The sequence below is a fragment of the Sturnira hondurensis genome, unplaced genomic scaffold, assembly GCF_014824575.4.
Source record: "Sturnira hondurensis isolate 20B ecotype Veracruz unplaced genomic scaffold, ASM1482457v3 Scaffold0015056, whole genome shotgun sequence".
In the NCBI taxonomy this organism is placed as follows: domain Eukaryota; kingdom Metazoa; phylum Chordata; class Mammalia; order Chiroptera; family Phyllostomidae; genus Sturnira; species Sturnira hondurensis.
In genome coordinates, this window is record NW_028087687.1 from 7401934 (window position 1) to 7474022 (window position 72089).

Consider the following 72089-nt stretch of genomic DNA (forward strand, 5'->3'; position numbering starts at 1 on the left):
AAATAGTATTTAACTGAAAAGGATCATAGAAAGCAACCCCAAAATTAAAGGCAAAGGTACACGTAGGAGGGTAGTGGTGACACCGAGTGTCAGAGCCAATGAATCAGTGCAAATTCTGGGTCTGTCACATATTGGTTGTATAATCTCAGGCCTTTTACATAGATTCTCTGTTTTGGGGGTTTTTTAAATCTTAAACAATGCAATATTGATAATGTATTTATCATACAGTTATTATAATAATTAAATTATGTAACTCGTGAGTATTGAGCACAGAGCCTAAAACACAGTAATTATTTAATAAATATTAGTTTTTTTTAACTAAGGTGTTTGGGTTATCATCACTCTCACATTACTTACCAATACATGATTTCCCAATAAGTAGAAATATTTCCTATTTTTATCATAAAAAAGTAAACTACCTCTCAAGAGTAACTATATATGTATAAATTTGTGTAACCAAAATCAGAAGTACAGGCTAAAATATTTATAAGAAATTTTCTACTTATCATTTTTATTTTTATTTTTTTAATTTTTTTAATTTTTTTAAATTTAATTCTTATTCAAGTACAGTTTTCTGTTTTATATTGCCTGCCCTGCCCACCCCTAGTGCTCTGCACCTCCCTCCCATTTCCTCCCCCCACCTTAATTATTGTCCATGTGTCCTTTATACTTATTCATGTGAGTCCCTCCCCTTTTCCCCTATGATTCTCTCCCCTCTCCTCTCTGGACCCTGTCAGCCTGCTCCGTATTTGAGGGTCATTGGTCATATTTTGCTTGCTTGTTTGTTTTGTTGTTTAGATTCCTGTTAAAGGTGAGATCATATGGTATTTGTCCTTCACCACCTGGCTTATTTCACCCAACATAATGTTCTCTAGTTCCATCCATGATGTTGCAAAAGGTAAGAGCTCCTTCTTCCTTTCTGCAGCATAGAATTCCATTGTGTAAATGTACCATAGCCTTTTGATCCAGTCATTTACTGATGGGCATCTAGGTTGCCTCCAACTCTTGGCTATCATGAATTGTGCTGCTATGAACATCAGGGTGCATAGGTTCGTTTGGATTGGTGTTTCAGGGTTCTTAGTATATACTCCTAATAGTGGTATTGCTGGGTCAAAAGGCATGTTCATTTTTCGTTTTCTTAGAAAGTTCCATACTGTTTTCCATAGTGGTTGTACCAGTCTGCAATCCCACCAACAGTGAACTAGGGTCCCCTCTTCCCCACAACCTCTCCAGCATTTGTTGTTTGTTTCTTTGTTTCTGATAGCCATTCTGACTGGTGTAAAGTGGTATCTCATTGTGGTTTTAATTTGCATCTCTCTGATAGCTAGCAATATCGAGCATCTTTTCATGTGTCTCTGGATCCTCTGCATGTCCTCCTTGGAGAAATGTCTGTTCAAGTCCTTTGCCCATTTTTTAATTGGGTTGCTCATCTTCTTTTAGTGGAGTCGAGTGAGTTCTTTGTATATTTTGGAAATTAAACTTTTGTCTGAAGTATCATTGGCAAATATGTTTTCCCAAGCTGTTGCTTCTCTTTTAGTCTTAATACTGTTTTCCTTAGGTATGCAGAAGCTTTTAATTTTGATGAGATCCCATTTGTTTATTCTTTCCTTTATGTCTCTTGCTCTAGGGGACGTATCAGTAAAAATGTTGCTGCGTGGAATATCTGAGATTTTCCTGCCAATGTTCTCCTCTAGGGCTTTAATGGTTTCATGGCTTATATTTCACTCTTTTATCCACCTTGAATTAATTTTGGTGTATGGTGTAAGTTGGTGCTCGAGTTTCATTTTTTTGCATGTAGCTGTCCAGTTCTCCCAACACCATTTGTTGAAGAGGCTATCTTTACTCCATTTTATGTTATTGCCCCCTTTGTCAAATATTAATTGACTGTAGAGAGTTGGGTTTATTTCTGGGCTCTCTGTTCTATTCCATTGGTCTATGTGCCTGTTTTTATGCCAGTACCAGGCTGTTTTGATTACAGTGGCCTTGTAATAGTTTGATATCAGGTATTGTGATCCCTCCTACTTTGTTCTTCTTTCTCAAAATTGCAGCTGCTATTTGGGGCCTTTTATGGTTCCATATAAATTTTTGAAGTGTTTGTTCTATGTCTGTGAAATATGCCATTGGAACTTTAATAGGTATTGCATTGAATCTATAAATTGCTTTGGGTAGTATGGACATTTTGATGATATTAATTCTTCCAATCCATGAGCATGATATATGTTTCCATTTGTTCATGTCTTCCTTGATTTCTTTCTTCAGTGTTGTATAGTTTTCTGCGTACAGGTCTTTTACCCCCTTGGTTAGGTTTATTCCCAGATATTTTATTTTTGTTTTTGCTATACCGAATGGGATTTTTTTCCTGATTTCTGCTTCTACTGTTTCATTGTTGGTATACAAAAATGCCTTTGATTTCTGGATATTGACTTTGTATCTCGCTGTTTTGTCAAATTCATTTATTAGTTTGAGCAGTTTTTTGGTAGAGGCTATGGGCTTTTCCATGTACACTATCATGTCATCTGCAAACAGTGCCAGTTTTGTTTTCTCCTTTCCCATTTGGATGCCTTTCATTTCCTTTTCTTGTCTGATCGCTGTGGCTAGAACTTCTAATACTATATTGAATAGAAGTGGTGACAGTGGGCAACTTTGTCTTGTTCCTGATCTTAGTGTAAAAGCTTTTAGTTTTTGCCCATTGAGTATGATGTTGGCTGTAGGTCTTTCATACATGGCCTTTATTATATTGAGGAATGTTCCCTCTATTCCCATTTGTCTGAGTACCTTTATCATAAATGGGTGTTGTACCTTATCAAAAGCTTTTTCCGCATCTATTGATATGATCATTTGGTTTTTGTCTTTGCTTTTGTTTATGTGGTGTATTACATTTACTGATTTACAAATACTGAGCCATCCTTGCATCCCTGGAATGAATCCCATAATTATCATTTTTAGATTTATTCATCCACCCATTTATCTGTTCACTTATTTGTTCAAAATACATAATGTGTGTTATCAAGTAACATGTTGCTCTGTGCCCTTTGAAAGACCCTGGGAACATATAGTAAATAAAACAGATATAAGGTCTGCTTTGAATTAAGAGAGGGTGGGGAAGAAGGTAGATATTAAGCCCAAAGTGGAAATAGAAAAGTAAAACAGAAAAAAGTGCCACTTAAGAGTAAATAATCAAGACTAATGGATAAGCAAAGCCACCCCATAAATAAAAGTTAAGCTGATACTTGATGGGACATATCATTCTTAGCAAGGTAATTAGCAATAATAATACTATAAAATGAACTTTTTGAACTCTTGCCACATTCTAGTTTTTGTGCTAGTAAGAACCTATGCCTAGATTTAAACCAATACACTTAAATCTTTTGAATAATGAATGCCAAACAACCTGTGGGATATAAGAGACATGTTAGTTTGCAGGGTTAGATTTATGGGGAGCCTTCTGCACTAGGTGAAGAAGTTCAAATTCAAACCTTAGAAATATGGAAAGACAAAGTATAGTTTAAGTAAAGGGGTGTTAGTCAGATTTGGGTTTTCAGAAGATCACACAGATCAAACAGAAAACAGGTTGGAATAGACAACACATATTTTAAGGTGGATATGACCAAACACCACCAACAAAAAAAAGATGACATACAGAGTATGTAAATGGTAGTGGAGCTGGTGGGGTATTAATATTCAACCAAGAAATTTTTTAAAAAAGGGTTTTTTGAATGGCTGTGAAGATCGAGGGAGAGTTTGAAGCCAGGTTTAGACTTGAGTAAGAGAAGCAGGGTGTTTGAGGAATATGCAAAGATGAACAAAATTGTGCTTTGAATGTGCCAAGTTAAATATGTATTTAAGGTATCTGGTAGAGATTTTGCTATTATTACATCTAGGTTTATAATGTTGAGCCCTGAGCTGTGTGGCTCAGTGGGTCAGGCATCATCCCCCAAAATCAAGGTTGCCAGTTCTACTCCCGATCAGGAAACATGCCTGGGTTGTGGGTTCAGTACCCGGTTGGGCACATATGAGAGACAATGGATTCCCTCTCTTTCTTCCTCCTTTCCCCTCTCTCTAAAAATATGAACTATAAAGTTGATGCTGTGATGATGATGATGATAATGATGGTGATTAATGATGATATGATGTTGACATTTATTTGAAATGAATGGTGTGCCAGGCTCTGTGTTTTACATGTAATATTTCATTTTGATATCCCATTGATGATAATAAGTGCCTTAAAAATTTTTATGGAAGATATAATTTATCCTAAAGTTATTAGTCAGTCAGTGAGAAACCATTAGAAATAGATTTCTTAATTCCAGAAGAGAGTTCTGTGCTGATGAGTGTAAAAGACTAAACAGTAGCTTAAAGTTCCAGGGTAGAAAATAAAACAACAGAAACTCTGTCAGGAGACAATAACATCACATCTTTCTTTATGTGTAAGAAAGAGAATGAAGGCCCTGAACATGAGACTCAAAAGATACTGGGGCACAGGGAGAGTGTTCTAAAAATAAGTGAGTAATCAATCTGTTCAATATGTTTGAATGTTAAGATTTAGAAAATGTTTATTGAATAAAGCAACAAACAGGCTAGTTTCTAAGGACTTATTGGGTGAACATAAGACTGCAATTGGGAAAGAAATCAAATAAAAATCACTTATACAATGATTCAAAAAGTTTAACTTTTAAGGGAACTTTTTTAAAATAAAAGAAATAAGCATTGGGAAAGCAAATAAAACTACAGAATTGAAAGAGTTTGCTTTTATTAAACATTTTATTAAATTTATTATTTGTTTATTTTTACAGAGAGGAGAAGGGAGGGAGAAAGAGAGGGAGAGAAACATCAATGTGTGGTTGCCTCTCATGTGCCCCCTTCTGGGGACCTGGCTTTCAACCCACGCATGTGCCCTGACTGGGAATTGAACCAGCAACCTTTTTGTTAGAAGGCCAGTGCTTAATCCACTGAGCCATACTAACCAGGGCAAGATTTGTTTTTAGATGAGAGAAAATTGGGCATACTTAATGCTATGGCAAAAAAAAAAGCTAGAGAGAATGAGAAGATCCCAAAGAGTTATTAATGTATAAAGCAAGATATTTGAATTTCATGTGTGGAGAATGGTATCCCTGAGAGTAGTAGTTCTCAAATGGTGGTTTTGTCCCCATATCGAGAAACACTTTTGGTTGTTAAAACCAGGGGTAGNGAAGGCCAGTGCTTAATCCACTGAGCCATACTAACCAGGGCAAGATTTGTTTTTAGATGAGAGAAAATTGGGCATACTTAATGCTATGGCAAAAAAAAAAGCTAGAGAGAATGAGAAGATCCCAAAGAGTTATTAATGTATAAAGCAAGATATTTGAATTTCATGTGTGGAGAATGGTATCCATGAGAGTAGTAGTTCTCAAATGGTGGCTTTGTCCCCATGTCTAGAAACACTTTTGGTTGTTAAAACCAGGGGTAGTATACTACTGACACTTACTAGGCAGAGGTCAGGGATGCTGCAAAGCAACAGAGGCACCTGCCCATCACAAAATGCCAATGGTGCCAAGGTTGAGGAACCATGACTTAGAGGCCTAGGTGAAGGAAATAACATTATAATACTGGGGTCACACTCCCAGGAGAGGGAAGATGAGCTACAGCATGTTACAAAGCTGAGGGAGCTGTTGAAGCCATCTGGTGACATTAAAGGTAAAGGACTGTAGGAAATAGACTGTCAACATTAGGTTTTGAAAAGAATAGTTGGTTAAGGAAATACATAATGATTAGCAGCTAGCACTGAATCCCAATTCAGGTTGCTAACCTTGAATCTCCTGGTAGCACTCCTGAAGTTTGTGGATATTTGAAAATTACCCAGAAATCCTGGTACATGATTTAAGAAGACTGGTGGATGAGGTTCAATTTGAGGATTTTCTGCAGGCATGAAATGCAAGGCTATGAAGGTGAGGGTAAGAGAAGTGCTTGTTTTATAAAGTTAAGTTATGTGGATAGCAAATTAAGAAAGGGAGATAGCTGAGTGTTAGAAAGTCAAGTCACCATATTCGAGTGTTTGGTTATATTTTCCTTCAATTTTATTGAGGGTTGAATATCAGTTACACTTTCTTGCAAAAATATTTATGGAGCACCTGCTGGGTCTCAGGGTTACATCAGTGAATTTGAAACAGAGAAGGTATCTGCCCAAACAGTCATTATATTCTGGCCAGGACATAATAAACAAATAGGCAACTGAATATATAAAATATAATATCAAACAAAATAATACTATGAAGCAAGATAAAGCAAGCTGAGGAAATAGAATATAACTGTAGCAAAAGCTATTTCAGACTGATGGTGACTAGGGACATCCCGATGAGGTTATTCCTGAGGGGGAAAGTGATTCCTGTGAGCTGAAGATGGGACACAATGTTCCTTAGATTCCCACCACAGTCTCTTTCAGTATCTGTCTATAAAGATGCAAAGTTTCTCTGTTACCTCAAGCCACAATTTGGCAGTGTCTTTTTCAACATTAAACATGCAATGTATCATTAATAGTAAATAGGAGACCTGATAGTTATTTGTTAATTATTTCTGAAACTTAGATTATGGTAAGCCAACAGAAGAAACTAGAGACTAACATATTAAAAATGCTATATTACAATATGAGACTTGGTAACATCAATTTGAGAGAGCATTGGTTTTTCTGAGTGTGTACAGTTTCTTTTTTTTTAATATTTTATTTATTTATTTTCAGGCAGAGAGGAAGGGAAGGAGAGAGGGAGAGAAATATCAATGTGTGGTTGCCTCTCATGTGTCCCCTACTGGTAACTGGCCTGCAACCCAGGCATGTGCCCTGACTGGGAATCGAACCACGATTGTATGGTTCACAGGCCCATGCTCTACCCACTGAGCTACACCAGCCAGGGCCTACAGTTTCTTCAATATAATAATATAAAACACAAAGAGTATGTGTGTGCACATGCTTTCTGGATTGCTTTTTTCGCACTTAACATTTTTCTTTGGAAATTCTAAAAGCTATACTGAATTTTTAATACCTAGTAAAATTGTCTGAAAAGTGATACCTTTTAGAGAAAGACGTAATCTGGTGATGGCAGGTGGTGCCACAATGGATTCTCCTTACAGAAGAGTATATTCTTAACTTTTGTTGGTCCTTAGAGTTTCATTACATTACAAGAAGTGAGAGTTATCTGTTTTGGGAAAAGGAAATGAGTGTTAATAATTCTTAATCTCTAAAAATGGCTCCTGCTTTGGTGTTATTAAATACAAAATTTAAGTAAATAAACTTTAAAAGTTTATCACACTGCCAAAAATAGTATTCTGCTTATAATTAATTTTTTTTCCTTTTCAATGATTTGTTCATGGTCAAATAGTGGGAATAAAACAGAATAAAATGAGAAAGACTAGGAGAATATGTAGAAGATTGTACAATGGAACATTACCAAAAAAAAGCTATTCCTGGCTAAGTAGAATTAAATAAAATAGGAGGTACAATACCAAAACAGTAGGGTTGTTCATTCAGGAAAAACATAACTCTACTCCAGGAAGAGAAACAAACCAATTAAAAAATGGGCAAAGGACCTGAACCGACACTTCTCCAAGGAGGACATACAGAGGGCCCAGAGACATATGAAAGGATGCTCAGCCTCACTATCCATCAGAGAGATGCAAATAAAAACCACAATGTGCTACCACTTCATCCCAGTCAGAATGTCCATCATAACCAAATTGATAAACAACCGCTGCGAGGTTGTGGAGAAAAGGGAACCTTAGTACTCTGTTGGTGGGAATGCAGACTAGTGCAGCCACTGTGGAAAACAGCATGGAATTTCAGCAGAAAACTGTTTTGATCCTACAGTTCCATTGCTGGGATTATACCCTTAGAATCCTCCTGACACACCAATTCAAAAGAACCTGTGCACCTCAATGTTCAGAGCAGCACAATTTACAACAGGCAAGTGCTAGAAGCAGCGTAAGTGCCCATGAGTAAATGAGTGGATCAAAACATTGTGATACATTTACATGGTGGAATACCTTGCAGCAGGAGGAAAGAAGGAGCTCCTACCCTTTGCAACAACTTGGATGGAACTGGAGAGCATTATGCTAAGTGAAATAAGCCAGGCGGTGAAAGACAAATACCATTAGATCTCACTTATAAGTGGGATCTAATCAACAAAACAAACAAGTGAACAAAATATAACCAGAGACATTGAAATTAAGAACAAACTGACAGTAGCCAGAGGGGAGGTAGGAAGGGATAATGGGGGAAGAGGAGGGAAGGGTTGTCAATGAGCATGTATAAAGGACTCATGGAGAAAGCCAAGGGGGTAGCTTTGAGGGTGGGGGTGGGGATGGATGGGGTAAGGAAGAGTGATGGGAGAAAATTGAGACACCTAAACTTGAACAACAATTAAAAAAAGAAGGAAAGAAAAATATTTATAGAATTCTTACTATGTGCAAAGCATTGTTATCATTACTATCTATACATCGAGATATGATCCCTGGCTTCAGAATGTTTGTATATATCTATGAGCAAAGTAAATATATGAGGATAATTTAAACAGATATATGAACAATTGCCATTTATATTTAAACTATCCAGATAGCACTCTTCTGAAAGTTGAATTAATAGGGAAGGGTATGTGTGTGTGTCTGGGAGTATAGGGGTCCAGCAAATTCCTGGAAGCTAGGTATAAGATGTTTAATACAAGCTGGAAATGATGCAGTCTTCGATGTGTGTAGTGGCATAGAAAAGGAAGGAAATAGGTAGATCAGAGACACATTTTTGAGGACTTGTTCACAGTGCTGGTGGAATTCCAGAGACAATGAGAGATCGGGGATGCACTCCACATTTCAAGTTTGAACACCTGGTGGATGGTTATGCTTTTGATTAAAATGTGTGTGGGGGGTGGGGCTTAGAAAGAAACAGGTCAATCTTTAGAGGGTAAGGACAAGTTTAGTTTTAGATTTGAAACATGCATATACAGAGTAAGTGAGGTAAAGAGATTTAAGGCTATGGACCAGGCTGTTGGATTTGTGGAGGTACAGGGACTGGGGACTGAGAAGCACTTTTCTGGTATGTCACTGTGTTTTAGTTTTCCTTCCAGGGTCATCTGTGTAATCTCTCAAGGGCAAAGTGCTTAGTTGAAAGACCTACCAAACCAAAATCGACAAGTCTCTCATAGGTCCTAATAAACTGTTTTAATTAGGAATAGGAAAAGCTGGCTACTTTTGATCAGCTAATCCCTTTGAGCTACCTGTGAGCTGTGCTGTGAAAGGCGTGTTCGGGGTCTGCTGCTAGAAAATGTTTTCAAAATATTGCAATCTAAGCTCCTGGTGATTTGAATAGTGAACCGCTGATGTAAGACCTGTCACTTTTCTGTTGCTACTCTCCCAGAAGTTCAAGGTTCGGTAGATTACTGAGAATGCATTTTTATGAAAATAATTACTTTTCCACTAAAGATAACACACAGCAGTTTAAAACTGTTCATTTATTGGTGTTATTTCACTTTCGTTTTAAGTTTGAACTTGCGTGGACTGCTGGTAAAACAACTGACTCATGAATGAACCAAAATTACAGCACATTCCTGTTCCTGCAAAGACCTGTGCGACAAAAACTCCCCCACACCTGGCTCTTGCTGATTATACCAAAGATAAAACACCCTCTTCAAATGCCCTTCCACTTTTACCTATTAAGTTACGTTTTCTTATCTTGCAGCTGTCTCCCAGGGAGCCTTTCTTGTCTGTGTGGGCAAAAGGGAAAGATCACACAACTTGCAAAACACAAATATCCTTCAAGTTTCTGAATCATCTCAACAGAATAGCAATTCACACAATAGAATCGGCTTTTGCAAAGCATAATCTTAAAACATTGTGAAGAATACCTTAAAAGTGAAGATCCAAATTACAATGAAATAAGATAAAAATATGAACAATAATGTGGCAATAAGTACTTATCTATCAAGAATTATATCTAAAAAGCAAAACAAGCAGAACAGAAACAGAATCATAGATACAGAGAATGTTTTGAAGGTTGCCAGATGACATGGGGGTTGGGGAGATGGGTGAAAAAGATGAAGGGATTAAGAAGTACAAACTGCTAGTTACAGAGTAGTCATGGAGATGTAAAGTACAGCACAGAGAACAGAGTAGCCAGTGAACATATATGTGGGACCCATGGACATGAAATATGGTGAGGGATTGTGTGAGGGCATCAGGAGGGATGGGTGGTGGGAAGCAAAGTGGGAAATATTGGGGTGACTGTAATAATATAAATAATAAAATATAGTTTAAAAAAGGAAACAGAAAGATACTGCGAAAACCATCTTTCCTCTTAAATTTAGATTTTACACAAATGCTTAGCACCATGGTTTGAACCCCTCCAAATAATTATGGCTGGATTTCACTATTGACATAAGGTAGAAAAAAATTGAAATAAAATTATTCTTATTAGGTGTCTTCTATAACAAAGTAATCCATGCAAAATCTCATATATTTTTTGTTGTCTCCACATATTATGTTCTCATTTTAGTTGTGGGTTTGCCCATTTCTTAGATAGATAAATAGACACAGATTTTAAACTTCGTTATGCCCCTACAAAATATATTAACTCCACAGTGAAGAGTAAATCCAGGCAAACAATTTCTGGGCATGTTACAAAAATATCACTTTCACTAGCTTCCCTGACAATATATATACTAAGTACGGAGATGTGAGAGAAACCCTTAATACAAAAAAAAATTATATAAGTAATTTAAAAAAAACCCTTATTGGCAAGATTGCCTTGGACTGTAAGTTTCTTAAATATGTTATTTCTGTGTTTTTTTGTGGCACTTAGCATATTACAGGAATTGATTAGTGTCAATGATCATAATAATTTCCTCCCAATGAATAAATACCTGAGGTAGAGTGACACCAACAATTTGATAAATGATGTGACCCTGTGGTAGTAAAATAGTAACAATTACTACGAAAACCTTACTCTATATTATGTACTATCTTCTATATTCTTATTGAAAAAAATTTATTCTAAATAAAAACTATCACTTTAATTTGGAAATATTAAATGATTCAACTTAAAAATCTAGGTTTTTTCACTTGTGAATGGGATATATTCTCAGATGTGTGTGTAAATTTTTTGTTTACAAGAAATTATTTGGAAAAGACAAAAAGATCATCTGGGAAACACACATTGAAAATATATACTGTTTGACTTATCAGATGATTGCCAATTGTTAATTTATGCTGTTAGGGACTGATATTAGGTCTATATATTAAGGAATATTCATCTCAATTGAACTATTTCCAAATTAATATTATAATAATATGAATGATGGCCCATCAAATTTCAAGTTATACTAGGTTTTATGTGGCTGAAGAATATTCTTAAGTATGTTTTCACTCCTAATGCTCTCCCCAAAGCCTGTTCATTTAAATTCTGAAAGTTGCAAAGTTGAGGATAAAAAAAAAATGACCTACTTGGCAGCTGTTGCTGTTACTCTGTCAAATAACTCACCCATTGTCTAGATCTCAGTGGGGGATGTGTGGGAGGTCCCATGGTTTCTTTCCAGCTGTTACTTAGTCTGGGATAATGTTTTTGCTTACATACAACTCCCAGCATGCAGCCTGCTCCTGACAGCCTCAATAAAATTCCATTTAAGCAAAATGAATTAAAAGTTGGTATAAACAAAGTTTAGAAAGAAACAATTAAGAACTCTTTCTAAACTGGCTTGTGACTTACAAAGTTTCATCTTGAGGAAAACCATTTGTCACCTTGCAGGACAGAATACCACCAGCAGCTTTGCTGGAGCCTGATCCTACCTTTTGCTTTCCTGAGCAAACTCTTAAAAGAATTAAAAGAGCTTCTACAGAAATATCTAGAGCTTAAGAGCTGGCAGCATCTGTTCAGTATGATAACAGAAGCAGCCTTCTTGGTATCAGTTTAAACCCCCAAATCCCCCAAATAGTCCAGACCTAGAATTAGAGAAAAAAGATTACGTTAAACCATTATTTTTCAAACTTTACAAAGGAAATCACACATCTTAGTGGAGACTACCTATCTCCCTCCTCGGCCCCCAATCTGTCACACAGACACACACACACACACACAAACACACACACACGTACACATGGTGTGCCTACACAGCAATTACAGAAAAGAAGATGGTACTGAGCAGGCAAAGTCAAAAGGAGTAAAGTGTGTTTCAGGAAACTTACTAAAGGGAACACATCGGTAATTACCAAATTAATCAAACCAACATGGGGACAGCAGTGTACTTACACATCACTAAGGAGCCTTAATTTTCAATAGCCTTTGCCTGTAATATGCATATATATATAATATTGTGTATTCCTTACCTTTGTTACTACAACCCTTGTACAGCTAGATTGCCTGCCCCTTATTAACTGCCCCTGTGCCTCAACTCCCTCACCTGTAAGTGAAGATAACTAAGGCACCCGTTTCCTATGGTTACTATAAAGATTAATGAGCTAATATACATAAATATCCTGTAATAGTGGAAAAAGCATATAATAAAACATGCAAGTGCTTATTATTATTTTTTCTAATAATTTTTATTGTTCACTGATATCAATCATATACAGGGTTTCCCCGCTACCTGAAAGTAGACTGTTCCTGTAAAAACTTTCACAAGCCAAAATGACTTAAAGCAAAGAGGTAATGATCATTAATTTACATGGAAAAATTTTTGAATGCTCTCAGATCCAAGAAATAGTTTGCCAAATAATACATAATAACAAATAATACATAAAACCTAAAGTAACTTTAACATATTGTAAAGACAGGAATAACTTGATAAATACATGTCCTACATAAAGTAAAAATAATGCATATACTATGCAGTTTCACTTATTATAAAGACTCGTTCCTCTAAGGTAACAAAATATTAAGCTTTGTATGCTCATCAGTCCACTCAAGGAATAAATTTTCCATTTCATCCATCACTGGATGCCAATTTAAAGAGAACATTTTGCTACTAGCCAAAGGTAGAGTAACTTTGGGAACTTTGCAAATTCTTTGTTTCTCTGGATAAATAACACAAATGGTGGACACAGGCAAGTTCAACATACACAATGTCTTTATTTCCTTAACCACGATGGAAAAGCTTACTTACGTCCAGTTTTACACAATAAGTCGAATGCCCTTACAAGCTCTCTAAAGCTTTTCTGATAGCTTAGGTTAGGATACAACTTGGTAACACGTGCACAAGATAAACAGATAAAGCCCAAATGCTCTCACAGTTCAAAGCTACTAGCGGAGGTGGTTGAGTGTAGTTCCCAGGAAAGGAGCTTGGTGGCGCCAGTCTGGCTACTCCACGTGCCGTGGTTACTGTGAAGGCTGCTGCAAACGAACGCTGAGTGCTTTTACCTTTTTTCCTAAAAGCCAATATCCTCTTCATATGTGTTTCGATTAGCAAAAAGCCAACCAAACAAACAAACAAACAACAACAAAAAACCACGGTGGATCTTCCATAAAAGCAAAGTAGCATAACGAGAACTTTTGAAGAGTGGGGCATACTTGTACTTAGGTGGAAACATCAGGAAATGGGCAGCAAACTGGTGAATCACATATACTTCTTATTGTTTAAATCTAAAATAAGGCTTTTACTCAAATAACTAATGGCATATTAAAATGAGAGCCCATGGACATCTTCTCCAGAAGATTATTGATGTTTTCTGAATGTTGTATGAATGCAAGCTTTGACAAGAAAGAAGGCTTTATTTTATCTGGTTTTTGTTATAGCATTCATAAGGATATATTATTTTGTGTATGTTTTTAAAAAGTGCAAAAAGATAAGATCTTAAAGCTTATCAAACTCTGAATATCAGTTTGTCATTGATTTAAAAAAATGTGTCATCTAAGTATAAGTGGTTAAGAATTGCTTCATGGCCTGCACCTAGAGAACACAAAAATAAGTAAGTAAAAACTTATTATTCATGGCTTTTACCTATTGTAACAGCTTTCTTGCATTTTTCAGCTGTTCAATTCATTAGAAACTATAAAAAGACTAAAAAATCGGTTAATTTTCCCAAAAGTTGGCAAATGCCAGTGATTGATCAATATTTAGTCATTCATACTTGGTCAATTATATATTGAGTTTTCTTGTTATACTGATAATTGACATAAAGAAAAGTCTGGAATAATTAGTTATAAGGTAATAGACATAACAAAATTTAACTTTAGGAAATATTCTTCTGAAAACTGACAAAGAACAGAAATACACTGAAAAAAGTCCCCAGTGTAAAAATGGGCTTTATTGGTTACCCATGTGTAATGGCTTTAAATATGATAGATTGTTTGGAATGTGAGAAGAGGAGGATGGTTGTAACTTATATCATTATAGAATTGGGATAGATATTTACTGTCCATATGAGTGGCTCAGTAAAACCCCTTAGAGGCAGTGGAGGGGCATCGAAGCCTGTGATCCCCCGCTGGCCGACAGGGGGCAGCAGGTCATGATTGGTTTCCCAGCGCGAGGGTCAACAGGGGAAATTCTGGGGTTGCTGGGGTTGGTGAAGGGACCCTCTTTCTGCCTCCCCATCTGTTGTTTAGGTGTTCCCCAGGGAGGTTTGCAGGATTTCAGGAGAATTTATTCCCAGCTTCATATCCTTTGTATGTCTCCCTTAAGTTCCCAGTATCTGGGTTGGATAAGATTCATTTATAAATCAAATGTCCAAACATCAGGAAGTAGCTTCAGCAGCTCCAAGTAACCAGGCTTGTGATGAAGTCTTTTTGGTGTCTCTGATTGCCTCTTCCAGCATGTTGCTTATCAAGAAGTGTCTCTTTATTATATTTTGAACTCCCTTTCATTCCAGAGTGCACCAGTTTGAATGAAAAATTGCATAGTTAATCTACCCATTAGAATTTAGTCTTAGCAATTGTAATATGCATGTGGTTCCCTAAAAATATTATTTCTTCTAAGTAATGCTCTGAGGAACAGACTCCAAGGCTCCTTTCCTTGTCCATGGTAGAGCAATAAATACCATTGATACCTAGGTGCCCTGTGTCAGACCCCAAGTCCATTTATAGTAAGGATGTCCTGCTCCAAACCTCAGCTTATGGCTGGGGAACATGGTCCTCTAACTTGCCTATGCCTTCCACTTCTATAACTGCCTCAGATTCTCCATTGAGATACAATTTTCAAATGATTTTCTAGACCAGGAGTGTATTGGGAGAACACAGTTAATAAAGTTCACTGAAGTCTTGCTGTTTAGCAAAAATATCAGGACCAGAAAGAAGAACAAAAGAAGAAAGCCCCATGGTGCTTTATTAGTTTGATCTTCTTTCTTTTCTGCTATTTTGCGTTCTATAAGTAGTTCTCATTTGTTTTAAGTATATGTTATTGATTATGCCATTACAGGTGTAATGGCATAATTTTCCCCCTCTGCCAAGTACCCCCCTTCCCTCCAGCAATCCGCACCCTTAGTTCATGGGTTGTGCATATAAATTGTTCAGCTTCTCTATTTCCTATATTGTCCTCAACACTGCCTGTCTATTTTGTACCTACCATCTATGCTTCTTATTCCCTGCACCATTCCCATATTTATTTTCACTTTAAAATTTCAGGGCATTTTGTATTTGTCAAAATTTGGCTTCAATTTCGAGTTTGCTTCTGTTCACTCATTTGGTTGTAACACCTTGGCCTTTTGATTCAAAAGGAAGAAAATGTAGGCTGTTTTGAGAAACATAATGGAAAAACAATGGGATGATTTTTAATAGTTTCTTACTGCAGGGAAATTATTTATGACAAAGGAATGCACTATTTTATATTTAGTCTGAACTGATGACATGGGCCACCCCAAGTACCCTTTTAAATGCTTATAAATAGCTCAAAATATCTTTAGATTGAAAAGTACATTTTAGAAAGTTTAAGACTTTTTAAAAATTTGAACTGTTGTGTATCAAATTAGGCATATGTTTTAAATTTAGGCATTTAAAATGTTATGGTGTATTAACTTGAAAAACAGGATTGTTCCTGAATGAAAAATAGTAATGGACGTTAGGTCCTAAATGGCTGCTTTATTTCTATCCTTGGCCCTTTTTATCAAGTCTCTTCCCAGGTAGGTTGTAACATAGCCTGATGTTTTCTATATACATTTCTGTTCGTCTTTCATTTTATGGCTTCTATGCCTCTCCTCAAAATAATCTCTTTGAGAATGTTGATATTAAAATTTTATCTGCTGGTAAAAGGATGATCCACCCTTCACTATCGTTTCAATATCTGTAATTTCCAATATGCTCAACTTGATGCTCCTGATTACTTTGTGTTTATATGATTTTCTTAAAATATTTTAGGGCTTCATTTGGGGATCTTAAATTCTTTGGAAGCAGGGACTACTATTTATTAATCTTCATTCTCTCTATAGTACACAGAACATGCTTTATGAAGTACTAATGCAATGTAAATGATAAACTTTATGTATTTGTTGAATTAAATTATTTTTACTGGAAGTATGATAGATAATTTAAGATCAAGTATGTTGGAAGTAGCCTTGTATTATGTGTAAATGTAATGATTTATAGAGCAGCATAAACAACTGCATATTATAATACTGTATACACATGTATGATCTTTCCATAAAATGTTTTACAGTTTTACATATTATAATACCTTACAATTATTTCTTTATAATTATGCTTTATTTTTGCTGTTGTGTTATAAACTAGATCTTAAGTTTTCAAGTCAAAAATATGAGTTCCAAAAATATAACTTTGGCAAAAAATGGTTACTTATATTATGATATATATTCTATGAAAACAAATATGTATTCTTTTCACCTAATTCTCCTGAACTATTGCTATTATTCTGGAGGAGAAGAGGAATTTTTTAAAACATGACTGTAATTGAAATTTTTATAATACATATTTTTAATTTAATCTTTATTGTATTTTTCTATTCATGAACATTTTACTAGAGGTGATTGCTAACAAAATATGATGTTCATATATCTGACTTTTGTATATTTTATAATATGATATAATAATACAATTTGAATTTATTTTATTTAAAAAGGAAAGTGAGGTTGATTGGTATTTAAGCTCATATTCATTGCTTAAAGAAACTGATATCTCTTCCTTCAAGTCTCTCTTGAGCATCATTTACCTTTGTGTAATCTTGTTGATTTTATTTAACTTATGTTGATGAAGAAAATAGTTTTCTGAAGAAAATAAATTATTTCAATAGTTTTTCAAATTTGTTTTCTAATGTGGTGTAGATCATGTATAAGAATTATCTTTAAAACTTACTAGTTCAAAGAATTACTAGTTTAAAGAATTATCTTTAAAACTTACTAGTTCAGGGACGTTGTGTAGTACCAAATTTATCCTGGCACCTGTAATGAATTTTTGATGCACCAAATGTTCTTTTGAAAACTCATCTTGTGTTTTGCACGCAGCAGTTCCATTTTCCTCGGAGAGTTTGAAGAAGAGGAAGTGAAGTCACATTTTTTTCAGCGGTTAGATTTATTCACTTATAAAAATATGCTTAATTGCTGCTCAGAAATATTCTAAATACACAAAACAAATAAGAAACTTTGTATGAGTACTCCAATTTGTGAAATACAAAATATTCAAAGCTTTAATGTCAAGATTCTGTACTTAGGAATCTCCTCACTGAATAATTACCTTGTATAGAAATGAGGATTATTTAAGCATGGAAGCTTTTACCTATATTCTAAATATTATACCATGGAGCACATACTTAGATTTCAGACTTGTAAGTGAAGTTGTCCATTAGCACTAGCAAAATATAGGAGCAAAGGCTGAAGACTGCAACCTTAAAAGTTTATTTTTTTAAAGTCTCCACTTATTTGTTTTCTTGTTCAAATTTTCAAATAAATGGTAAAAAGCAAATTAATATCATACATATGGGCATGTAGATAAGCATATATAATGGAGATAACATAATGCAATCTTAAGGTGATATTTTTTTCTTTCTTGCGGCAAATTAGATTCCTCTAAAGTCATTCACATATTTGCTACTGCAAGGGAGCAAGCACAAACTGCTTCAGGAAGAAAGAGGAAACAATATAAGAAAAGTTTTGCTCATGTGGCAAATATGAAAAGAAAATGCTTTCTCTGTGGGAGACTGGAACACTGAAAGAAGAGGTGAAGTTATAAAGTTATAAAGACATTCTTGCTCATGCACACATACAACTATATTGGCAGATTATATAGAGAAAAGGAAGGTAAAAGAAATTTAAGAGGCACACCATTGTCTTTTTAATATTCTTGACAAAAGCCCATTGCTACGGCCTTGGATAAGACCATAGGAGAAGCCTATGGCCTTTTGGAGAAGCCTATTGCTACTTCTCCGAAATAGGTATAAAGTGATCAGGCATAGAAAGAGTCCCAGCTATTGCTCACAAACCTCCCTTAGCTACCGCATTGTGCAGTTCAAGTCTAGAAATCATATTTTTGCAGCAGACACAGAAGATATTCATGTGAGAGCTAGTGCCTTGGGAGCTTACAAGGAGTTTGAGCAGATTAAAATGAGAGCAATTAGAAAATGAAGGTGTGGTTCAGAAAGGTGTGCAGTGCCACACAGATATAAGTTTCGTCTGAGCCAACAAACCTATATGCTCTAAATAAGAGTACCTCTCCATACTCAACAAGTGGACTGAGGCTAAACAATCAGTGATTAGGTAGATTGAAGGCTTGTCCCAGAGAGATGTCCCAGAAAGCAATATATAACCACTCTTCTTTGCAGACAGAAGCGTAACCCTATCTCCCTATGCCTACAAACCTGAAACTTCATTTTCCCCCAGACATGAAATCTCAGATATACCCTTACATATTGTTCATCCATCCTGATTCAGGAAACACTGCAGAAGTGAGTGATATCAATTAATGAGGAAGATCTATTTTTAGGGTTATTCAGACACACTGATTCCTGTATCTTGAGGCTCCTCACTCCCCTAAACATTAAGGTGTTTTCTTCATCTACATACCTGAAACAAGGTCTCAAACCATTACAATTTCTAATTCAAAGAAAGTAAAAGAAGAATGAGGTCAACAATTTTTTGTTAAGGAACGTCAGGCAGAAACTACCTTTTCTATGCACACAACAGTTTGTGCACACCTTATTGAAAAACCCGAATTGCAAAGAGGGTGTAAAACCTTGCTCCTAACCTCAGTGTTATTGTTCCCACTAAAACTCTGTCACTTTGGTAGAAGAAAAAATGGGAAGAAATTGTTCATCTGCCACACTTATTTGTCAAAAAGTCACTGAGCTTGAAAGAGATTAATTTCCTACTCCCCTCTCACCCGTCACCAATTAAGATGGCGGGGGTAACACAGAAGATAAGATTTGGTACACACACTAAACAAGCTACATTTTATATGCTGATTTGCTTAGCATAATGAAAATCAATGAGCCTATTATATATACATTCTATTGACTTACAAAAATCCCTGGTGAATTATACTTTCTTGATAATTTTATATAATTTTCCTATCCTGGTCTGAGATTCTTACATGATGGTAAATCCATAAATTTCTCCAATAGCATCTCAAATCACCTTCCAAATTGTGTACCCTGGTCTAGGAGCATTGGTCTCCCTCTTTCTCGTCCCAGAGAATGCCAATCTCTCCTTCCTAAGATGTTCTGCACCCTTTATTCTATCCTTATCACACTTCTAATTCCTCACCTACCTTGTTCCTAAGCATCCTTCAGTTATCTTACGTAACACCCCAGAAAGGGTCACATCTTCTCAGACCATTGACCTAAAGCCATCACTTCCCTATTTACTTGGTTATATCAACCTATGTATTTATTTGCTTCACTGAACTTTTCACAATCTGTACATGTTTTATTTAATAATTTATTAACTGCATGGTTTGTCTCCCACACACAACTACAAGTCCCATGATTGTGTAAGGATATGCTGTGTCTTTGTCACCCCACTACCTACCTACTCTCTCTACCTATTGTAGTGAGTGACACAAAATGGTATTTGAAAAGGTTTGTTCAATGAATGGTGAAGATAAGCTCTTTGAAAAAGAAATATACACATGTATGTGCACGTTCTGAGCTAAGTCTTATCATTCCTCAAAGGATGGACTAAAACAAACTTATTTACAGACATCTCGAACATTGTTTTCACATCAAGTGCTGATAATATGTGTCTATGAAACCCCATGTTGTTGCCTGCAAGCCACTATGAAATTCAGCCAAAAAAAATGGATTGTTGGTGACTAAAACGACACTGATTCACATTCTGTTTCATACTCAGAATAGAGAGGAGATTTAAGGGGCTTAAATTATTCTAACATCAGTAATTACTCTTTACACTGCATGATAAACAGTATGATGGGGAGAAGCTTAATGATGTCGTCTTATGGAATAGTACAGCATCTGATTTTCTAATAAGCCCTAAGAGTTAAACTTTCTGGGGTTTTAATGACCTCAGGCAAGTGTTGAAATCTCTTCAGACTTTAGCTTTCTCATCTACAGTAATGAAACTAAAACTAATATTAACTCCAGTATCTCCAGTATTTGATGATACTCTGTAGCACAGGGCCTGCCTCATCGCAAGGGCTGAATACATTCTAGAATATTACTGATGACTTTCCCCATGTATTCTGGCTAAATTTTTGCTGGCACTGTAAAGACATCTTGCTTAAACCTGCTAAAAACTGTGCAAGTTAGATATTATAATCTCTCTCCTAGAGATGAGAAAAGTGTAGCTCAGAAATGCAAATTGCTGACTGTTACACTGGTTATGGTCAGCGAAGCCAATTTATTTTCAATTTACTCGCACTATCTAGTTCTTAATTAATACCTTACCTTCAGAGTTATTTCATTTTAGATAACCTGGCAACCAGCACCATAAAACAAATCTTGAATAATTGGTTTTCTTACTTGAAACTATTGGTGTGATGATAAGGGAAAGCGAAAAAAGAAAGGAAAGAGCAGAAGAAAGTCAGCAAAGAAATTCTAAAGTGTTAATGATATTGCATGTTTTAACAAAATGGGACAAGTCCTCTTTTTTTTTCTTACTTTTCCACTAAAAATAACCCAGTGATAGAATCATTACTACTAATTGAATGGATATGTCTAGGATATAGGAATAAATCAAAATCAGGGGAGTATGTGAAATAATATATGCATTTTTTGTGTTTATGAAGTTCAAGTTAAAGCTAATGTTTCAACTCCAAAGATGTGGGATGGAGCAAAGATCCAAGTATTCTACTCCCTCTTTACAGGTAATATATTCTGGAGCATGACTGAAAACTTTTTTGCTGACCTGTCTATGTATTTTCCCACACCACTTTTCTTTCCTTCTTTCTTGCGCACTCAGGCAGAAGTGGCAGGTAGGGAAGGATGCGAAGTCTGAGAGCATCAAAGGGGGAAGCTATTCCACTTCTTATGCGGCTCTGACGTGCTTTCAATTAGGAATGTCTGCAAGTTCATATTGCTAATTAAAAATATACTTCACAAACATGATCAACATATTTTACAAATAACAGTACCCAGGGTACCCTGGGCACTTTAGATCAATAAAAACGTGCTCCATGAACAAAATGAATTTGAGATTTCTCTCTGTACATGTTGGTATTTGCTTCCTTTGGCAATACAACATTGTTGTTTCATTTAACTATCACTATTTAGGATTTAATGCCAACGGTATTCTTGGTTTCTCCTCTCACATATCAATGTGGAAATGAATGACTCATCTTTCGTCCTGAAACATCCCTAGTCTGAATTTCCTGATATCACTGTGCAGTTTCTTCTTACAAGTTAACGGCTTCAGCTTATTCTACTTCTCACTTCCCAAAGGGAACCAGAGGTAAATGAAATTTTGAATTATCAAAGATAAATAATTTATTTTCCAAATAGTTCTCTCTTGGAACAGAGGAGTCTGCTCCTTACATTATTTGAAGAGCTTAAGGCTGCGCTACTCTCTTTTAGCAATCCCCACAGAACAGTCCTGGGTACCATGGAATCTTAGCATCCTTCCTAGCAGGATGCAGGAAAGGTGATCCAAAAATAAATGACTCACCTGCCTGTTGTGTTGCTGCATTGCATGGAAACAAGTTCTTAACTTATATTAGTGAACTGTCTTTTGAAGAAATTTTCTAAGTTATTTGTCATTTTTCTTCTATTGTATTCTTAAGTTTGAACCAAATTATTGCTAACTTCTAACTGTTTAACATACACTGTAATCCAAGCTCTCAAGAAATTGCTGAGTATAGGTTAAAAAAAAACACACCTTAAAAGAAATGAAAGTTGGACAGCAAAAATGTAAGTAGATATTCTTTAAAAAGTGAAGATCCTGAAAAAGCAAAAATGCAACATCACAAAATTTTCTCACTGCTCCATTACAAATGTCTGAAAATGGTCCATCTACAGAAAAATAATTCTGAGAATCATTTCTGTAAATGAGAAAAGCGCCATTGGGGAAGAAGATGTACTCCAGCGTGGCACATTAGAATGCAAGCATAACTACCTACAGAGAAACCTCCATAGTTAAGACTCCCTGCACAATAATAACTTACAATGTGATTGCACAGCTCACCACAGATGTCCAGAACAGCAGCGCTAAAAGCTGCTCCAGGATATCAGTTCTAGAGAGGAATAGCCAATTATGCTTGAGTTTTTGCAGAGATAGCTCTGTTTCCTCCTTGAGGCTACATTCATTGAAGCTTTCGGATCACACTCTACCTCTCAAAACTATGGTAGAACATGTGTCAGTGAAAAACCCAGGCTGGGATGCAGTGTAAGAACTAGGTTGGCTATCCAGCTCTGTCTGTGATTAGCTGGCTTCCTTGGGCTAGTTATTTCATCTTTCTGATTCTCAATTTTTGCACTTTAAGCTAAAATGGATTTACCTGATAAGATGGGCACATTCTAGTGATTTTAAGTAATCTCTCACATAGAGAATTCTAAATAATTTACAACCATTAGAAAGTAAGTTCCAAATTCTGAATCATTTTTCTTGTTTTCCTAAGTAGTACTTATTGGAAATGTAATGATCACTAGCTTAGATTTACCAAATGTGAATGAGCACATTTAGATTTACCAAATTCATCAATTAAGATTAAGCTGAGGTTGATCAAGCAAAAGAAAATAAACTAAGAAAGGTAAATATTATTTTTAAATATATGTCCTCTTTGTAGAAATGTCTATTTAGATTATGTTTTTTTTTTTAATTGGGTTGCTTGTTTTTACTGTGAGGTGTTACCTCACACCTGTTATAATGGCTGTCATCAACAAATCAACAAACAAGAGTTGGTTCGGATGTGGAGAACCCTCATGCACTGTTGGTGGGATTGCAAATTGGTGCAACCATAATGGAAATCAGTATAAAGATACCTCAAAAATTGAAAATAGAACTACCTTAAGACCCAACAATAACACTTGTGGGTATTTATATGAAAAAATCTAAAAACTATTTCAAAAAAACTTATGTTGCCTATGTTTAGTGCAACATTATTGATATTAACCAGTATATGGATTCAACCTAAATGTCCAAAGGAAGATGACTGGATAAAGAAGAAGTAAGACCGCCCCCCAAATTGAAATTATCCTCTGGAGGGCAGGCCCCTTTTTATACAGCCTTATTCCACTGGGTGAGTGTTCTAGAAACCCACCTGTATCAGTGTACCAGGTGCCATTACATGAGAGGCTATCTTTGGTTTCAACAATTTTTTGAAAAGACACAACCCTTTGCCCATTTCATGCCCACACCACACTGACTCTTCAGCATTTTTAACCAAAAATGGCATGACCCCTGTGCCCCACCTTCCCCATTCCCCAGATCTCTCCCTAAGCGACTTTATTTTTTTGTTTCTCTGGATGAAAAGACAGTTCAGATGGAAATGTTTTACTGATGAGGAAAAGAGAAAACAAACAAAAAAAACAGAAAATAAGAAGGAATCAAAATCAGTGAGTTCAAAAACTGTCTTGAGCAGTGAAATAAACATCTTGATAGATGTATTGCATCAAATGGAGAGTACTTTGATGAGTAAGAATAAATAAACAGTTTCATAAATAAACTCTGTTTTTTGGTTCTCCCTCATATACCATAGAATATTACTCAGCCATAAAACAGAATAAAGTTTGGCCATTTGCAACAACATGGGTGGACCTAGAGGATATCATGGCAATTGAAATAAGTCATATGGAGAAAAAAAGACACCATATAATTTTATGAAATTATAGGTTTCATATGAAATTATAGGTTTCATATAAATGAAATTTCATTTATATGAAATTAATTTCATATGAAATTATAGGTTTCATATGAAATTAGGTTTCATATGAAACCTAAAGAATAAAATAAATGAACAAACAAAATTGAAGCAGACTCACAGACACAGAGAGTGGCCTGGTGGTTGCAGGGGTGGAGGGAAAAGAATGGGATAAAGGAGGTTATGGGATTAAGAAGTGTAAGTGGTAGTTACAAATAGACATAAGAACGTGAAGTACAGCATATACGGATTATAGTCTGTAACATGGCAATAACTATGTATGATGCCAAGTGGGTACTGGAAATATCAGGGGAATGCTCTGTGAAGTATATGATTATCTAACTATCATGCTGTATACCTGAAACCAATATTGAATAATATGGAAACAAAACTAGTTTTTAAAAAATGTTCAGAAAAAATAACATTTGAATACTTATGTATGCTACCTGATGGGTACTAGACTTATTGAGTAGATCACTTCAAAAGTTATATAAATGTTTAATCATTATTCTGTACTCCTGAAATATAATATTGAATGTCAACTGTAATTAAAAACTAAAAATTATACATATATATATACACGGAATGAAATAAGTATTAAAGCTTTTTCTCTCATTCATACAAATTAAAAACGGAAACAGAAAATGCAAGGTTAATGTCACAGGTTCTAGGAGGCCAGCCATTTTCTACGTTACTCTACTACATTAAAAATATAACTGGGATAATAGTAATATAAAATATGTTTTAGTGCTTCCTATGCACCAGAAACATAACAAAACAATTTTACTGGTATCCCATTTAATATCCATTATTACCATAAAATCATTCCAGTGTTAACACATGAATTAACTGAGGCACAGAGATTGTATTGTCCAATATCATGCAATAGCAACAATTGCATCAGCTAAAACAATTGTTTTCTTCTTTTTTGGATATATCACTTCCCACAAGGTAAAGTCACTGTGTATTCCATACAATATATGTAGCCTTTTAAATTATGTCTCCTTCAAAATCTCTGCTACTACTGACCGTACATATATATTTTACAAATTAATCTACAATTTTTATAGATAAGTTCAGAAAGGTAGAGTTTCTAATCAGTCATTCATTACCTATTTTAAAAGTGTATACTGTTTCCCAGACACTTTTTTGACACTGCATGAAGAAATAAATAAAACAAGTCCTTATTTTCCCAAATGTTGCACTCCAGTGGGGAGAAACAAATGAAACAATAAGATAATTGAAATCTCTATATTGTTTACTGGATGATTGATAGACAAGCTACATTTCTTTCTTTTGAATAACTGGAAATTCATGGGAGAAGCAAATACACCCATAGAATCACAGACACAATCCTCTGTTCTCAGTACATGGCACAAGTGATGGTCACTGTGGTTAGTGTCGAGAACTTTGAAAGATTCGGGATTGTACCCTAGTTGCAAACCAATAAGTTAGCCTGCCTGGGTTTCATACACGCCGGATGGATGCCCAACACCCCTGTCAGAGACAAAGAACAGTGCTATTCACAGCACAACATGCAGCCTCGGACGTGTCTTTATATGAGTTCCCCTTGCTCTCCAAGTCCCATGGGGGTGGTGCAGAATGGCCCAGGTGGATGCTGTGTGTACACATTTGTGTCACAACAGAGTAACCCTGAGTTTAAGTAAAGTTCTGATTCTTTTAAAAGGACCTGTTAGAAAAATCTGCTCAACATTTTCCTTAAAAAAGGACATGTGTATTGTATTGCTTAACAAACCAATCTTCCCTTTGCCCTGAAGAGAAATATTATCTCTATCTGACAAGGCAGTTGTCTCACTAATCTTTCTTGAAAAAGTAGTCCAGATCTGAAGCTGATTTAAAATGCACAGAGACAGCAGGAAAATGATCTCCCAGTGGATGCAGAAGACCACATAGCTCGTCCCTGAGCTGAGTTTCCCCAAGTGAGAAGTGGTGCAGGCATTTCCATAACCCAAAGGAAATTCTACCCAGATGTATAAAGTGGAGATTTTATGGGAAATTGTAGGAGCTGGTAAGGATGAAAGGTCAAATAAAGGTATTCAGTGAATTAGAGAAACCAGAGTTTATCCCAAGCAATATAGAAAATGAAACAAGAACGTGATAGTCAAAGCAAGATTTGGGGGCGGGGGGATGATGATGGACTTGCTGCAACAGGATCACCACGGATCTTGGGAAAGACGCGTTGCTCACAGAGACTCAACCCATCAGATAAGAAGGACAAAGAAAATGAATGCATCTAGTGCATTCCTTCCACTGTTTGAAGACTAAGTAACTATGAGAATTGTGGTATTAAAAGGGAAACATAACTCAGAAGAAGTTGTTTTACGGCTGGGAGAACCAGGATGATTTGAGTCACATTTACTTTGATCTAGCCCAAAAATATCCGAGTGGAAAATATCCAATAGAATGTGAAAGATTTGAGATTATAAAGTGTGTCAAAATTAAGCTTCCGATGGATGTATAACCATGGCAGCATCCCTTGTGAGCTTGCAAGCAAAATAAAATCTCAGAATCCTTGCAGTTTCTGACAATACTGTCAATCTTCGATGGGGAGGGAGATAGACAGAGCCTAAGTCACTTTAAGAAGAAGGGTATTCTATAAAAACTGAGATCAGTTTCTGACATAAAAGAATGTTTTTTCTAAATGTTAATAAACTTCCATATTTCACAGACCTTCACTTTGTTTATTATTTTATTTTTATTTCTCAATTTCAGTGGACATTTGATATTATGTTACCTTCATGCATACAGCATAGTGGTTAGAAATGTATATAACTTATAAAATGATCTCCTGATAAGTCTAGTACCCATCTGGCACTATAATAGTTATTACAATATTATTGACTATGTTTCCTATGCAGACCTACACTTCTTTTTTTTAAGACTTACTTATTTTTTGAGAGAGGGGAAGGGAGGTACAGAAAGAGAATGAGAAACCTTGATGTGAGGGAGAATTGGCTAATTAATTGGTTGCCTCTTGCATGTGTCCCAACTGAACCTGCAACCCAGGCAGGTGATTTTCATTTTGTAGGACCACACACAAGTGAACCACACACTTGGTTCCATACACTTTAGTTTTATTCTGAAAAAAAAATAAAATTATACTTTATCCAATGTGGCAAGTATTGCACCCACCATCTTGTTGTACAAGAGCATGTAAGTATACTGGATTCGGTTCATTAGTAAACTAAATTTTCCTTGGCTAAAAAGTCTCTAAATATTTCTTCACTGCATTGCAAGATTTATCTTTAATTTGAATTAGCCGACTGTCAAAGAATACTGTTTGACTTTTCCCTCTGGCAGTTAATTTATTCATTTCTTCACCCACACATTTATTTATACAACAAATTAGCCTTTATCAACAAATGTGCTGCAATGCATTCTTCTAGGTAGAGTATATTAAACAACAATGAATCAACACAGTTTATATCTCATTTCTTATAAAAAGTCCCTGCATCGCACCTCTGGTTTAGTACTTGAGACAGTTTGGTTGTGCCTGCAACTCTGTCCTCATGCTCCTCTCAAGCACTGATCTTAGCTACCAGCAGCATGAACCATGGCCACTGACTTAAGCAGAGAATACAGTTTTTGAAAGGAAAACAAGAACTTCCATCAGTCTGGAAAAAACTACAGAACCAAGGTCAGACAATAAGTGGAAACAAGGGAGCCCAGGAGGCCAGAGCCACAGGCAAATGATTTTTTCATATCTGTATTTTAAGTGTTGCATAACCCCTGTCAAGAGCTAAGCATTAATATTCTTAGGGAATATCAATGGCCAGGCCTTAAGGACAGGTCTGGGCAGCCTGCTGCAAGGCATCTCTGGTGGTCCAACCTTTCACCCAGACTCACACCCTCATCCTTTGTCACTCTGTCACTCCCTCCTGAAGTGTTTTCATTTCACTCTTTCATTGTCTGATCCTCTTTCAACACCCTATCATTGGGATCACTCAAAAAGTCATAGAAGTAGATCATTAACCACTCGTGGGTACATTCAATGTTTAGACTTTTTTTATTTTATTATATTTTTTAGTGAGAAGGGAAGGGAGGGAAAAATAGAGGGAGAAAAACATCAATGTGAGAGAAGTTGCCTCTCATATGCACCCTGACTGAGGACCTAACACACACCTAGACATGTGCCCTGACCAAGAACCAAACCAGTGACTTTTTGCTTCGTGGGTCAACACCCAACCAACTGAGCCACACTGGTCAGGGACCAATGTCTAGACATTTTATTTTTTTAAGATTTCATTATTTATTTTTAGAGAGAGGGGAAGGGAAGGAGAAAGAGAGGGAGAGAAACATCAACGTGTGGTTGCCTTTCATGCGGCCCCCAGTGAGTACCTGGTCCGAAACCCTAGAATGTGCCCTGACTGGGAATCGAACCAGTGACCCTTTGCTTTGCAGTGCATGCTCAATCCACTGAGATACACCAGCCAGGGCTAGAAATTTTAATTTACAGTCTCTAATTCCAATTATATTTAGTAGCCATTAATCTTTTCCAAGCATTTTTAACATTCTAATAAACCAGTGGGCAGTGATACACGTTTGGGGCATGGGAAAATGAAGATGCTCTCTGTGGCTTCCAGATAGTCCCTCTGCTGTGAGAAGAAGTGGTATCAAAGCTAACTTCACTGTCATGGGAGAAGTGTCCTCCTGGAGTTTGTGTAAGCATTATACAAACACAGCCGAGAGACTAATTCCACGTGCAAGTAGTCAAGAGAAGCTGCAGAGGAAGGATCGCATACAGTTGTCAACATAACATTTAGGGATAAGCATGATTTTTTGCTTGTTCAGAGTGTACATCTTCCATTGTATTTTCAGTCAAATATGCACATTTAATTTTTTCTGCTTCACAGCATTGAAGTAGTAAACTATGCCTCAATGAACATAATTTGGCTAGCTTCAAACTGCATTCCCAAATCTATAGTCATACAGCATCTTGGTCTTATCCTCCCAAAGCCCTGGGCTACACAATAAATTTTCTTAATATTACAGTTGTTACATGATAAGAGGAAAATACATGTAACCAGACAATAGAATTTTAAAAGCTGTTTTTAATGTACCCAGGAAATGTATTCTGGAAATGAATTCTTTATCTCTGAGATTTAATCGGCCTGAGGTACATTCTTACGGGGAGAAGAAGACAAGGCAAAGGTAGCCATAAACGAAAAAGTCTTCAAAAGTTTACATTTTAAGCTTTCCATTTGATATTTTAAGGTGTTGTAGATATTTCTGTGAGCTCTCTGTGTGTGAGCTGCATACATCAGCCTGCTTCCCTGCAGAAGGCAGTGAACAGCTCAGCAGTGTGCTCGGCAAGGATTGTGCATTTCCACACCATTCAGATTTGGGGGCCACAATTCCAACAAATGGAAACTTTGGCATTTACATCAAGACAAGACATTTAATTCTTTTTCTTATTTCACAAAGTGGGATTCCTAGGAAAATGGCTTCATCAGTATGCAGAGCGACTCCTACTGGGAACTGGGCCATGAGCCCCAAACAGTCTCCCTTGCTCAGCTCACAATCTCCTTCCAGGACAGTATTGGTTTCATTTTCCTTGAGGGTTATGGAGTAACCCTGACTGTTGTGAAACATTTACTGTAGGTTTTTTTTTTCTTTTTACTTACCCTCAATAAAAATTTGAAGTTTGCTACTGTTGAAAATAATTTCTTTGAATTATAGAATTTTCTCTAAGAAAATACCTATAAAAATATAAATATATAGGAAGAATCCTGTATTCTAGGAGGTAGTACTTTTCTAGGAACATTTCACCCGACAATAAATCATACATTTTTCACCACTTAGGATAAATTCAAGAGTAGATGTATGAATAAATGGATGGGTGAAAATTAGTTGGCTGTAACTTTAGAGAGCAAAGGTCAGGCCAAGTCAAGATGAAGACTCAGGCTGACAGCTCTGGGGGGTGTTGGCGGCTGCAGGGATCGAGGGGAAAAGAAAACAGACTCATGGACACAAACAACAATGTGGTGATTGCAGGGGGAGAAGCCTGTGTGGAGGCAGAAGAGGGTATAAGGTGGGTAAATGGTAATGGGAAAATACAATGCTTCAAAAACAAAAAAAAAGATGTTTTAGACTTAGGATGTATCATATTCTTACATTGTAAAGACTGGTAAATCCCTAAGGCGGGGTGATTTATACAGAAATAGTAGGCTCAGAGTATGTATCGAAAATGGAAGCAAGCCACTCTGACGTTTTGGGCTATCAGTTGGGCATCATCTCCCAAAGGGAAGGGAAGCTGGTCTGATTCCCACTCAGGGCCCATGTCTGGGTTGCAAGCTCAGTCCGAAGTCTGTGTGTGAATGAGAAGCGACTAATTGATGTTTTCTCCCTCATCCATGTTTCTCTCTCTCTCTTTCTCTCCTCTCTCTAAAGCAATAGTAAAATAAAATCATTTTATAAAAAACGGTAGCCAACCAAAATACAGTTAACTTGCCTCCCAGAAGTAAGCTGAGTAAGAAAAATAGGCCCCCTGATTTGACAAGAACATACTGAAAACTTCACAGTGTACTTCCTCTGTTCATATTTGTGTGAGTGTGTGTGTTTAGCAATAAATAGCATCAAAGCAGTTGATTACAGGTGTTAGCCCCCAAGTGTTGTGACCATATCCTTGCAATCGCCAGCTAATACTCTATTAATGCCTTCAACAAATAATTTATTCCCTTGATTTTCCTAAAATGAATTTTACAAGAACACCATCATAATATTAAGGATTATCTTGCAATTCAGATGAGTGTGTGCACTGATGATTGAATGTTTGATTAGATTTGTGAGGCTGATTTCCCCTGCCATAGAGAAAAGATGCTGAAAGAGCCCAGGGCTGAAAATTAATTGTATAAGTTAAGATTCATAAGAAGACGTAGGACAAGTACTTGGTCTGTATTTTATGGGCCATCTCTTACCTATTGCTTATATCAAATGGTCACAAAAACTTAGCATATAAAGACAGCACACAATTATTGTATCACAATTTTGGGGGGTCAGGAACTGATAAGCATCTTGGTTGGGTGATAGTGAATCAGGGTGAGATTACAATCAAGTGTCATCAGAAGCTTCAAATGGAAGGCAATCCACTTCCAAGTTCATCTCACATAGTAGTGGCAGGCTGAGCTTCTCACTAGCAGGAGAACTTAGTTCCGTACTACGTGGGTTTTTCCTTAGTGGGGTTGGGTATCCTTAAGACATGGTAGGTAGCCTCTCCCAGGGTGAGTGATGAGTGGTGATATATACAAACATATATAAAGGGGATGAGAAGATTTAGTTCAAGTAGATGCCGTCTTTTGCAGCCTAATCTCAAAATTGATATATCATCACTTCTGCCAAAGTGACTCTACAAGTCAAATAAAGTAACTGTGGTGCAGTGTGGGAGGGAAATTCGAAAGAATGTACACTGGGGGATCACTGTTCAGTGATCAAAATGGTTTTTTTCCTCACATCTGATAATCTGTAAAGTTGATCTTTAATAATTAAGAGTAAACAAAAGATACAAGAAAAGTCAGAAGGGTAGTGAAGTTTGGTTTGTTGAGCATAATAAAAAAATTTTTTGGCCCTGGCTGGTGTAGCTCAGTGGATTGAGCGCGGGCCTGCAAACTAGAGGATCGAGATTCGATTCCCAGTCAGGGCACATGCCTGGGTTGCAGGCCGGTTCCCGGCAGGCCAACTCCCAGCAGGGGAGGCACAAAAGGCAACCATGCATTGATGTTTCTCTCCCTCTCTCCTTCCCCTCTAAACATAAATAAATAATTTTTTTTTAAATTTAAGCTTTCTTGTATTGTTCTTGGTGAAATTCTTTATTTCATGGATTCATTTTCCATTTAATCTTCACTGTATTTTCCCATTACCATTTAGTCCCCTTATACCTCCCCCCTCTAGCAATCACCATACTGTAGTCCATGTCTGTGAGTCTGTTCTCCTTTTTTGCTAAATCTCTCGAGCCCCCAACTATTATCCTGCTCTTCATCTATGAGTCTGTCCCCATTTTCCTTGTTAGTTGACAGTTTGTTCATTAAACCCCACATATGAGTGAAATCACATAGTATTTGTCTTTCATTGACTGTCTTATTTCACTTAGCATAATATACTCCTAGTCCATCCATGCTGTCACAAAGGGTAAATGTTCCTTCTGGTCATCATGGCGTAAATACATAGATTTCTTCCTGTGTAAGTCTCGGTGAAGTGAAGACATCCCCGAGAGAGGAAACAACACATGCAGAATGCAGCTCAGAGGCTAGTTATTGCATCAGTGCCTGGAGGAGAATATGAATTAAGCATTATGTGGAGAACAGCAGATTTCTGAACAGTACTTGAGCATAGTTATCACATTTTGTGTAGATAAAATATGCAAAACTTATTATATGTTTTACCTCATTTAACCCCCACTACAATTACCAGAGAAGCCAAGTAAATGTCCACAGCCATGTAGTTAGCTAGTGAAAGAACTAATATTTGAATGTACATTTTCTAACATCAGTCTGTGTTTTACCGATGTATTTTTCTTCCTAAAATTCTCGTGTGTGTGCATATATCTCTTTTGTAGAGGATGCAGTTGAAGCGGAAATTAGCAGACAAAGCAGCAGATTGTAGGTTCATTGGTATTGCCCTATAATAGCATGTAGTGAGTTTTTTATAATTTACTCATTCCAAAAACTAGATGTGTTTGTTTAGGGGCCTTCCATGAATACAAAACAGGGGGGTATGCAGTGATAAATGCAAGTTGACATAAACTGGGCTGGAATAATTTTTCTGAACAGAGTAAAATTGGCAGATAGTGTTTTCTAGCAGGCCACATAATCCCTGGTCCCTCAAGTAGGGAGGCGGGTGGGAAAATAAGAAGATGGGGGATATTTTATGATGTGGTGGACACACTGCATTTAAATGGAAATTGTTTCTTATGATAGTACATGTTCTAAAAATCTCATTTACTCACCCATTCTTCAGTCAGAACTCCCTGTAAATGACCATTTCATCATGTCTTTCAGAAAAATGACAACCGATAGGTGTAATGGTGCCCTAATATATTTTGAGACCTTCCAAATATCTTTCAGTTTATAAGGGCAATGAATCTAATCTCGCCATTGTTTTCTTATTGATTTTATGTTAAGTCTGGGAAAGTCACTGGTCCATATATCCTACACATGATAACTTCGTTAACCCTAAGATCAGATTAAAAAGAAAACCATTCCTCAGCCAATGAGATAAAAGAGAATTACTACAGAAGCAGCTAAGTGTGGATGTGTTTCTTCTGTGAGTGAACAAAGGAGGTCAAATAGAGAAAACTACTGAATTTTATTGCTATCTCATAAAAAAAAGGTATATAGCACCATAAAGAGTATGGTGAGAAAGTAAATTATTTACTGTGAGAACCTTGGCTGTGAAACCATTTATATATCACTAAGGTATTTGCATAGAGTGGAGGAAGGAGAGCCTGTGAATTATATTTCCATCCATTGCTTTACTTTTTTTTTTCATCTGAGTATAAAGCATTAAGCTTCTTTGATTTGAGACACACAATCAAATTGTCTATCATGGATTTTCTGGGTGATAATTGCTGAAGGGATTTCTGACATTTCAAAATTGAACTGCACTTTTCTTTGTTCTTTAAACATTACATTGGGCTTTCTAGACCTTTTAGCATGCTTAAAAGTGCATTGCCAGTCACTTTAAGTGTATTCTCTGTTATTTGAAATATTTATTAAATGCCTGCCACTGTGTTCCTTAGAGAATAGACTGAGACCCCACTTAGGAAACAGAGCAAGCCCATGCCATTGAGAAACAGACTATGGGCTAGGTGAGTCTTCCTTACACCATTTAATAATACTCTATAAACAGGCCCACATCTAGAAAAATATTCTGAGAATAGAAAAAAAATCTGTTTGACAGCTAGACTCCCTCTTCACTGTAAAGTAGAATGTTAATCAATTATTTGTTCTTTTTGTATCCAGCAAATGTTAATAGTTTGGCATATTGGAGAAGGAACAGTAAAGAAACATCTTTGTAACTTTTAAATCTAATTTTTATGCACAGCACCTTAGAGTTCTCGCAATGTGTTCACCTACACTGTTTTAACCTCAAAGTAAATACTGGAATTTTTTAAAAGCATTCTCATTTTACAAAATGAAAAGAAGAGACTCTGGGAAGATAAGCAATGTGATAAATCGATGACTTTTTTTTCTTTATTTGTATAAAATGTCATTCTATTTTCCAAACCTTTGAAGTTGAAAATTTTAACTCATGAAGAAAATTACAAGCAAAGCTGGAGTCCAGCACTTCAGAACACTTGGCCATCTTGACCCATTACTTTATTTTTAATTAAATTCATTGGAGTGATGCTGATTAATAAGATTGTTATTCACAAAGATGTATGCACCCCTGTGTTCAATGCAACACTGTTCACAGCGGCCTGGATCTGGAAACTACCTAAGTGTCCTTTGATGGATGATTGGTTAGAGAAGATGTGGTGGGTAAATACAAGGGAATACTCCTCGGCCATAAGAAAAGATGGAAATACTGCCACCTGTAACAAGATGAGTGGACCTTGAGAATACTTTGCTAAGCAAAATAAGTCAGAAAAAGCTAAGAATTGCATTTCCCTCGTATGTGGGGAATAAAATTGAAATCCATAGATACAATACAGATTGTGAGCAACAATACGGTGCTTACCAGAGGGAGAGTGAAAGATAGTTAAGGGTAAAGGGAGCCAAATATATAGTGATGGAGATGATCTGACTTTGGGTGGTGGGCACACAATACAATATACAGATCATGTACAGAAAAGTACACTTGAAGCCTATATGATTTTATTAACCAATGTTACCCCAGTAAATTTACTAAAACAATTTAACATTAAATTTAAAAATAAAATAAACAAACAAAATAAATAAATTAAGAAATTCTTTGTTTTTATTTATAATTAAGTTTGTTTTATTTCTAAATTTAATTTTACTGTTTTATTAGATTTGCTGGGAGAAATAGCATATGATCTTACTTATAAGTGGAACCTAACCTACAAAACACACAAGTGGGCAAAATACAACCAGAGACATTGAAATAAAGAAAAATCTGTCAGTAACCGGAGAGGAGGGGGGGGGGCATAATAGGAGGTAATGGGGGCAGGGCATCAAGGAACATGTATGAAGGACACGTGGACAAAGCCAAAGGGGATAGGTTTGAGGGTGGGAGGCAGGGATGAATGGGGTAAGGTGGTGGGGTGAAATAGAGACAATTGTACTTAAACAACAGTCAAAAATTAAAACAGAAAAATAAAAACAAAGGAAATCACTGGAACATTTGAGGTCATATAATGTTCCATGCAGACAGGTGAATAGCAAAGTCGGCCGCTTCCCAGTGAAATCACTACATACTGCTCCTCCAGGTCACAACTGACTCTTAAACAAACTATGGTACCTTTAATGCATAATGCAACAAATATTGGGGATATGATTGGTCACATATTTAATCAGAGTATCAATTTTTCTTCAATGCTCTCTCATTTTTTATAATAAGTGGTCATAGATTTCATGGATTTCACCAGCCTGGCGCCTTGTTTCTACCTGGGGGCAGCGCCGAGCTCCTTGCCGCTAATTAAGGAGAAGTTACATTTATACAGTCCTAAAATTACATTCAGCCCTTTGAAGGCAGCCAGGAGGCTGATGTGGCCCACGGTGAAAATGAGTTTGACACCCTTGGTCTAAGAGATTTAAAATCTACTAATGTATCAAATACATTTTCTTCTGTGAGGATATTCATTCCTCAACTTTAAATTTACAAACTTAGGACTTCTTTAAAAAATGTTTAGTCAAGCCATCTCCTGTCACTTTATATTAGGCCCTCCCAACACTCACCCACTAATATAAATTTAAATAATAATAATAATAAAGTTAAAAATGGTTTTCTGGGAATGAGTAGTCACTGTACTTGGTTTGGTGAAGCTATCTGCTTCAATGTTTATATTAATTAAATGGAATTTGTTAGTTTCATTTCTGGGCTATTTAGCAATATGATTTTTAGGCTATTTCTTTAAATCACAAAATATCAAATATAATTAATTATAAATATGATGTTGTTCAGGTGTTTTGTGCTACAGAATCAAGCTCATTTTTATATCTAAAATTTTCCCAAGAAAAGAGATGAAGAATTTTGGAACTGCAAATAATCATCACTAGCAGAGTATACAACAGCTTACCAAATATATACACATATTCACCAAATGAAGTAGTCTTTCTGCATTTAATATAATTACTCAGCTCTAGTATTTTACAAAAATGAAAAAGTTAAGATACATTAGTTTTAATAACAGAATGAGTACACTAATAGTAAAAAAGAAGAAAAAATTCATTTCTGTCTTATTTCTTTGACTTCAAAAAACAATGACTTAAATAGTCAACTTGCTCATTATTAACCTTTAAAGGACCAACCAGGGACCCTGATCTCAAATGTGTAATAAATGCAAATTGCTAAAAATCTGATCAGTCAATACCAGAATGTGTATCCCTTGCTCCACACCATGTGGGTATACCCCCAGAGCCTAAGTAACCAAAACATAATATAGGCTAGACTATAACCCTAAGTTTTTCAGGATAAGAGTTGTCTATTCTTCAAGGGTAGACTCACACTGATAAAATTCACCAGACTGAGGAGAAAATTAAAAAGAAAATCAGTTCATTTATAATGAGAAATAGAGTCTCTAAGGAAGTACTCTTGGATGCAACAAATTCATTCAATATGTGCAAAATGAATTTGCATAGTGCTATGATTCATTATGCATTGATGTGAAAATGCCAGTTTTAAGACCATTTTCATAATTTTTGTATTCTTTGGGAAGTCTTTACTGAAGCCTCTCCCTTATCCCCTGTATTATAATATCCCTTTTGCTTCCCTTTCCCAAAGAGGTTAAAAATCTATCCAGTATCTATCCAGTATCAAACTGCTTGACAGCCCAGTTTGCCTGGTCCAAGTTTCCTTTACAGTTTAGATGCATTGCCCCTGCAGATGCCCTAATTCCAGGGCACAGTTGGTTGCTCCTTCCCTCTTATGGCCTCTTCAGAATCTGTGGCAATGACCTTTTCTTCATGTTCTGGGATGATGTTTCTCACCAAAGGGAGTCATGCGAGCCCCCAGTATAGAAGTACACATGATCCCTCTCCCAACCCACTTTCAAAAATATAGATAGGAAATGTATCATCTTTATTGATGAAGTTTAAAATTCTGGACTCATTCAGACTTAAAGTGCCCACATTTTTAAAAAAAAAATTATCTATATTCTCAAAATCAAATGTATTTTGTTATTCTTATTCTTAAATTTTTTCACAGTCCAAGCTGGTGTGGCTCAGTGGGCTGAAAACTCAGTGGATTGAGTGCTGGGCTGCTGGGCTCAGTGGATTGAGTGCTGGTCGCCAGTACAATTCTTAGGCAGGGCACATGCCTGGCTGGGTTCCCAGCCAGGTCCCCAGAAAGGGGCACATGAGAGGCAACCACACACTGATATTATTGTCCCTCTCTTTCTCCTTCCCATCCCCTCCCTCTAAAAAAAATAAAATAAAATAGTAAATAAAATCTTAAAAAATGTTTCAACTGCATTCTTTTTTTAAAAGATTTTATTTATTTTATCTTTAGAAAGAAGGGAAAAGAGGGAGAAAGAGAGGGAAACATCAATTTGTGGTTGCCTCTCCTGCCCCCACTACTGAGGACCTGACCAGCAACCTAGGCACATGCCCTGACTGGGAATCAATGACCCTGTGCTTCACAGGCCCGTGTTCAATCCACTGAGCCACACCAGTCAGGGCTCAACAGCATTCTTATTTAATGCATGTTTTGAACACAACTTTTTGGTTTGAGAGGCAACAAAAATTTTAAATTATTACTCAGGTTATAGTTCTTCTGTTTATGGGCCCTGTTTATAGTTCTGTTTATTGTTTCTCACAACCATCTTGGCTAAGAATCTTTTCATGTTTCTGTACTGGCTGGCAAGATTTGAGAAAAATCTTGGGGATCAATAGCTTTTTTTGTTGACAGGGAATGGTTAGTAATAGTTGGAAAATAGCACTGCCAAACATTGCAATCACTAATAAAAATATTTTTCCATTTACATCTAGGTACAGAAAGGAGATTTTAACAATGCATTTAATAAGGCATTTAACACACATTAAAAAAATCTTCATCTTTAACTCACTTTTTCACAATACATTTTACAGCCTAAAATACACATTTCATTCTTCTTTTACAATATGCTAAAAATATTGAGACTATATAAACTCAGCATAAATGCAGAAAACTATACTAACCTCAGAATCAACGCTACTGCAGCTAATAGAAATTGTCAATACTACCTCAGTGAAAGTTTTTGTACAATGGGGGAAAAGTATTAAAATTGTAATTATACTCAGACATATTATGAGCTATCTAATGAAACTTTTGCATTGTAATTAGGATGGAATCATTGTAGGCACTTAGGAAAGTCTTACTACATAGTTCTCAGTAAAACAAACCTTCACCATGATTTCACCCAAATGGAATTATATGCAACATAATAGAGTAAGACAAAATAAAACAAACTATACCTTATTTTGAGGTGATGTCACCACTCCAATCACAGTATAGAATCTTATTATGTTAAACTAGATCATAGTTTATGAAAAGTAGGGGAAATTATCTTGGCCCACTCAAGATAATCTGGTACCAGTCAGTCCGGTACCAGAGCAGGGTATTCTCCCATGTAAGTGTAACGTAATTTTCTGAAGAGCATTCTAACACTGTTCTCAGGATAACTGTCAACAGCCCTGCCATTCTTCGGGCGTGGCCTTAAAGCATCAAGTATGGTCCTGTCTGAGGAGATTTGCATTTGCCGTTTCCTTGATCTGTCCCCTACTTTCCTTTATGTCTTAGTCTCTCACTTTCTTTAGATACTGATTCAAATTTCCCCAAGTCAGACACTCCTTTCCCAGACATTTTATTTAAATTCACCAGTACCATCTCCCTTTCTAAAATCCCTGTTTGCCTTCTCTTACTTCTCTGATTATCAGATACATTTACAAACACCTAAAACATTATAAATATCACTTATTTTTATCTTATTTCTTAAATCTTCTCATTCCAGGATAACACTCTACATAAGCATGAAGAGTCAAAGGCACATCTCCAAATAACACAGTATAATAAATGTTAGGATTTATATCTAGGACTCACTTGAGGCTCAACAGCTTGCAACCAACACTGGAGACAGACATGTGTACCTCATAAAACAAGCAGACTAAACCAATATCTGCCCAAGGTTTTTCTGTCAAATTTTTTAAAAGAAAGTGTTCTTCTTGAGAAAGTGGGTGAGATGCACGTATTGAGGGCCATCATCACTACTATACATGGAGAAAGTCTGCACACTAATGGAAAAGAAAAAGCCCTACAGGATTCTTGGAGTCCCCAGGCTCAGCCAACCCTGAAGTCTACCATGTCAATATTTTCATGGTAACGGTCAAGAAAAACTACAGCGTTGCATCATTTTCTTTATTTGTTTATTCCTTTGTTAAGCCCGCCCTTCCTTCCTTCCTTCCTTCCTTCCTTCCTTCCTTCCTTCGTTCCTTCCTCTTTTCCTACATTCCTTCTTTCATATCTCTTTTGCTCTAGTACTAACTTATTAGTCTGTCTAATATATGATTTAGTTTCACATATGCTTTATAGCCTGTGCCTAAAATAGTATCTAGAAAATAAATACTGATGAAATATAAATGAATGTGCTCAGAATACAACCAAGCCTTAGTTACATGGATTTATTTCTTTCTCTTCCACGTGACTTCACACACAGCCATTTTGATCTTACCTTGGAAGCCTATCTTAGCTCTATTATTACCAAGTTATTGACAGAAGAGTTGTTATAACCAATCTGATAACATTTATTAAATAATTCATAGGCACCTAAATTTAATATTTATTGAAAACTTGAGAAGCACAAGCCCCTGTGCTTGGCACTGAAAATAAAACCTTTTACACTTTAACCTAAATGTTTTTCCAGTTCTTGATCAAGAGATTTTTATGCAAATATTAGAAAAAATAATGTAGAAAGACTGCTATAATATAAAAAGGAAAGAATGAAATTATACTTAGGAACTGTCAGGTATGGACAGTTATTAAATAGCCTTTAAGAAAGTTAAAATGCAAATTTCTCTATCACCAAATATTACAAACATATAACCTAAGAGAAAGTCTCTCAAAGAGACATGAAAGCTAGACATGGTTTGAAAACAGGTACACATTGGAAACAACCTATATCATTCCACATACGCTGTCTTCCACTAAGGATAGAAGACATAATTTCATAACAATAGGAGGCTGCAAGTGGTCTTGTATTGATTCAACTATAACCATATTCAATTACAGTAACATTTTAACATACAAATATTAATCTATTACTCCCAAGCTTAAAACCTTCCAATAACCAAACAGTGACCATAGGGTAAATTCCTCACTCCCCTTTCCTACATCTTCAGTCTCTCCCTTGCCATAGGCTGCCTGGTGCTGTGCCATGCAAATGTTGAATGCTTCTTTTTTCTTGGGACTACACACACTTGTTTCTTTAGTCTGCAACATTTTAATGCTTCTCTCCTTCTGGTCAAAGGCCTTTCTTCACACAGAATTCTGTTTTAATATATATATATATTTTTTTTCCATCTTGCAGCTTTTCCTCATCTTCCATAAGTTTCTTGAGGGCAAGGATTTAGAATAATAATGCTGAATTTCCAGTACCTAGCACTTGGAAAAAATCAATTAGTATTCATTGAATGGATGAATCCGTGAACGAGTGACTGAATGATTACCGAAAAAGACTCTTCGGACTTTCGCCTCAGGCCTTGATTCATATCTCCGCTGTTTTTAGGTTTAGAGAAAGAGGCACAAGGTTAAAGAAAGAAGTTAGAGAAAGACGACAAGGTTAAATGATTTTCTGAAGCTTCATTTAGCTTTTGCCTTGGAAAATAAATTATGGATTTTGTGTGTGTGTCACTAGATATCAAAATGGCTCTAATCACACCTGGAAAAAGCAGAATGATTACCCACACACTTAAAAATAAAATTATCAAAATTCTGCCTGTTTCCTAATCTGTGTTTTCAGCTCAGCAGCAGAAAATGCAAGCCTTTTGTCATCACCAGTTTCTGTCACTGAAGATAATAGCAATGCTTGGTTAATGATTCAAGGAAAATAAAATGAACCCACCGAGCTCTCTGTTTTATTTACTCTATTATGATATTTTATAGCATGCAATTTCATGTATGGCTCTATTTATCATTAAGTAATATACCATAAGTGATGTGCCGGAGTTTCAAGTAATGAGAAAACATAAATATAATATTTTAGCTGTTTTGACTTCAAATTTAGGGTTAGAAAGCCTGCTAAGGCATCTGAAGGTGGAATTTCTAGGGGGAAACTGACTCCAGCAAACAATTTGGGAAATTCTGAAGAGAAAACTTGCTCTTCAGTACCTTTAAGCAGGTTAATACCACATTGTCCACTTAGATTAATCTTAGAGAACTAAAAGATATTTGTTAAAATAGTATAAAATAGTAGTGCTAATTTCTGCCATGAACCACTTTCAAAATATGACTGTGTTATTAAGCGTTGTGAAATTACTGTTATTTCAGTATATTTAAAATAGTTTTTCCCTGTGTTTATATTTGCTTTGTTATTGACAAGCTAATGGAATAATCATAATTTCTTTGTGATAAACATTTTGTCTTTCTATCACAGTTAATTCTTAAATTGTCTAGTTCTCTTGTTTACATCGAATTCACTGCACAACAATGATTATTTCTCCTTCCGGTCCCCTTATTCTGTTTTGAAAGCCAGCAAGCCACACAGATGTTCTATGATTGAACTTGGAAGGTTACCTGCTAGGTTTGCTTTGGGGATCCTTTTTCCACATGTAACTCTGTTTTCATGCAGCTGTTCTAAGAAGAAACAGTATGGGTTCTCTCTGCTAATCAATCAAGTGCAGTTGTTTGTATTTGTATATATTCAATCTGTACAGAAAAAGTCCAGCCATTGTTAATATAATGAGAATGGTTTGCACCACATCGATGTAACCTGTCAGCCAGGGAGAGTGGACTGGAATGCACTTGTGTGAACAATGATGACCTCACTGTACTAGTTAGCAGGGGTGGTAGCCACGGCTGAGTGAGCATGTGTACTGTGTAGCTGTCACATTCAAAATGACTGAGTTGAGCAATGAATCTGCATGAAATTTTGCACTAAGCTTGAACATTCCTCCATGGACATTATCCTGATGATTCAGAAGGCGTTGGGGACCATGCTATGAGCGCGGTGCAAATAAAAAGTGTGGCGCAAATGCTTCAAAGATGGCCCAGAATGTATTGAATGTGATCCATGTTCTGGGAGACCTGCAACAAGCAGAGCACCTGAGAATGGTGAACATGTACGGGCTGCAACCAACAACCATCAAACACTGACAGGACGAGAACCAGAAGCTGACCCGGGGATTCCAAAACTACTGTGTCCAAGATTTTGAGGCAGGATCTTGGCATGAAATGTGCCGTGGCAAAATGCGTTCCACAGTTTCTGCTACCAGAGCAGAAGGAATATCATGTTGCAATTGCTAATCACTTCATTCAAACTGCTACCAATGAATCAGATTTCCTCGAGATGGTCATAACTGGAGTAGAGTTGTGGACCTACAGCTATGGGTGTGATTGAGAAATAAAGGTCTAGATGTTCCGAGGGAAGTCACATTGTTCTCCATGCCCAAAGAAGGCACGGCGAAGTCACAGAAGGCCAAGGTCATTTTAAGTGTGTTTTTGGATTGGGAAAGTGTCCACTACAAGTACACGCCAAGCAGTTAATAAGGAGTACTACATGTTTTTTGTCAGTAGAGAGACACCAGACGACGGAAACGGGCATACCTATGGGCGACTGGTGATTGGCAGCTTCGCCACAACAACAGAGTTGTTTATGAACCATGTCTTACGCAGAGTATTTTGGTGAAACATCGAATGACCCAGGTGACTCACACCCCTTACAGCCCAGATTTGGGACCATGTGACTTCTGGCTTTTCCCGAAACTAAAATCACCTTTGAAAGGGGAGAGATTTCAGACCATTGATGAGATTCAGAAAAATACAGCAGGGCAACTGATGGTGATTGGGAGAACTGTGTGAGGTCCCAAGGTGATTACTTTGAAGGAGACTGAGGCATCATTGTTCTATGTATAATGTTTCCTCTATGTTCTATCTTCTTCAATAAATATATCTATTTTTCATAATACTTGGATGGACACTTTCTGGATATACATACACACACACAGAGTGAAGTCATCATTTTTCATGCATGCACATTCCAGTACACTGTCCTTGGCTGCCAGGTTACATTGATGTTGTGCAAACCATTCTCATTATTATCAACAATGGCTGGACTTCTTCTGGAAATATACACATACATATGTATGTGTGTGTGTGTGTGTGTGTAGTTATAGTTATATATAGGTGAAAAGAAAGTTGATTTAATCAGATTGGCCATGATATCTTAATGTCTGTCCTTTTGTAGCTATTATCTCAATTCTGCTTCTCTGAATTACAAGTTGCTAATCTGAATAGGGAAAATATATGCATACCCAAAGCAGGAAAAGTAAATTATATGACACACCAGGGACCTAACTGTGCTCCACATATACTATCCAGTCCATGCAGAACATGTCCTGCAAGCAATTCTACTCCCTGGTGAAATCTGACTGTAGAGGTGAATCTAGCTACGACTGCTACAAGTAGTTCTTTCCTTTGGAGTGTAAACTCTGAGAGAGGAAATGTACTTTTAAACTTTATTTCCCTCAAACTGCCACATGATCTCAGATGCTATGCCTAATTGTCTGAGATGGGAGAATATTAAAAATCATGTATTATTAATTTTCTGTGTTCCCAAGGACAAATAAAAAGACTTGGGTTTGACGTCTTGAAGCTTTGGCTTCACCGTCTCTCGGTAGCCAAGGTTGCTGTTTCAGCTCTTCTGTATGTAACACAAACTACACCTGTTTCTGTGAAGTACATGAAATATTTCAGTGATTTAGACCAGGGATGTTCAATCTTTTTCAGCTTGTGGCATACATAAACTAATTACTAAAGTTCTGCAGCACACCAAAAATATACACATTTTTTACTGATCTGACCAAAAAAGGTATAGCTTTGACTTATTCACACCGGATGGCTGTTGTGTTGGCTGTTGCCATCTTTTCATTGACAGTCTAAGGGAAAAGAGGGAGTGCGCTAGACTAATTAGGTGTTGCATGTTTTAAAAATTCTTGTGTGCCCAGGCCAGTGTAGCTCAATTGGTTAGAGCATCACCCCAATGTTTCTCTTTTCCTCTCTCCCTTCCTTTCTAAAAAACAAGGAAAAATTATCCTCAGGTGAGGTTAAAAAATATTCTTGTGGCACAATGGTTGAAAATCACTGATTAAGACTGGTGGACGGGACTGGCCATTACCAACGGCCCCTATCAATTTCCATGTTTCTTAGTGAAGTACAGGCATCCTCAGCAGTCTGTCAGTGTTGGAGTAAATAATTGTTTGAAAGTATGTTGACTGTTGTGAAAAGTAACTTACCCAAACCTAACTGGTTTGCCATCTTTGTTTGGGTGTTTATATGTTCCATGGACCTAAAGCTAAACATGAAAAGAGTAAGAAAAATTGTGCCCACTTATGCGATACTTAAATTTTGTATCAGAGAGCCATGTTTAGAATTGCTGTTGCTTCAATGCCTTCTTAAACTTAAACATTGCAGCCAAATAAGATAAAAAGATTAAAAATAATCAAACTGTAAGTTTCAGCCAGTGTCAGTGGACTATTATTCCATGTGATGAAAGAGAATAGGAAAACTACGTATAAATGGATGCTGATCAACTTCACCACCCTACTTTTCTCCTGTCTTTTTTAGCTGTACATTTTTTAAATGTGAAGGTGAATATGTTTCCAAATATCTGACTAATAATGGATTTCTGAAAGACAACAAATAAATAAGTCCTCTGCTGCTTAACATACATGTATATTGCAAAGTGTTTAGTCATTCCAATTTTTTAAAGATTTTATTTATTTATCTTTAGACAGGAAGGGAAAGAGAGAAGGAGAGAAGTATCAATGTATGGTTGCCTCTCGTGAGTCCCCTGCTGGGAACTGGCCTGCAACTGTTGCATCCACCAACCTCGAGAACAAATGTCAGAGACTTTCAGGATTTCAAAGATGTTACTTTATTGGCCAAGTTTAACCTGTGCAGGGGCAAACTCTCAAAGTGTCCAGAGACACGGTGCCCGCAGTGGCTGCAAGCGAGAGAGTCGTGTACAATGCGTACAGCTAGGTCCTTATATAGAGGCAGGCAAGCAAGCGTTGCACAGAAGCAGATGTGGTGGTTAGCTATTGGCTTACAGAGCCCGAGCGCGGGGAACAGGGTGGGGTCTGTCTCAACTGAAAGGAAAATTTTGAAACTAAACAGATTGCAATCAACTTACAGGATGTTTGCTAGGGACCCAGGCTCCTTGGGGCTGAGACTATTTTTCTTGTTCCCAACACAACCTAGGCATGTGCCCTGACTGGGAATCGAATCGCTATCATGTGGTTTGCAGGCCCGCGCTCAACCCACTGAGCTACACCAGCCAGGACATAGTCATTCCAATTTTGCTCAAGTAAATTTTGTTTAGTTGTTGCAGCCCTAAATTTGAGGCAAAACTTGAAATTTTACCTTCTATTTCTATAGTGGATTTCAAAGGATAAATTATTGGGTTGGTATAGGTGAAAAGCTTTGATTTATAATGCCCGAAACAAATAAGATGATGAGCAAACATTTTGCAAGTACTCAAATAATTTGAAGAGAAAGATATTGCTGCAAAATTTATAAGGTTCTATAATTAAAAGGTCACTACATACTGAACAGAAATAAAATGGTGTATTAGAGCAATAACAAAAAAGGGAGGAAGGTTACAGAAATCAATAAACGCCTGAAGTTCCTCATTAAAAGCTTTAAAATATGGGGAGCAATATAACATTCTTATTTTCAAAATTGTCAGTGTTTAAAAGATATTTTTTCACATGCTATAAAAGTCTAAGAAAGATCTCTCAAAAGCTTTTTTACAATTTTTATTGGTACGTGCATAATAATGGCAGATTTTTACATTCAAAGAACGCTTCATTTATCAACCAAAATAAAGGGCAGCTGATGCAATCAACAGCTGTTGGCTGATCATCTGGAAGAATAAAAGGCAATATTTATAGGAGAAAAAATAATGTGTTATTTTCCAAACCCATCACATAGTCTCATATTCTTAGAATTGATGTATACAACCTGCTGAGTAATTTTAAAGATGGTTATGATTGTAAATAAAATGACATTTAAAAATAGATTTTATACCACCACATTTATTATTTTGCATGCATATTGAAGTAGCATAATCTTTCTAATGTGGCTACAATTATAACTATTAGGTCACTTAGATTAAGGAAAATAGTTAATATATTTTAAAGTGTAATATTTTTAAAAAATCCTACATTGGCTGTTATGTTAGTTATTCTTAAATGTAAACTTTAGTCAACAGCTGTGTGTACCTTGGCCTATGCATTTATATCCCCTTATATATATTTACTATTTATTTACATCTTTGCATATTGAATCTTCATTTGTTATGCAAGAAATTAAACTAAACAGAAGCTAAGATCATCGTAGCTATAAAGAAGGAATCAAAAATAATATTTAGCCCTGGCTGGTGTAGCTCAGTGGATTGAGCACCAGCTGTGAACCAAAGGATCGCAGTTCGATTCCCAGTCAGGGCACATGCCTGGGTTGCAGGCCAATTCCCAGAAGGGGACCCACGAGAGGCAACCATACATTGATATTTCTCTCCCTCTCTCCTTCCATTTCCCTCTAAAGTAAACAAAAGCTTTTAAAATAATAATAATGATATTTAAATAAGCATACTTTTAGTCATCATTGAATAGTTTTTAATGATTTGAGGTGGTAACAGTTAAACATTTTATTTCTTGTAAAATATGTGAACTGAAAAACATATGTGTAACACAGAGGCACAGACAGCAGAGTGGTGACAGCCAGAGGGAAAGGAAGGGGGGAGGGACAGAGGAGGAGGGCACAGGGGGAGAAAATGGGGCTGGAGAAACTTCACATGGGGTGGTGGGCGAATGGGAACCAACATATTCAACCGAAAGATATAATCCAAAATAAAGAAATTAGAGCAAATAAATCAATGGCAATTTTGTTAAATTTTGAGTTCCATTTTGCAACTTATTTATACCTATTATGGAAGGGATTAATTTAAAAATCAAACTGCTTTGTTTATTAAAATTAAAACTGCATGAGAACTTTATAGATAGATTCTATACTAAAATGTTTTAACAATTTTATGCAGACTGTATTGTAATCTTTTCAAGTTTAATGCATAATACAAAGTTTGTCCTTTCATTAACACAAAACAAAAACAATCATTTAGAATAATGTGAGAATTCAAATTTCTGCATTCAAATAATTAAATGACTGTTGAAATTTGATAGGGAGAGAAAAATAAAACTAATTATGCTAATTATGTGTGGTAACACTTTCTACCACTCACAATTAAAATTACACAATTCCTAATATATGTTTTAGGTGTTTAGGAAACTCCTTTTAATTGATATCTTGGGATTATCACAGGCTGGTTGTTTACTGTAAAAAAGTAACATAAAGTGAGGAATCCTAGTCAATGACACAAAATATACAATAAAATTTTATTTTAAATTAACATATGGAAATGTACTTCTTTCACCAGTATTTTAATTGAAAACCAAGAATTTATCTCTTAGAATAGGCAAAAACGTGAACTTAAAAGCCACACTAAAAGATGTTCTGTAACTTTTGAAGAAAACAAATCCGGCATATTTATTAAGAAAAGGTATGTCATGTCCATCCAAACTCCATGCATTTCTGAATCCAGTTTGATCACTAGTGTCAACTTGTTGATTAATAAATGTGACTGTTTCTCTCCATCAACTATTGTCATGAGCTTTGTAAAATTCTTTGTTGTCACTGGTAAAATCTTCTAACATCTTGATCCACTTCCATTATTTTTGTAACATGACAGAGTGTGGCAAAAGTAGGTTTACAGGCATTCATATGGAAAATAATACCATACTTAATAAAATAATACAAGAATAACTTGTGTTTTGCATAGTTACAACTGTTAACCTACCTTGGGCCCACGCTGGATGTGTCCATGAGCATTGCTTTTACATTTAGTTTTTTAATATTTAATTTAAAGCACATTTTTCCTAACACTTCTTACCCTTCACCCCCATAAGTCAGGCACTTCTCGTTTGCTGCGTAAGGATTGGCTTGTTTTTCACACTTCCCCCTCCCTTTTCATACCTTGTATGAGCTTTTTTCTTTGTAGTTGAGGGAAATAGCAGGCAAAATATTTTGTTTCTTTTGCTCACTAACATATCATCAGGGTGTGGAAGAGTTCCTGACACATAGTAAATGCTAAATACATATTCATGGGATAAATTAAATAATAATAATCTAAAACAATAATCAAGTTTTCTCTTAACCCTATGAAATATCAGCATAGTTCCTCATAGATATATAGTTGTTAATAAATATTCCACTGATTCAAATGATTTTTATAAGTACCTAAGATATAAACACTTTGGGGGGCAAATTACTTCCCTCATTTATTTTTTTCAGGAATGAGGATTATATTAGACTACATATTAATTGGTGATAAAAAAATGTCTTCTTTATTGTGTTTAGTAGGAACAAGAGGTTTATATCTACAACAGGACTGCTGTTGTATTAGGCTTATAATATGTAATACACACAACAAATTCACTGAATCATTTTCAGTACATTTATTGACATTAACTATTAGAATTTTAAGATATTTAAATGCACAGAATATTCCTGTGTCAAATAAGAAGTTACAGCATAAAATTCACTGGAACTGAATGTATGTATAATAAATTTACAGCAAATAAACACTTTTACTCCTTTAGGAAATTAATTTCTCCTGAGATGAAAATGAAAGTCACACAGTTAATCAAGTCCTGACTTCGAAGTGCAGTGAGACATGTGCTAAAAATGAAGTCACCTCTTTACAAAGGTCGGTCTGTTCACATGAAAGAAAACACTGTGATGAGGTTCAGTTTTAAAATAAATGGAAACAAATCAGTTAACTAAAATCCGCTTAGTGACACAGCCACTAAAGACAAACAAAACCCCATTTGTATGACTGTACGGTGATTCTCCTTCAATAAAAGCAGAAAAATAGACCGATAAATAATAGAGGGAATGAAATTAGACAACTGAGAAACACAGAATAATCAAAATAAAAATAAATACATTATTTAAGCACCTGGTAGTGTTTTATAATCTTTTTACTGTAGCAGTGTGAGCTCTAAAAATAATTCATTGTAAATACAAATTAAGTGATGCCATTTTTGACTTTGAATACCAACTAATAATATTTTTTTGAATAGAGTAACCAAATTTATTGTATGCAATTATAAAACAAGAATGAAAGGTAACTTGACTAAATGCAAAAATTGTTATAAATTTATGCCAATTTATTTTCTTTCCAAATAGTGTGACACAGCATTGTCTATATTCAGATATATGTTATAGATATGTAATCTACTAACAGATACCTTTATTTTAATGTGAGCTAACTCTATTTTGCTATGACATATCTTAAAACTAGGGTTCTATAATTTAGTTAATAAGCCACCCTATATGCTGCAGGGCCTTAGAGAAACCACCGAAATATTTGCCTACAGGACCCATGTGCCTGGAAAGTTGGGAGGAGTATTCCAGCTAATACTGAGAAGAATGCCAAAAACTATATTTCAACTGAAAATGGCTTATTTGCTATTTACCTTAGCATCATATAGAGGATTCAGTAAGAAACTAGTATTGTTGATGAACTTTAATTTTGTTTAAAAAATATCTAAGGTGAAAAATCTCTCTAAGTTCATTATATGTATGTTTTTGCATTACACAGCGCAAGACAAAAGAATCTGCAACATACTGTATCTGTAGCTTATGGTTCTTGTTCAGTATTGTATTATTTTAAAGTGCAACTAGACATTTTGAAGACTAGATATGTAAACAAAAAACCTAAATCAGTTGATAAAAAAAAAAACACAACAACAGTATAATACATCTTTTTCAATTCACTTTATATATGGATGAAAAAAAATGGCATTTGAGTGGTTACTTATATTAGTCAAAGTAAGATTCATTAGAAGAATCCTGATGGTAAATAACTGTATTCAACACTATTTTTCCTTTTAATGATTGATAGTTATATCATGATACCCGTTGTTTTAAAGTCCATCACACAACAGAGTGGCAGAAAACCAGAGCAAAATTAGAGAAAAATATATTTTTGTCACTGGACACAGACTGAAGAACTCTATTTTTTTCAGGAAAAAAAACAACATATCACAATATTTCTTAATACTTCTGTATTGCTCCAAATAGGCATATAATTTATGTATAGTTTATATTATTAAATATGCCATAATAGAATTATTGATAATTATTCAACAAAGAATATAGTATTTCATGATTTCAAACTCATGTAAATATATAACATTTTAAATGGCAATTAGAATAAGCATATCAGAAACATATTATCTGTGAAAGAATATTATCCATAAACGCCTTTCTGACCTCTTTCTGTAGTCAAATTAATGTAATAGGAAGAAAAGTCCACAAAATTTAAAGCAAAACAATGGGGCCATGGCTGAGGAAGGATGCTTTGCATATGGCATTGACACTGGAACATTTTCAGAAGACTACTGACGAGGAAAATCTTAAAACCACAAGATAAATTGCCCTAAAATGGAAATAGATGGCGTATTTCCAAATTATTTTTAAAAATCACTCATTTTTCAGAATAACGCAACTACAAAGAAACTGAATCTAAAAAGGCTAGAAAATGTTCTACTGCTAAACAAAAAACGAAGCTGAATGCAAGTGGGGTAGGTTTGTTAACAACTGGCAAAAGAGACTTTAAGCAAAACAAAAACGAGTTTTGGAAAGAACACACTGTTATAATGATGTCAGCCTTTATGCATTCAGACAGTATATTAATTCTATACCAGTGTGATTTAGCCTATTTGAAACAAAATAGAGAAATAGTACTTTGTAAACATCCTTTCATAGTAGATAATTTCAAAATAGTTTTTTCCCCTTAGGGATGGCACATGACCATATTATTAGAAAATTGAAATAAATGAACATATCAAATCATTAAATAAAAATGGTATCTTCAATAGGTGTAAAACTATTTTATAAATTTGAGACTCTAATATTAATAAAGCCTCTATTAAAACAAAGTTGAAAAGGATTATCCAAATAAAGGAGATCTAAAAAGGAAAGTATTTAAAAACACATTAAACAGTAATGAATATAAACCATTACTTTTCTAATCCACAAGTAGACAAGGAAATTCATTATATCTGATTCTATTAAACATTTTAACCAAAGTTTTACCTAGTACAATGACGTTTAAAACAAAGGAAAGAAATTTAAAAAAAAACAAAGGAAAGAAATAAAGGCAGTTTTAATCATTGAGAAGAAACATAAAAATATAACCGAAATGATTGTTTATATAAATATGTTTACATATATAGAATGATTATATAGACATATTGTTAATATTAATGATAGAGCAATCAAGGTTGCTGGACTTTAAGTCAATGAAATAAGTATTTCTATATAAGAATCATGGTGTTTAGTAATAGAAAAGCTAAAAAACTATTGAACAAAGCAAACATTAAACCTATCCAGAGTTTCCTACAGTAGTGTTTTTAATAATGAATAGCTGAAGACAATGCAAGATTGCATGTTAAATAATTCAATAAAATTATTCTAACAATAAAAAGACTATTCTAATCATTGCAATAATCATGTACAATTTTCAACATTATAATGAGTGAAAAGTTGCAGAAAATGTTTTCATTTATATAAATTTATAACACTTATAAAACTTAAATATTTATTGTTTAAGGATACTCATATTTCATAAACTCATGAGAGATATAATTTTGAAGAGGCATACAGAAATATTCAAAGGGACAAGTCATGCTACATTTCTTAAACAATGTATGAAATAAATGTGAAACAGAAGAGTAAAGACAGAAAGATGGTGCAAGACTGAGAAAACGGTGGGTCAGAAATATAGTAAAACAAATTCGACAGAATTGTAAGACTACAGAATAATCACACAAGTTGGAAAGAGAATTTGAGTAGTTTTTAGAGAACTATCCTTAGGGAAAAAGGGATTCACAATTGGTAGGATAAATGTGAGCCATATTACAGAGGCATTATTCTTATATTAAAAAATACAATTATAAACTCAAGGAAAACACACTAAGTTGTCATTTTGCTCAGCAATGAGCCAACAATTATCTAAAGAATCTGAGGGAAGAAACAAAAGTATTTAAGGATATTATTTACAATGATTTTGGTAGCCATTGAAGATAATTAAACACACATAACAAAGAGAGGTTTCTCTGGGGATGAATGGAGTGAAAGAGATACTTCTTTTTATTTTCCATATTTTACAATTTTTTGTAAAAATCAATCACATATTTTAACATAGATTTTAAATGGTAAAACAGGGCTTCACTGAAATATTGAAAGCTAAATAAAAATAAAATCCTATTCCCCCATTAATACGCAGATCAGCACAATCTCAATAAATATTACATATATCAACAAACTGATTCTAAAGTTTGTATGGAAAGGGAAACGACTCAGAACGCATTGTCAACACAATACTGGACAAGCACAAAGGCAAATGGAGAGAGGATATACTTTTCCAGAAACAGTGTTGTGGCAACTGGACATTGATAAGGGGTAAAAGTTTATTCTAGACAACAAAAGTGCAACTTTTAGAAAAATTAACTCAAAATTGATTATAGACCTAGAGGTAAAACATAACACTAAAAAACTTCTAGAAAATAATATAGAAGAACAGCTAGGCAATCTTGAGTTTAGTGATGAGTTTTAAATTATAACAATGAAAGCAAGCACAATCCATGAAAGAAAAACATGGTAAACTTGACTTCATTGTGTAAAAAACTGTTTCTCTGCAAGTGACACTTTTATGAAAATGAAAAAAAAAAACATGCCACAGACTGAGAGAAAATCTTGGCCAAACATATATCTGTTGAAATACATGGTATACAAAAAAATATAAAGAATTCTTAAACTCACCAATAAAAAAAGTTTAACAATTGATTTAAAAAAAAAAAAAACCTCTTGTCTTAGTTTTCTAGAGTACTGTAAAAAAGTACCACGAGTGTAGACGCTTAAACAAGAGAAATTTATGGTTTGAAAGTTCTGCAGGCTAGAAGTGTGAGATCAATATCCGGGCAAATTTGATTTTTTCTGAGAGCTGTGAGAATCTTTTCCACGTCTCTCCCACAGCTGCAGGTGGTTTCCCCGCGACCTTAGCATTTCTTGGCTTGTAGAAATATCATCTGGACTTGTACTTTCATCTTCACATGGCATTTTCCCTGTGTGCTTGTTTTGTCCAAATCTTCCCATTTTAAAAGGATACCAGTCATATTGGATAACAGGCTCACCCTATTTATAGAGTACGGCCTTATCTTAACTAATTGCCTGTACAATGATACTATTTTTAAGGTCATATTCTGAGGGATTGGGGGTTAGGAGAGACAACATATGCATCCTTGGGGGATACAATTCAACATAGCTCTGAATAGATACCTCATCAAAAAAGATAAACATATGAGAAACAAGCGCATGAAAAGATACTCATATCATATATCATTAGAGAAATATGAATTAAAATAACAACAAGAAACCTATATAAACTTATCAGAATAACTAAAATCCAAAATACAAACAACATAAAATTCTGACAAGGAAGTGAACGAACATGAACTCCCATTCGTTCTCAGTGGAAATGCAGAATGGTATGGAAACTTCAGAAGGCAATTTAATAGTAATTGTTTTGTTTCATTTTTTGAAGCTAAACATAACTTTGGCATACAATGTAGAAATGGTGGTCCTAGGTATTTACAAAATGATCATTGTTTGCAAGGGTCTGGATAAGAGGGATAAATGTGATATTATTCTGAATGACACATTAATAGTAGGTACATGACTTTATCCATCAGGTAAAATTCAAAGAAATGAACCTAATGTAAACTTTGAATCTTACTTATTAATAATGTATCAATATTAGTTCAATTGTAATGAATGTATCACATCAATCCAAGACATTAATAGGGGAAACTGAGGTTGATGGGGTGAAGGGAGTGCATGGGAACCTTCTGTATTTTCTGCTCAGCTTTTCTTTAAACCTGAGATGTCCTAGAAAGTCTATTAATAATTAATCAATCAATACATACATACATAAATACAAATTTGAAGATATCTAAAAATTATAAAAATAATACTTTATTAGGCCATGAAATCATCACGAACAAAAATGTTTCACTTGTTTGCATACAACAACATTACCTTTAGGGGACATAACCATTTCTTAATGCTAGAAACAAACTGATTATTTAGTCATTTTATCATAATTTCTTATCATCACTTTTATAATAATCTGAATACCATTTTTGTTCTTAGACAAACTGGCTAAAATTTTAACTCATTTTTCTCTTTTGTCTGTTAAATTTTAATCAAAGATGACTAAAATGTATTGGTTTCATCATTTATGTTAAACTTAATTACTTGAATCCAAAATTTTAGCTCTTCTTATTGTTATTGTTATTATTAACTATTGGACAGTTTCCACTTGAAACATCCATTATTTTGTTCAACAATCCTTTCTGGGAAGAATCTCCTTAAAGAAAGTTATTTTTCTTTCTCTGTCCTTCCCTTTCTCTTTCTTTCCCAAAGCTAATATTTGGCAGCATCTGTAAAATATCAGTTTTTTACTCATCATCATTTTTCTCTCATTTTATATTTCACAACATTTTTTCTTATGTCCAAAGATATGAGCAAGTCAGGACATACGGTAGAAAAGTTTCATTGCTTTAAATACATTTTAGAGTTTATGTTTCTCTTATAAAACTTAATCTTTGCAAAAACATGAGGAGGAACAAAAATCCCAAAATTTATTTATTAAAAAAATTGTTATTCCTTCTTACATTTTAAACTTTAGTCTTCTTCAAAGTACTCTCCATTTGATGCAATATACCCATTGTGATGTTTTTACACTACTCTAAAAGTTCTGAACTTGCCAATTTTGATGTTTTTTTAGTGTTTCTACCATTCCCCCCACCTCTTCCACACTGGCAAAATATTTCCCGTTAAGGACTTTTTTCACCCAGGGAAACAAAAAAAGTTGCTCAGTGAGAGATCCAGTGAATAGGGAAAGTAAGGCATAGGGGTCATGCCATTTTTCATTAAAAACTGCCTCACACTCAGCACAGTGTGAACAGCTGCACCCACCATGAAATGGGCAAACATGTTGAATCTTCAAAAAAAATCACTGAAGCGGAACACAGCCTCTCACAATACCACCAGCTGGTACACTGATACAGATGGGCAATTCTAAAACACTCACCTGGTGGAAGAAGCCTGTACTGCAAGGGACCTGCCCTCCAGAAGGCAATTCCTGTTTTTTGAGTCCCTCCTGATACATAAGGTGGAAATAATTCTTTAATTTTTGCTATTCAGGAAACTGAGGCTTAGATATTGTTCATTTCTCTTTTTTTCACTCTTCAGCTTTACTGAGGTAACACTGACAAATAAAATTGTAATATATTAAGCAAATTATAAGATATTTAAAATATACAATGTAGCGACCTGATGTACATATATACTACAAAAGGATTCCTGTCTAATTAAAATTTTGTTTTAATTAGACACTGAGCTGGGCAGTGGGGAGCATAATATATCATTCATTTCAAATTCACAAAGCTAAAAATGGAATACTACTCTGCCTGAACCCAAGGTTCAAAAGACATCTTTGAAATCGCATCGTTACTACGCACAGTGTTAATTATGTTCTTTCTGTCTTTAATACTCTACACTTACAATGTACTCAGTAAACAATAGAAGAAATGATTGGATACAACACATGTTTTTAAAAAGTTTACAGGTAATTATCTTCTACCTTAACTATTTGTGGATAAAATAACAAAAATACACACAAAACGCTTTTAAATTATGAAAAACTTCAAGCAAAAAAGACTGAACATGGAGGCCAGATCCCTCCCATTACATAGGCCACCAATCTGAACCCTGGGGATGTTCCCTGAAATGCCTTTGCATCACCTATGGCTCTATATTTTAACATACATTATGTACTGTATACTATAGTATACTAAATCACATGCTATAATTTTATAAATATAAATATAAGAGGAAGATGCATGGAGAGAAAAGGGATAAAATATTTACTGAAACATTACTGCTAACTTTAAAGGTGGTCATAAGGTACACACTGCCATTTATAGGACAGTAAGTGCTGGGAATGTCAAGTACAGTATGGTATCTGTAGTTAATAACACTGCATTGTATATTTGACAGTTGCTAAGAGAGTAGATCTTAGTTCCCAGCACAAGATAGGAATGATAAGTATGTATGGTGATGGATGATAGCTAAACTTCTATTAATCATTTTGCAATGTACACACATTTCAAATTGTGTTGTGTAACTAACTCTAATACAATGTCATATGTCAATTCTATCTCAATGTAAAATATAAGGATACATGGATGAATCACACAAAGAAAAAGAGCAGAAAGTAACAGCTCAGACTCATTTTAAAAGATAGTCATTACTAGATATTCAAAATATCACAGAATACGTGAGCCTAGAGTTGGTTCCTAAAAAAACAAATAATATCTAATAAACAGACAGAAAAGACGGAGGATATTCTAATAAAAGGAACCATTAAAAAAGCCACAGAGGTGATATGGGACATAACACAATAAAAGGAAAGAAATTTAACTAGTAAAAGTAACAATACAAACAAAAGTCCATTAGCAGCAACAAGTAATGAAATAAGATAAACGGCATAATACGCTTACATCTCTAGACAGCCTGAAATCCCCCACATCCTTCCCACATTCCCTCTCAGAAGCAGAATGAGGAGGGGTTATACCACAATGGACAGAACATTTGCACTAGATAGAAAGTAATTTCCAAGTCTCGACCATTTCGAAGAGGCAAGGGTCAATAAACAAGTAAATTTTAGCGTTGTATAATCATGCTTCCTAGATCTTGCTGTTTTCCTAAAGTGCTCTTCATATTCTATAGAGTAAGAATAAAGATATCAGTCCATAATAAATCAAGGTGACGTCCTTAATGTCCTTAGATTTTTTCTATTTTTTTATTGTTGTTCAACTCCAGTTGTCACCATTTTCCCCCCACTCCCACCCACCCCAGCCCCCCCACATCCCCACCCTTGACCCTCCCCCTTTGTCTATGTCCATGTGTTCTTTATTAGTATCACTCCTTTTACATCAATGTTCGAATACAGTTGTCTAATGTGTTATTTTTTAACCTGTACATTTCACTTTCAACTAAATTGATATCACCATTTTATCTTGAAAAGTGTTCAGTAATCATCCTGCATCAATCTTACACATATTTGGAGTTTATTTTATTTTTATTTATAATGGCAGTTAATTTACAGTCATATCCTCTTCTCTTTTCTTAAATCAGCCATTTTTATCAAAGAGTTAATTTTATGAAACCAGAATTCTTTAAAAAAAAAAGATAAAATTTTTCTCAGAAACAGAAAGAAGACTATAATTTTAGAATATTATAACAAGAGATTCAAATAGATTGCCAATAACATGAGAATTGTACTTCCATACACAAGGAGATCAAGAGAGATGCTTATGGTTAACAGTCTTCTTTTATTTGGGGTTTATATATTTTGTATCTTATTACTCACTTTTCATTTTTAGTATATTCTTGCTAAGTTCATTTTAAATTTTTATAAAGGACCTGAATGTTTATACTTTAATACAATTCCCTAATCCTCACCCTTTTCTCTAAGTTTCCATGATAAAGTTCCACCCATGTTTATAAATCAGCTAAACACCATTTCCTCTTGTTTTACTTCTCTCCCCTGATATATCTTCATGCTTCATATGAATGTTTTTATCACAAATATTTCCACTATAACTCTGTCATTGTGAACATTTATCTTTATAAATCTCTTCACATGATCTGTGTTCAGAACAAAGTTTCTTGTGTTGTTTTTAGAAGTATGCTAGGTTTAGTAGAATATTTGGCTCACAATAGGTACATTAACTTACCTGTCAAATTAATATCATCCACATCTGGGAAGACGTAACTGCTCACCTACATGCCCCACTATCTAATAAACACCCAACATAGAACAGGACTGTGCTCTTAGCTTCATAAAATGCCTCATTAAAAAATGCCTTTATCTAAAAAGTGATCATTTTAGAAACCAACAGATTTAATTTAGAAAACACTAGTAAAAATGTATAAACAGACTCAAGTTCTATTAGTTAACATTGATCTAAACTAGAAATATTTTATGATTCCATTGTAACTACAGTAAATCAATGGAAATATTTTTAAAGCAACGAATAAAATTAATAACTTTTAACTTAAATCTAAACATTACATGGAAATGTTTAAACAAGGTATTCCACAAGGAGGGCAATATGTATCTATATTCTATTTGCCAGTACACACATGGACAGAAGAGAGTTTTAGAAGATGCAATGAGACAAAAATTAATGGGATTTGAAGTTAAAAATCCAACCATCTTACACATAGCCATGTACTTTGAGCAAGTTACTAAAGCCTTCTGATTTTTTGGATTCTCCTTAGGAAATTGTCAAATATTTCATAAAGTTGTTTTAATATTTTTATTGAGATATAATTGGCATGTATGATTGTATAAGTTTAATGTGTACAATGTATTAATGTGATACATTTATATACTATAGTATGATTACTACGTATCATTAGCTAACATCTCTATCATGTCATACAATTACTATTTTTGTGCTGTAAACATTTAAGGTCTAACTTGTTAGCAACTTTGAAGTGTATAATTCATTATTGTTGACTGTAATATTAATGCCATGCACTAAATCTCTAGAAGTCAATCATCTTCCATTGCAAGAGTGTCCTGACTAAAATCTTCCCAATTCTCCCACCACTGACCCCTTGTGACCACCATTACAGTCTGTACTTTTTTAGATACCACATATGTGATATCATGAGATATTTGTCTCCCTCCGTCTGACTTAGAATAATGCCCTCAAGTCCCAAACGTGGTGTTACAAATGGCAGGGTTTCCTTCTTTCCCATGGATTAAAAATATTGTTAAATATATCGCAACTTTTTAATCTATTCATCCATTTACAGACACTTAGGTTGTGTCCTCATCTTGGCTATTATAAAAAGCGATGCATGAACATGTGTCATTATGAATGCAGATATCTTTTGATACAGTGTTTTCACTTGTTTTGGATATATACTGAGAAGTGGGGTTACTAGATTATAAGATTACTCCATTTTTGAGCAACCACCACACAGTTTTCCACAGAGGTTGAAATAATTCACAGTCCCACCCACAGTGCACAAGGGTTTCCTTCTCTGTGCATCCTTGACAATGCTCGCTATTTCTTATTGCTTAATGATGGCCATCCTGACCAATGTGGGGTGATATCCTCTTGGGGTTTTACTTTGATTTTCCCTGATGACTGGTGGTGTTAAGCATCTTTTTGTGTACCTGTTGGCCATTTGTGTATCTTCTTGGGGAAAATGTTTGCTCGGTCTCTCTGCCCATTTTTTAATTTGATTTGTTGTTATTATTGTTGAGTTATGTGAGTTCTTAATATACAGGGGTTGGCATAATAGGTTTATGATTATGAGTGCATGAAACACATTTTATTTTTGTAATACTATTATTTATTAAATGTATTGTATTTATCATTTATAGCTTACTTTTGCCCACCCCTGTATTTTGGATATTAATCCCTTATCAGATACATGTTTTGCATTTTTTCCCCATTCCACAGGCTGCCTTCTTATTTTGTCGATTGTTTCTTTTGCTGTCCAGAAGCTTTTTAGTTTGTAGTCCCTCTGTTGATTTTGGCTTTTGTTGTTTGTCCTTTTGGTATCATGTCCAAAAGAGTTGCTGCCAAGGCCAATGCCAAAGAGTTGTTGCTCTGTTTCCTTCTAGGAGTTTTATTGTTTCTGGTCTTACATTTAAATATTGAATTAAAAATTATACTTACCGCAATCACAGCCACATATTAAATAGCTGACTAATACTAGGACGTGTTCCTCTTTTTTCTCTCCCTTTTATTTCACATATCTGAAATGTCTGCATGCCTGCCTAATTATATTATGCCTAAAGAGTATACTGTGTTTAGTCTCAGTGAGAGAGAACAATATTCCAGATGTATGTAATGCTTTGTGTAAATAAAAACAAAGGAACAAAAAAAAGTCTGACTTGATTAAATGTCAACAGATAAAAATATGTTTGCTTAGCTGAGTTCCCTGGTGATAAATTTAGGCTTGTAAAATTCAAGGACATTCTTTGTATAGCCGGCAAAAGTCTTTTAGTTTTAGAGGAAGAAGTCCAATAGCCCCTCCTTTCTGAACATTAGCTGAACATAATTCAGTTATGAATTCAATACATATATATATATATATATATATATATATACCTGATACTTCTAGTGACTCATTAACAATTTCTTTGCTGATTATATTTTAAGTATTCAGTATAAAATATGTAAAAGAAACTATTTAAAATTAATCCTGCTATGATTGAATTTCATAAAAATAGCTTAAATTAATACTTTCAAAACACTATAATCAATTAAATTTCATTTCTATGGTATTAAAATAAAAGTAGATTATATTATGAGGTCCGCCAACCCAGCTGAGAGTGACACAAACTATTAGAAAATACAAAAATGCATTTGTATATATACTCATCCACCAGAAGCCACTTAAAATGTACTCCTGGCAATTACCCTGGTTACTTTCAGTCTCACTCAGGATTCATCACTGGTAAAGCAGGCACAGCACACGTCTGGAGAAGAGAAAACAAAATATAGGACCCTTATATTCACTAATGCAGGGACCCGGGCATAGGGTCTAACGTTTTCACTGCCACTATAGTTGAGTAATGAAATATTGGGGGGGGGGGGAGGCATCAGCGAGTCCACATAATCCTCATTTTCAGGGAGAGATGGTTGGACAGTACTTTCAGGAATAAAGAATGTATATCTTTCTGTATGGCCTTTTATTATTTCACAGAATGTTCACTACACCGTTAGGGGAAAATGTAAATATTTATTATCTTAAAATATAAAAGATGTGAGTGAAATATTGTAGATACCCTTTGTAGAACCAAAAAAGAAAAAGGAAAATGAATCCCCCTGCCCAATTTTAGAGGAAGACAAGCACATCCTGACATTTCATCATAAGCAAGTAATGGTCCTGTGGAACATCACCAAAAAAAAAGTATAGTCAAGAGAAATAATCATATTTTTGGTGCAAAAAATATTTATACACACAGGAAAATAGGTTACTCTTATCAAATATTTGATATTTCATAATCTGGCCATTGCAGTTTGCCTGTTAATATATATTAAATACATATAAGTATATTAAATATAAATAATATAAATATATTAACTATAATGAATGTATAAATACTATAAGCATATATTATAGTAAACATATAAATGTATATTTATTTGTATATAAATAAAATTATGCATTGAATTGGCTGTCCTTTAAAAGTGGATTTGTGGTCCTTTTCTGGGTACATCAACTGTAAATATCCTCCTCTACCCATGGTTACCCTTTCACTGTCTTAATTACACCTTGTGATAAACAGAGTTTCTAATTTTATTGGAGACCCATTAATCAACCTCTTAATTTATGGGTAATGCTTTATGTGACCTAGGAAATCTTTTCTGCCCAGTTAATGCAGTTATTCTCTATGTACTGTTCTGGAAATTTTATTGTTTTGCATTTGATATTCATGTCTATTATCTGCCTGTAATTGATTTTTTACTTCAGTGTTAAGTAGAAACTAAAATTTACAAGATTTCAAAAACATTTATTTTGTATTACTGTACGGTAGAAGATTGAGCATGATGTTGAAAGCATGTGTGACAAAGTACCTCCTTGTTTCACTGCAGTTCTGAGAAAAGCTCTTAAAAAGGAGCCATTAAGTATGAAAGTAGTGGATTTTGTAAATACATTTTTTCATGTTATTGAAGTTCTCCTTTATCTTTAGTTTTCTAAGCGGAGTTTATTGTGAATGGATATTATATTTATACAGATAGATGCATTGGCAATATTTAAAAATTACGCTGAAAGATCATTCTTCATTTCTGGTAATGTCTCAGCTTTGCCTGGTACCCAGGCTTCTTCTGATTTGTGTTGATAAGGTGTGCTTCTCCGTTGTTTGTAGTTCACTTTTCCGTTTATGTGATTCAGATGCATCACCCCCCAGCAGCATATCACCGCCCTCTCCTGATCTGAACCTCTTCATTCAACTGAAAAATCTGGTTCTGTATATATTATATACTTTATACTGTTTGCCTTGTTTAAGTACCATTTCATCTAATTTCTTATCTTCTTTTGGATTAAATTATTTTTTATAATTTTATTTTTACTCTATTATTTTTATTCCATTAATAAAGATAGACATAGTTCTAAATATACTATTCTACTTAAAATTACCCTAAGATTTACAAGATACTTTTTAAAATTATTTTTTAAATTTATTTAATTATTTTTCGAGTAGAGATTTCTGTCTATTTCTCCCATCCCATCCCACCCCACCCCCCGTGCTCCCCCCCTCCCTCCCATTTCCACCCTTCTCAGTTGTTGTCCATGTATCCTTTATATATGTTCCTCTAAATCCCTCCCCTATTTCCCCTGAAATTTCCTCTCCTTTATCCTCTGGTCACTGTCAGCCTGTTCTGTATTTCAGTGTCTTTGGTTATATTTTGCTTGCTTATTTGTTTTGTTGTTTAGCTTCCTGTTAAAGGTAAGATCATGTGGTATTTGCCCTTCAACACCTGGCTTATTTCACTCAGCATAATGCTTTCCAGTTCCATCCATGCTGTTGCAAAAGGTAGGAGATCCTTCTTTCTTTCTGCTGCATAGAATTCCATTGTATATATGTGCCATAGTTTTTTGATCTATTCATTTACTGATGGGCACCTAGGTTGCTTCCAACTCTTGGCTATTGCAAATTGTGCTGCTATGCACATTGGGGTGCATATGTTCTTTGGGATTGGTGTTTTAGGGTTCTCCTAGCAGTGGAATTGCTGGGTCAAAAGGCAGGTCCAATTTTAGTTGTCTGAGAAAATTCCATACTGTTTTCCATAATGGTTGTACCAGTCTGCCATCCCACCAACAGTGGATCAGAGTCCCCTTTTCCCCACACCCTCTCCAACATTTGTTGTTTATTGCTTTGTTTATGATAGCCATCCTGACTGGTGAAAAGTGGTAGCTCATTGTGGTTTTAATTTGCATCTTTCTGATAGCCTGGTACTGGCATAAAAACAGGCACATAGACCAATGGAACAGAATAGAGAACCCAGAAATAAACCCAACTCTCTACAGTTAATTAATATTCAACAAAGGGGCAATAACATAAAATGGGGTAAAGATAGGCTCTTCAACAAATGGCGTTGGGAGAACTGGACAGCTACATGCAAAAAAATGAAATTTTAGCACCAACTTATACCATACACCAAAATAAATTCAAGGTGGATAAAAGACTTAAATATAAGCTGTGACACCATTAAAGTCCTAGACGAGAACACTGGCAGGAAAATCTCAGATATTTCACGCAGCAACATTTTTACTGATATGTCCCCTAGAGCAAGGAATATAAAGGAAAGAATAAACAAATGGGATCTCATCAAAATAAAAAGCTTCTGCATGGCTAAAGAAAACAGCATTAAAATAAAAAGACAACCAACTGTATGGGAAAACATATTTGCCAATGATACCTCAGACAAAGGTTTAATCTCCGAAATATACAAAGAACTCACACGACTACACTCTAAGAAGACAACTAACCCAATTAAAAAATGGGGAAAGGACTTGAACAGACACTTCTCCAAGGAGGACATACAGAGGATCCAGAGACACATGAAGAGATGCTCAATATCGATTACTACAAGATACTTTCTTAATTAAGTATAATTTTAAGTACTCTCTTTTCAACTTTTAAATAATCAAAAGAACATGGATCAGTAAATCTCCGTTTACGCACTTCTTACCTTGTGTTATTGTTTTCATGTATTTAAATTGCAGGTATATTTAAACTTCATATTTTATCAGTATTATTGCTTCAAATTTATTTAGATTTATCCATATGTTTGCACTTTGAATTTCTTTCTATATTTCATACTTTTATTCAATATCATTATAATTATTGTGCTTAAAGAAGCCATGTTTTTATTTTAAGTTTTCTTGAATGATGATTTCCGTTAACATATGTGTATACAAACTCTTTCTGCCTTCAATTTTTTTCTTGGCCACAGAAATCTAGTTAAGCAGTTGTATTTATCAAAATTGCATTTGTTTATTTATGAGTTTGGCCAAAAAGTCTGTTTAGTTTTTTTCTGTAAAACAAAAAAAAAACACATTTTTTTTTATTTTCACCAATAACTTTATTGATTGGGATGTTTTGAGTATGCCAGCTATCTCCCACATGGTATAACATTGATTGTTCTCAGTTAACGTCTCAATTTGATTGCTATCAATTGCAACTGATCTACCTGACCATGGAGCATGTTCCAGCGAGAAATCTCCAGCACAGTAATTACAGAAAGTGCTGTCAGTCACAGCACCTTCTCCGTACATTGCACCAATCTTTTCCCTCTTTTTTGCATTTCAGTTGTGTTTTCACCCTTCTTGAAATAATAAAGCATAATATATTGAAAATATNTCAATATCATTATAATTATTGTGCTTAAAGAAGCCATGTTTTTATTTTAAGTTTTCTTGAATGATGATTTCCGTTAACATATGTGTATACAAACTCTTTCTGCCTTCAATTTTTTTCTTGGCCACAGAAATCTAGTTAAGCAGTTGTATTTATCAAAATTGCATTTGTTTATTTATGAGTTTGGCCAAAAAGTCTGTTTAGTTTTTTTCTGTAAAACAAAAAAAAACCACATTTTTTTTATTTTCACCAATAACTTTATTGATTGGGATGTTTTGAGTATGCCAGCTACCTCCCACATGGTATAACATTGATTGTTCTCAGTTAACGTCTCAATTTGATTGCTATCAACTGCAACTGATCTACCTGACCATGGAGCATGTTCCAGCGAGAAATCTCCAGCACAATAATTACAGAAAGTGCTGTCAGTCACAGCACCTTCTCCGTACATTGCACCAATCTTTTCCCTCTTTTTTGCATTTCAGTTGTGTTTCACCCTTCTTGAAATAATAAAGCATAATATATTGAAAATATGCATTTTACTCCATCTTCAATATTAAATTGGCTACACAAAATCTCACCAATTTCATAAAATTCTTCTAATGCATGTTGATATGACAACTGTCACAATACAATCTAACAAAATAATTTTGAATGAAGAGAATGACAACTAATTGCTACTAGAGCCATCTTATGGGAAAAAAACAAGCAAACTTTTTGGACAACATAATAATTTGCCTTTCCCTTTTTTTTGATATGTGAGTTGTCAGTCTTATGGTCAATTTGTTGAAAATTGTGTCTCTTTTTGTCTTTTGGTTTCTTTAGCTTTATTTTTTTCTCTGATTTTTAGCAACAGTATTATCATTTTCTTGGTTACATGTTTAGTTGTACTTGGGGATATAACATTCATTTTGATCTGAACCTTGAGCTATGTGATCAATGTCACTATTTTCATCAATTAGCTTTTAACATATTGTTTCTAATTCTCCTCTTTTTCTCTCAGATATTTTAGACTGTTGCAGCACTTTATAAAACTATTTCTCAAAGAATGCTGAAAGATATTTTATTTTTTTCCTCTAGTTTTTGTTGGGGAAATTTTGTTTCAGATTAAACAAAATCGCCAAGGTCAAAAGCCAAGAATGGAATATAGGGACTTCTATTTAGACCTTATTACTCCAAGACGTTCCCTTTGTAGTATCTTGAGCTCTTGTTTCAGACTGATTCTCCAGCACTTACTAGAAGTATTGCCTGAATGAGATCTAACATCTCTGACCTCAGCACCGTCATTTTATAGCAAGGATTATTCTAGTACCTTCTCCAGATAGATTATTCCAATATCAATTGATTTAAGGTATAGAAAATGCTTTGACTATCAGTCCATAATGAACCTTTATATGTTAGGTAATACTCTCACCTTTGTTGATATCATTTGATAACAAGAAATAGCTCCAGTGTAATATCATTTTATGGTAAACAACTGACACACCAAGTGAAATAATTAACCCCAATTTGCTCATGCTCATTACCTAAATGCACCCCCCCCCGCCACACACACACACACACACACACACACACACACACCGATGCACTGGTTTAAAGCTGCCACGGTGATATTACTGAATGCAGAGTTGGGAACACATCCAGGTAATCTGGGTGACCTGGTTCTAGCACCGGCTACATCATTTCTTTTAGTGGAGAAATTGTGTTTACTATAAAATATATTGGATAGTTTATGTGGCAATTGGACGTGGGCAGGAAAGAAAACAGCCAAGGAGAGTATGCAAATGCTGTGGGGAGGGAAAACAGGCACTTCTGTGTTTCCAATGGGACAGCAGGTGAGAGGAAGGTGAGAAAGAAGGGGGTCAGGAGACTCACAAGAGGAACCTGAAAGGTGTCCACGGCTGGGAAACAAGGAACAGACCTGAGAGTAAACGTTGGCAAAGAACACTTGCCAGCAAGGTGGTGTACCGTTTAATCTGAGCTGGTGTGTGTAACATATTTTGTGTATTTTAAACTTCATAATTCACTCCAGGTAACCAGATGGTTTACAGCTCTCTGAATCATTTGCTTTGTATGCTTGGACATAGAGAGTAAGGCTTTCCTGAAACTCCTAAATATTGGACATAGTATTAACTATAAATTTCTATAGTGATAAAATATTTGAAACTGTAGTTTTATAACTGTGATATTTATAATTTTTCCATTACCTGTGTACAATATGACTTCCTTTGTAGACTTCTCAGATATAAGTTGTCATTTTGGTGGCTTATCAACTTAGTGGTAGGAATTCACCACCTGTGCAGGCTCTAGTGGTTTTTCAAGTCTTCCTTCTGGGCCTTATTATTACTTTGGACTGAATGCATTTTTTTTACCAAAAATTATTTGCTTACATTTTAAAAATATTTAGCATCCATTCTACTTAATTTGCATCTTGTTTTATTAGAATTTGTCTTATGAAGAAGGACAATATATTCAATTATTGTTGTCACTATTAGTGATATTGGAAGTATTAGGTGTTTGTACATAAAACAATGATTATTATTCCGGCTGTACTCCTTCTTTTAAATATCTATTTATTATTTCCAATGTGAATCAATTTAGTTTCTTAGGGCAAAACAAAAGTGAAATGTTATTATGAAATTAAAGAACAATTGAATGGAATTTTTTAAAGAAATCTATGCATTGGTGGGAACTATCACTAGTGCTACTCAAAAAAAATCAATTTTACAGAATAACTTTGATGCTACGTGGCTTTACAAAATGATGTTTTTATGTAATCAAGATTTTACCCATCAGAACTGATTCCTCAAATGCCCAAGGAACTAACCGTTCTTCATGATAAAATGAGCAAGACCTCCTCCACAAAAGTCTCAATTTCAGCTTCATGGGACAGTAGTCATCTGATGGGGGTCACAAACAGGGTAGTTTAAACAACAGATACACCTTTTTCTCATAGTTTTAGAGGCTAGAAGTTCAAGATTAAGCTGCTGCATGTGTAGGATTCTCCTGAGATTTGTCTCCTTGGCTTACAGATGACCACAGATGTCTGTGTCCTTACAGATGGCTGTGTCCTCACGTGACCTTTCCTCCGTGTGTGCGCCCTCATGGTATCTCTCCTTATGAGGACACCAGCCGGATTGAAGTGGGACTCATTAACCTGAATTGCATCCTTATAGGCTCTGTCTCTGAATAAAGTCACGCGGGGGTTAGGTTTAACCAATAAATTGGGAGGAACATAATTCAGTCCCTAACAGGGCCCCTCATTTATATTTACAAATTTTAATTATTTGGAACTCCTCTCTTTTTTATCTTAGATGTAGGGGTGATACCTTTCTGTTGTCTAGTTCACAAATTTATACCTCATCAAAAATACTTTTTAATTAAATTATATATGAATAACGAGTGTGGATTCTGACCCGACTGAACCTGACACAGACCCCACCCTTCCAACACCAGCCTTGGCCATTTAACTTGCATCGGCTAATATGATGTCAACTCACTTGTGTTTGCCCCTTGAGCCTGACATAATTGCTATAAGAATTTGGATTTTCTATTAGGCAGCTACTGCTCCTTAAGCCAGAGCCCTAAAATAAAGACTCATGGAGCCCCAGCCTCTGCAGTCCCGAAGCAGAGCTGGCCAGGTAATGTTAGGTAGGATAGGCAGCAAACCGGGGCAGGGAGGAGGAGGGAGAGATGCAGCATCCCTGAGCAGCAGCCACTGACGCAGCATCCCTGAGCCTGGTCCAATAATATTGCTAGGTGTTACAAGAACCAGGAGAAACACCATGCTAACCCAGGAGATGGGCGGTCCTTGAAATTCTAAATATCCTCTCCACCATCTGAGAAAGTCTTTGAAACTGTGCCTTCATCCTAAGGCCCAAAAGGTGGAAAAGGGCCCACTGAGAGCAAAGGAAGTAGCCCATTAACACCTTTGGGTATTCATGCCTCCCCACCCCCAAACCTGGGACCACTCGTACCTGTCAATCAATATACAACCTCTCCACTATACAGTCCCACCACCTATGTAAGTCCTCAGAACACAGGATGTGGGACTCTTGCTCTTGCTACCCGTGCTCTTGCTATCCTTGGGCTTGTCTTTCTTCCCTACCTTGGCAAGACTTGCTCTTCCATGAGAACTTGTCACCAATAAACCCTGCCTCCATGCTAATAGGCTTGCTCATCTGCAATCCTTAACTGTCAGTGAGAAGAACCCAGTTTCTGGGAGATTATCCTGTAACAGTAAGACCAACATAGAAATAGAAAAATAATTCATTGCTATTATAAATCAATGAGATTAGGGGTTGTTGTTACTTAATTCGCTGGGACAACAGTCTGCTGATACTTTGCAACCAGTGTTTCTCTGTGTTTTTACTGGGTGGTTTTTCTCTCCCATACCTAGCATATTCACCCCCCCAAATAAAACAAACCCTAATCAGTGTCTCTCAAATTGTGGTCAGTAAATTATGTAGAGTGTCATTTATTATTGAACTTTCAATCCAGAGTTAGCAATTATTCCCTTCATATTGCCTGTTAAACATGCATATTACTCAGAGCCATCTACACTTTCAAAATGTCTGGGGCAGGGCATGGAAATAGGCATTTTAACAAGCCTCCTAGTTGATTCCCAATGACCCCTATAACTGATACTTTCTGTAAGTAAGTTCTGATACTAACACACCGTTTTAGGTAGCTCCGTTTTCAACTTTTTCTAGTGTTCAAATGCTTTGATGCTTAACATTTGATAAGATGTTTTTCATGTTGAATATATACTTTATTAGCCACAGATTTTCTAGGCAGGGAAAACCCCAGTGGGTTTTCCGTGAATGTGTAGAAAGACACAGATGCTGAAAAGGAAGTACACTGCAGAAATAGATGATTCAGAGCCAGCCTTGGGGGAGGAGGGGCAGGTGAGGACCCAACCTGAGGAAGTCTTAAAAGGTAGTAGTGTTTGTTACTGTGGTTAGTCCCTTAGGTTTTGAGAAAAGAGAGGGAGAAAAGAGATAAAGCCTGATTAAGTCGGGAAACAACAGCTTCAAAGACACCCAGGAACAGCTGAGTCCTGCACCAAACAGGCACTGATCTCCAAGTAGGGGGTGGATTTCCAACTCCCCAGGGAAAAGCCATTCAGTTCTCATGGATTAATGGGGAGAGAGAAGCAGTAAGGGGGGGATACTTTGCTAGACACATGAGCAGTAGAAGCACTGAGAGGAAGCAAAAGTATGTGGCATGTGCAGTAGGAGCCAAAATAGTGACCGTAAAGGGGGAGGGGACAAGCCTGGGAAAATCTGGGGAAATGATCGAATAGTATAAGGGCACTGACATAGAAAGATTCAGGAAGGAGATGGATACGTGGAAGGCACAGACACAAGCCTGCAAAAAGCCAGGGAAGAGATCGGATAGTTTGAAAGAAAACCTATGCTCTCTCAAGCCCAAGAAAATAAAACCAAAGCTTAACACCTGAGGCTCTCTTTAGCAGCTGTGAAAGCCAGAGCACAGTACCCATTGTGGCCCAGGCATCGTTATGCATTGGTAGTGGATGTGCAGATGGGGGATGAGATACAGAGGTGTTTTGCATCTCTGGGCCCTGGACTTGGTGAAGACAAGAGTGGACGTGCGGCCTCAGAAGTTGGACTTCTCGACCATCAAGATGGAGATGAGGTACCTGGTGGTGGATGAGACATTGACCAAGCCCTTCCTTTGTTTTCGTTCTAACACATCTGGCCACTACACCTCACATTTCTCCTATGTTTTGTGTCCATGAAATGCATTTCCCTTGAGGCCCTGGAAGAACTCTGTTCCCTCCACAACAGTACTTTGACAAAGACACGTTTTACAAACTTGATAAATGTGTCTAGGGCCACTACCTAATCAGCACTGATCACCAACCAGGCCTCTGTAAGTGTGTCACTAGTTTGCACTAAAAGAATGTGAACTAAATTCTCCAAAAGAACAGCTGTGCATTTTCCTGAAGGACCTCAGAATTAACATTTAATATTTATCCAAGAGATAGTTTGGTAATATCGTGTCTCAGGTCTAACAATTTTGGATTATGACTCCACTTTAAAAATGAACTTATATTTAGGCAGTATACATAGACATGTTTTTTTTAATAGAACCAAATTTGCACCTCAATTTTTATTGAATTCCCAAAAGATGGTTAAATCTTTCTACACGCGTGTTCCCAGATTCATAACTGCATTAATGTTATATCTCTCTCAACATTTACACAGGTCTTACTGTGCTCTGCCATCATAAGGCAGCTGGGAAACATTATTCAATGTGTAAAGACATTATTAAGTCACATCTCAGTTGCATGCAGGTGGAACAGGGTTGTGAAAGTGCAGGACTTGACCTAAGACTTTAGCAGACGGCCTATTTCCTTTCTGATAAACAAGCTTAAACCTAAAGAGATTAATTCAACCTATTCCACTGTGGCCTGCAGCCTTGAAAGTGTACAGTAGATGCCAAAGGCTTCACAATCAGATAAAAACGTGTTCTTGTTATTTTCTGGAGCAATAGAGTGGCAACGCTATTTGTAAGAAAATCCCTGACCTATTTGAATGCTTACCTTTTTATCCCACTGAGAGCATTATGCAGCCTGGAGAACTGGATAAGCTGAGGCCAGCAGGAAGTAATTTGGTTTCACAGCTTTATATCATGTAACAGACTTTGAAGGCTTGGGGGGAAAAAAAAAGGCAGGAAGCTGCATTAGAATAGTATAATTAACCCCACAATGAAAATACTAAAAAGAGATAAAAGAAATCAGAGGATTTACAAAACCAAAATATGCCAAGTATGTGGGAGAATGAGGGAATCTTGGCTAAGAAATGTGGTTGGAAATTTAATTGACTGGATTGACTTCACGCACTGGGGATTAGGAGAAAAGAAGCTAAAACATTTAAAGGGGATATTGTCTTAGCT